This window comes from Bidens hawaiensis, unplaced genomic scaffold (assembly GCF_021521415.1).
Source record: "Bidens hawaiensis isolate Kalapana, Puna unplaced genomic scaffold, B.hawaiensis_p1.1 tig00033927_1, whole genome shotgun sequence".
Lineage (NCBI taxonomy): Eukaryota > Viridiplantae > Streptophyta > Magnoliopsida > Asterales > Asteraceae > Bidens > Bidens hawaiensis.
The window spans coordinates 1-72,089 of NW_027495855.1; the positions used below are offsets into that span (position 1 = coordinate 1).

Here is a 72,089-nt window from a genome sequence, read left to right on the forward strand (position 1 = left end):
GTTACATGATTACTAAAGTATGTGTTTCCCGCTGCATCGCGCGAGCACTCTTTTAGTATATACAACATGGGGCGGTTCATGTATATAGTAATATTAACATGAGAACATATGAAACAATATCAATCTACTAAAATGAGAAGGCATGAAACAATACTAACCTATCAAAAATGAGAACGTATGAAACAATACTAACCTATCAAAAATGAGAACGTAGGAAATAATACCAACTACAATACTCTATATAAGCGATGTTATAAAATGACAAAGAAAAATATATATGTACTATATCCAAAGCATGAGTGAAGATTTTCTTAATTTTTAAAAGCTACAAAACTTATTGCTTTATTTACAATCTACTATGCATAAAATTATGAGATTCTAGGGCAGTGTAGTCTTTTTCAGTCACCAATGCCTTATGTAAACTTTCATTCTCAAAAAATAAGTACAACGTTGGTCCCTCAACTTTACTCATTTTGTGTTAATTTAAAGAATAGTTACACATATAACCCCTAATTCAACCCCCCCCCCCCCCCCCAACCACAACTTCTCCATGACCTTTTAATGGTCATAACTTTTTCATATGTTAATATTTTTTAAAGCAAAATATTTACACCAAAAAACGAGCATTTTATTATCTTTAATTTGAGTATGATATTTTCTATTTTTTTTAAAAAAATCACATAATGTGATTACCTATTAGAATAGGCAACAAGTCTATTCGGGCGAGCTCGGGTCATGTGTAAAACTGGATTAGGGTCGGAACGAGTCAATAGAAAAAAGAGGGTTAATTTGGTACGGTTCGAGTCGAACGGGGTGAGGTCAGAACAAGTTTCAGGTTTACATTGTGTCGGGTCAGAACGAGTTTCGGGCCAAAACGAGCTGGTTTAAAAAACGATTTATTTGAAATTACTGCATATTTCAGCTTTGCTTCTTGATTATCGCCACCAGCTACACATATGTCATTCTTTACATGTATTAGGGCCGATAAACGCGTGTCCAGCACCAACTATAGCGCGTAAACCAATCTTGGTAAGCGCTTAACCCAGCGCCCCGCGCCGGTGTCGGCTAAGCTTGTTTAATGTCAGTAACACGCATTCCAGTTACGGTTACCCCGTGTTCAATCTTTTACATGTGTACTGACTTTGCACGAGTTGCGCGCACCCAATTTTGGGTTACATGTGCACTGTCTACAGGTGACACATATACTGATATTGATTATGCATTCAACATCGGCTTGTGCGTACCCTGCCGCATTGCGCGGGCACGCAACTAGTCACAACAAAAGAATCAGAATTAGCAGCAAACTAATAACAACAAAAGAATATAAAACCTAATAATAACAAAAAAATGTAAATCAACAAATACTTACAACGTTTCATAATCGAAAATCAGCATATACTAACAAAAAATAACAACAAACACTTATAAATTAAAACAAACCTAATTATAATAGCAAATTGGTTTCTCATTGTTTTTATATTAAGAAGTATTTGTATTTGATGCTGAAACTATACACCATAACAACTATTTATTTCATCAGGCGCTTGAATATCTCATCGTAAACGAATAGTTACTGGTATACTATATTATAAAACCAATGAGAATCACTTATAAGAGGCAAGTAGCCTGCAATGAAAGGAAAATAAAAAGGAAACACTAAAGAACAAAATAGTTATCGATATACAAGCAACTAAATGAATAGTTGGTGGTTGATGTGTCACTAAGCACATGTTTGGGATTGCGTTTAGATCTGCTTATTGACTTATTGGTTTTTCAAAAAACAATTTTAAAAAGTCAGGAATTATAGCTTTTTTGAAAATAGTTTTTTAAACCTTTCAAAAGCTAAAATAAGAGAGACATTTATGTTTGCCAAACAATTCTTTAACTAATTGCATTTTGGAAAAAAACTAACAAGTCAAAAAAGTTGTTTTCAAACTTAATCCTAAACATGCTCTACATGTTTGCATTGGGATGCACTTTAAAGTTTAAACTAAAAGTAAGATCGATAAGATCAATACACGTTAGGAGAAAAATGCCTTTTGAGCTGGTTGTGGACTGCTTAAAAATCATCGCTTCAAAAGATATGGTTGTTTTTTTGGATAGTTTTGGACCGCTTTAAACATAACAATTGTTAATTTCATTCTAACCCAATTTTTGAGTGTTCCATCTCTTATGTGTATATTTTGATGAGTTAACTTGATAAGGAAAAATTCGGCATCATTTCCCTATAACTCTCCAAATATTCCGACAAACAGTGAACTCAATGATGTAGAAGAAATAGCGATCATATTTTTTCTTAAATGTCCTCACGTTAAAATGTATACACGTATATATCTTATATAAGATGGAATATTAAAGAAAACTGGACAAACTGAAATTAACCTATATTAGATAAATTTCAAACTGGTACATATATTATATTATTTGTTATTTATCTTTGAAACTGTATTTGTTGTATGTGAGTTATTAAAAAACTAAAATATAATTTCAAAGGCAAACAACAAATATAAATAGGTGTTGGCTAGAATTTACAAACAGTATGTCGATTATAGCTTTAGCCAAACTTAATAAATAGCTTACTAAATGAGAATGTAAATGGTGGCTTGCTTCTAACGTTTAGTACATTATTTTATTTTTATAATAAACTCATCCTCTTATGTCAGTTTTCTATAAATGTTTATTAGAACGTCCGTACATGTGCTGTTTATCGGTTCCTTGATCAACATCTGATTCAATCAACCACGAACGTATCTGCAGTAGGTACGTATGAGTACTAGGAAGAGAGTTCATTCTGAGAGCGGCTATAAAGTAAGTCTGAGATCTCGATTTATCAAACTCAAATACACATGTGTTCTCAAACCTTAGGAGACATTAATAGAAAGCATAAAGTATATGATCACTCAACTTTTACAAAAGGTTAAATATGTCACTCAAAAGCTCAAAGGAATACAAAATATATGCACACTTATTTATGATGGTAAAATGGCAATATTCTGTGATCATAAGGCAATCTTAGCCTTCACCAGTGCATCTAGTATGGTTACTTTAAACTCCAAACTTGATATCCTTTATAAAGTGCTTATTTTTTCGGTTCCCTCAAAATAGGGCTTTGTCTCCATGGCAAAGGAAGGATCTGCTTTTGATACTAGTGGCGATTTAAGGTCACGAAGATGCTTCTCAACAGAAAGTTTTTGTGCAAATCTGTACAAAGGAGAAATAGTCTTTAAGTAAAGGAGTGCACCAACTAATTAAATATATGTGCTATTTAAGAATAATCTAATACTGTTTTTTTAATAGATACATACTCTGTGAGAGCCTGCGCATTAGTTTTCACTCCTGTAGGGGATGAATCTGCCATCTTCCAAGTTGACAGTCGAAACTTGCTTTTGAAGTAAGTTTTCGCCAACTTTGATCAAACAATCCAAATTTTCCTTGGTAGCTCTTTCTAGTGGAGACAGTGTCCTTACTAAGCGATCCTCCTATGTATATTTTTTTTTCATAGAATTCTTTATTGAAATATCAGAATGACCAAACTTTTACTAGTGATTCCAGACAAAAATGCTTATTTGGTTCATCCAAATAAATTTGCACATGTATTATATATGCCAGCAAATTTTTAAAGTTACGCGAGTTGTATAGCAATCATTTAATGTTTTGTGTATTATATAACTTTTTTTTATATATTGTTTGCCCTTATTAGCAATTAAAATGCTATAATAATGAATAAATATAAAAAAAAACAATGCTGATAAATGTAGAATGTAACATCCCGAAAGTTCTAAGATGATATTATTTATATTATTTAATAATTGTGGGAAGTTTACTCGGGTAAGCGGAGAAGTAATTAAATAGAGTAGGAGCTAGTATGGGTCGGGCTCGTGTTGGTTAACGGGTATGGTTATGGGACTTGGGTCATGAAGGAAAGAAGGATGAGACCATGGGCTTAAGCCCATGATCCATAATTATAAAAGCCTTAATTACCCAATTATCATTCATTTCTCATACTCCATACACCACCCAAAACACACACTTAGCTCTCTCTCATCCTACCTTCTCTCTCTAGCCAAAATAGAAGAAGAATTGATTTTCCGACCGAGGTAATGATAGTATGATGTTGTTTATACTTAAACCCGTTAGATTTAGCCACGAAACGACGAGCCGACACCGTTAAACCGTTAAAGTCACGAGATGTGGGTGGAATCGGGTATAAAACCGAACCTAAGATGAGCTTAAGGGTCACCCTAGCTCAGATCTGGATCGAACGGGACGAAAAACGGTGAAAACGGTGCTGAAATACGTTTTTCCGGCCACACGCACGGGTTCCGGCACGGCGGCGTCGGGAAAGGCGGCGCGAGTGTTTAAGGATGTCAAAGAATGTTTATGACATTCTCCGACAAAACCTAACCCTAATTCACTATGAGAAGCTAACGAATTAAAGGTAATTCGTTAAACGGAGGATCAACGAACTAGGGTATGACGAACCAGCTCTGATTCGTTATGGAATGATAACGAATTAAAGACAATTCGTTAAGTAGTTCGTTAAGGGTTCAGTTCGTTAAGGGTCCGGATCGTTAAGGGTCCAGTTCGTTAGACAGGTTCAATTCGTTATAGGATTCAGTTCGTTATAAAGGTCGATTCGTTATGAAGTAACGAACTAGCAATTCTTCATGAGACTGGAATAACGAATATCTCCCATTTCGTTAAGGACCAAGTAACGAACTAGAAGGTTAGCGAAATGACAGACTAGTCCCTGGACTTAGAAAGATTGAGATAATTGCAAATTAGCCTTTGGACTTTGATAATTGATGAAAGATACCTATAAAGGTTAACGAGTAACGATTTAACTAACCGGGTAATGATTCAATGAAGTAAAACCGGCTTAGACGCATAAGACTAGTTAAGTAGCAATAAGAGTGGCAAGAGTGGTATTTGATATTCAATTATTAAACAGGTAGACGCGCACAACTCAAGAATGAATAACCATTAGCGGAAGAAGTAACCGAGTTCAGGTGAGTTTCTAGCCCCATTCTTTGTTACGTTTTCGGGGCTGTGTGCATACTCGATGTGAAGTGTGAATACACTTACCTTAAGTGGTAAGTGTATGCTATAATGTTTGATGTGAAATATTTATGTATGTTATGAATGGATGTCTGTCGGTACGTGAACGATCTTCAGATATTGCACGCGTAGACAGGGAAGGCTAGTCGGTGTGCGAACGATCTTCGGATATTGCGCGTACCGTCATTTGGGAATGATCCCCAAGTGGTTATTAGTGTGTTTATAAATGTTGTGATGTAACTTGATTATTGACGTGATGATATAAAGTGTGTTGTGGACAAGTAGAAGTAGGGGTGTGATAGAAGTGGCAAGGGTCAAGTAAGAGTGTTAGCGGCATGACGATAGTACGTGGTAGGGTAAGCCTAAGCGTGACTTCGTTATTAAAGTGGCAAAGTGGCATAACGATATTCGTTATTAAAGTGGCATAAAGTGGCATAAGTGGCTAAGCTGTAGGGGTAATTAAGAGGCTAAGCTTTAGGGGTAATTAAGTGGTTAAGCGGTAGCAGGTTAGACAGTGGATTATGTGTCCTCGGATACGCATATGTTGTGTGTAGTGGTTGTATGAAAAGTTTCCTGATTAACTAGAACTCACTCAGCGTAGCTGACTTTTAGTATGCACGCAGGTGATCAGACTAAAGAGCTAGCATGAGGATGGCACATGGCATGGATCGAACGAATGGCATCTGAAGATGGAAGAAATGATGTTTTGAATATAATGTTTTGTGTCATGGTAATCAAAGAAAAGATATAATGTTTCGTAACGAATGTTTTAAGTTAACGTTTTCGCGAAAGTTTTAATTAACTCTGATTGTAAGAACTGTGTTTATGAGTAAATCCGACGATAAAGTAGGGCCAACCGGGTACCGGGCCTTACATAGAAAATATTAAGGTGTCTTCAATTGCCTAGACGTGTGTGTATAGGTCAATTTAGAGTGATTGGATTTTAATAACTTTTACTTTTACATATTGGCAGGAATTATTTCAAACTCAAAAAAATATTTAGAGACAGTCCTAACTTTGAACGTTTTTGACTCCATCAATAGCAATATATATATGCATTTTCGCACGTCATCAAAAAGCTAACGTGGTAACTTTTCAGTTAATACATAGTTGCTGAAGAAAAATACGTTTAAACTTGGGACTATTTGTAAGCATTTTCGGAGTTGTGACTAATTCCGACCAATATGTGAAAGTTGAGACTATTAAAAATCCTATAGCCCATCAATTTATGGCACCCCATTTTCTTTTACGGTATTGATCATCTATCAATTTTTTGTCTGTAAAATTATGAAGGAAATGTGTAGTTCTTGCAAAGAAACCTGGATGCGTAGATAATTTTTTTTCGACGTCAAGGGTCTTGAAGACAACGGATAGATGAAAATCGACCATATCAGTGCTAGCTTGAGTGAAAATATCAACTAAGGGAGTAGAGCCATTGGAATTGAACCACCATCCTAGCAAGCCCCATTTTGAAGCTTCTTCTGCTGTATATTTCCTCCTTTCCTTTTGCATTCCCCTGTCCCAATAGATATGACCAAATATCTACGGTACTCCATCGATTGAGGTAAGGGAAAATCACTGTTTTTGCGAATAACTTGTTTGGCAATTTCTCCCATTGCAATTAGAGTCTGTTATAGATTATGAAAAAAAACAAATAATGACCAAAATAGTAACAAGTTTCAGTATTTTCTTACAATATTATTCGGACGTATTTTAGTTATAGAAGTCATTCCAATTTTAATATTGTTCAGCTACTAGTAATTGTTTAAGTTAAATGACCAAAATACGATAATGTGTTGGGATCAAATACAAAAAGATTTTAACATGAGAAACGTATAAATAACTAGCTAAATTAATTATGCTGACACTAGATCAATTATTATTCTACATTTTTTGAACTATAGTTTAGTAAGTTAATTTCATTTGTACCGGGACTCACCCATAGGATACCCTACGAAACTTGATTAATATTTATATCTTTTCACAATAAGCTTCTACTTAGTTTCATATTTGTTCCTTTTTTGTAATATTTCATATTTGTTCCATTTTTGTAATATAATTTAATACCATAAATAATTTACATGTTAAAACTTTTTTAACTGATTTTTTATAGTGAGATTTTTTTAACTGTTTTTGAATGAAACACTAAAAGAACTTAACTGACATTCCCATTGGTTTCATTGTTCTTATCATATTGTGAATTCATGTTGTGATAGTTGACAAGAAAGTGTAGTTTTTGTATATGGGATGGTCGTTTTTTATGTCAACATTGAGAAGTACTATTACCGGATTATTTGCTGCCACACACCACCGTCAACAAGGTTAAATTCATGCTTCTCTCCCTTGTGATTCGTCTCAAAATGATGTGGAGGAAGATAAGTTGGTGCCACTGATGTTGCAATGCAAATATCGGAAAGCTTAGCATTCATGTATGGTTTTTCATCAATCTAGTAATATAACGTGCAGCAGACATTAAAGTATGTGTATAAATCATATGTTTGTATCCGTCAAAATTATGTTTTAAATTAAACAAAAGATGAAACCTCGTAGCTTGAAAAGATCGTTGGCTAAAGTCTTTTGATGTCAAAAGTAGGAATAGCGACATTAGTTAGTGTATCTCCTAATTTTGTGTCTTTAAGCCTCTTCCTTATCGATTCATGGAGGTACTTTCCGTCATATAGTGGACCCAAACATGTTCTTTACTATCTTTGTAATCATATTGCTGTTGTTCAAGAAATCAAAATCATGTCAAAATTGTTTAGAAATAAGCAACAGATATGCAACAATGTAAGGAATCAAAATAAATAAAAAATGTCTTTAATAACACACCAAAAGATAGTCACCAATTGCTTTGCAAATGAGAACTTTAAAAACTATTTTAAACCACTAAAAACATCTTTAAAAAAATATTTAAAAAAAATCATAAAACAAAAAAATAATAAAAATTTAAAAAAGTAAAAAAAACCAAAATTCTTATATTTTTATTCCGGTTTCATTAAAAAAAATAAAAATAAATAAAATAAATTAAAAAAAATACGTCGTATTATACACATATGTATAATTTTATTTAATCTTTAGTTACGTAATATACACATATATACAGTATCATTTATCTTAAATTATACACATTTGTACAAAAAAAAAACATGTAAATGTACATATATGTATATATATTATACATATGTGTATAATTTAGCTAAACCGAGTTTTTTAATGAAACCGGGGATGATAAAATAAGAATTTTGGTTTTTTTACTTTTTTGATTTTTGTGCTTTTTTGATTTTATGATTTATTTTTTGTTTTTTGGGTTTTTTGTGGTCCAAAATGGTTATCATATTTCTTAATTTCAAAAAGGTTCTCTCATGATCCTGATCATATATATATATAAATATATATATATATATATATATTATATATATATATATATATATATATATATATAAAAATGGTTCAAATAAGAATAAGAAGTTTCATAGGAATGGTAAGAAACTAACAAATTTTTGACATTTGTCAATACAAATGATGGTGAAAGAAAATTCTATGAAACTATGTCGGTTATAATGATTAAATAGTAATTCTATGAAACTATGCCGGTTATTGGTGATTTTAAATCTCAACCGTTGATTAACATGATCCAATGACTATGATTTATTTCTAGTCTTCCTAGGAAATTACTTATTTTTAAGATAACCCTCCCCTATATGTATATATGTATATAATTCACATATAGACGGTGACAAAATTTAGACGAAAACGTGCAAGTGAGAGGAAGGGCTCATAGATGTTTGACGGTTCAAAATGCAGTTAATAATATCCGCTAATAATTTTAAGGGCAGTGTAAATCAAAATTATTTAAAATAATCACCATTATATCAAATGAATAATGAATACCATTTTAACATAAAATCTAAAATGTTTTAAGCCCACGCACGTTTTGTTAGATTTAATCCTTACCAAGTTAATGTTTAGGGGTGACTAATTTGTATATGTTTGGTTTGCATCTAAAAAAATAGAAGGGCTAGAACAGTAACATCACAGATTTAAAGTATATTGTTTAGGTTTAAGACTTGGGTCGTTATATTACAAACCGATGCGTCAAAGGATGTCGATCAATATGTATAAATACACATCAAATCTCATTAAATTCATACCTTTTGCAAATTTAATTGTTGATTCTTATTTATAAAACCCGGCACATCATGTTGGTGTCCCAAATATTTTTTTTCTTCTAAAAATTCACTTTATATATAATTTGATTTTTGAATAGTAATTAAATGTAACATCCTAAAATTTATAATGTTGAATAAAGAAAGTTACGTTTAGTGAGTTCGCGTTATTAATTAATTAATATCGAGTAAAGAACGGATCATGGACTTAGATTAATTGAGATGGGTTAAATGAGAATGGGCCTTAGGTCCATGGGCTTTAAGGGATATAAATATCCCCTAAACCAAGCTAAAACCCTAAACCCTCATTTCATTTCCATCTTATTCTCTAACACACTCCAAACACACACACACCATATTTCGGCCGAGAGAGAGAGAGAGACGTCCAAGACCAAAATCGAGCCAACCATTATTAGATCTTCTATATACGAGATAACCAAGCAAACCGCGACCACACCGAACGTATAAAAGGTATGTTCTTGACCTTTAAAGTTTACGTTTTATTGAACGTTTAGCCTTTTGAATGTCCTTAAGCTTAAAGATCCAAGCTTTATAGTATATACGGGATATATATACGACCGAAAATGGTTAGGGAACGTTAGTGGGTGATGTCGAACCATAACAAGGGTATTAAAATCGCCAAAATGCTTGATAAAAACCAAACCCGTAGCTGAACTGGGCAACTTCGCCTTCAAAGCTTAACTTCGCCTTCAAAGCTTAACTTCGCCTACGGCCAAGTTCGCCTAACTGGTAACTTCGCCTACGGCCAAGTTCGCCTAGCTGGTAACTTCGCCTAAGGCCAAGTTCGCCTAACTGATAACTTCGCCTACGGCCAAGTTCGCCTAACTGATAACTTCGCCTAAGGCCAAGTTCGCCTAACTGATAACTTCGCCTAACGCTAAGTTCGCCTAACTGATAACTTCGCCTAAGGCGAAGTTCGCCTAACTGATAACTTCGCCTAAAGCTAAGTTCGCTTAAGGTTTAACTTCGCCTAAAATTAAGTTCGCTTAGAAAATAAATTAAAAACCTAATGGAAAATGTGTTAAGACAGTTAATGGAAATAAAATTTTTCCAAGCTGACCTGGCAGCTCGACCCCAGCCAGGGGCTCTGCCCCTTGGACCCTGCTAGGGGCTGCCGCCCCTAGACCCAGCTGCCAGGGGCGCTGCCCCCGGACCCCCGTTCGTTGTGGGTCATATAAAGATAGAAATACAACATGAGTAGTAGTAATTAATTGATACGTGTAAATATTATACAGTTAGCCGTGCACAGCTCAAGAAGGGAATAACTATTAACGGAGAGCGTAACCGTGTTCAGGTGAGTTTCAGCCCCATTTATGTGTTATGTTTTCGGGGCTGTGTGCATACTCAATATATTTGTTAATACGCTTATCCTAAGAGATAAGTGTATGCCTTATGTGAATGATGTGATATGTATGAACGATGGCTTAACGGTACGTGAACGATCTTCGGATATTGCACGTACTGTCAGGTTGTGACGCTAAGTATAAGGTAAGTATGATATGTATGCTTATGTGTATGAATGTGATAAAGTTAATAAAAGAAGGAAAGTATGGTTGTATGGTTACGAAGAGGGTACCGGGCCCTAATAATACTCGAGGTATGATGTATGGTTGTATGGTAACGAAGAGGGAATCGAACCCTACTAATATTCGAGAACTAGGGAACCGAACCCTACTAATATTCGAGGAAAGAGGGTACCGAGCCCTAATAATACTCGAGGAAAGAGGGTACCGAGCCCTAATAATACTCGAGGAAGGAGGGTACCGAGCCCTAATAATACTCGAGGAATGAGGGTACCGAGCCCTAATAATTTTTCGAGGAATGTAAGGCGTAATGCTCTTTATAACGTAAGATATGAAAGTAAGTTAATACAAAAGAAAGTATGAAAGTATGAAAGTATGAATAAAAGAATATAAGTTTATGTGTATTGTATAGTGTATGATTAACTAGAACTCACTCAGCGTAACTGACTTTTAGTATGCACGCAGGTGAGTAGGATGAGGCAGCTCGCTTGAGGAGACACGTGGCACTGAATAAGAGGCTGGCATCCGAAGACTCGACGTTTAAGTCTAATGTTTGTTTATTTTGAAAGACAAAATGATGTTTTAAGACAAGATGTGTTTTGTTATGAAATGTTTTATGAAAGCTTTTATATTCCGCGAATGTTTTAATTAACTTTGATATTTAGAACTACGTTTATGAGTAAATCCAACACGAAAGTAGGGCTACCGGTAACGGGGCCTTACATTTAAAGTGGTAAAAAAGTTAAAAATGTTAAAAACACAATATTTTATATTTTTTTTAATATTCAGATATAAGTTGATTTGAAACAGAGTTTTCTCAAAACTTATATAAATAATATATTAGGTTTGAAATGAAGTAACTATTTTTAATACGTCTAGTATTTAAACAAAAATGATCATAAATCATATTTATATAATAAAAAAAATTAGGTTTAATTGGGTGGGTTGTATATAAACGTGAAAATTTGAATTGGATTAGATTGTGTATATGGAAGAAATTAATTAAAAACATGTACTATGAAATCTATTTAGGAAAAAAAAATAGCAGAAAACTAAGGATATGAAAAAAAAATCGAATTTGAAACCGAACACGAATTATACAGAATTTTGAATCTAAAATTTCGGATACCTGAATTTTTGAATTCAGATAGTTATTTTAGAAAGTTTTTAGATATCCGAAATAATTTTTTTAAAAAATTATAAAATTATCTGAAATAATTTTTTAAAAAATTATAAAATAGTAGTTAGAAATTTCGATACATTTCAAGTATTTGAAATATTTCTAGTATGTTCTTTAACATATTTTCTAAATAATAAATAACTTTTTTTATAATATAGATATCCGTTTGAATATTCTTTTCCGAATTTCGAATTTTCGAAAATTTCAACTATCTAGAATTTCGAAGATCCGAATTTTTGGATATGTAGTTTTGAATGTATAACCAAGTCAAAATTCAACACTTTGGCACCACCATCTATTTACTGAATAACACTATTCAATTTTAGTAAGTCGGTGCCAAATAACATTCTTATATAGATACTTAATGTCCTTTTTTTTTTTTTTTTTTTTTTTGTGAAATTCCAAACGAAAACTACTTGATGTTATAGTACCAATCTTGAGGGAAGATCTTGGGACACTTCTGGAGGTAAAATTCTTTGATATCTCTAGCCGCGAACAAAGGGCGCCTCTTTTCATCTGGAGCCGTTAACATCGCGGTGATGAGACCACCCGTACTTGTCCCAGCAATTATATCAAAATAGTCCGCTATTCTTGCATCCTCGCCATCTAGCTTCTGAAACATAAATCACATTAGTTGACATTTTTATGATCGAGAAGATTATATAGAAAAAAATGGGTTTAACTGCTTAAGTAGAACCAGCACAAATAGACTCATAAAGGGAAGTGTATAGGACACGGAAAGCAACGTGATCAGCTAGTCACAGCTGGCCACTGTTATTACCTGTTAGCCTTGCTATCCTTGTACTAAATAGTTCCTTGAGTGATGATGTTTGCGTTTTCCCTTTTAGAATACGATGGCTGGAGCTGGAGACATTGTTGGAGCTGGAGGTCGCACTGGACGACGCGGCAGGCCTCGTCGTGTCCAGCAACCTTCGGTTGAGACAGCTTCCAACACCGAAGCTGAAGGAAGCGCAGCTGGAAGAAACCCGGAAAACAATGAAGGAGTTCAACTGGATCCCGCAATTCAAGAAGCTATTGTTAAAGCTGTAGCCACTGCTGTGAAGAATATTACTCCGGGAGGGTCTGCCGGAAGCCGTGAAAGAACTGTTGAAGGGGCAGGTGGTAGTGGTAGGAAAGATGATGAGAAGGAAAAAGGTGATTCAAGTGAGGTGAGGTCTGTGAAAGTTGATGATAGGAAGAGGGGCCGAGGCGGTTGCAACTATAAATCCTTCAAAGGTTGTGACCCGCCTAAGCTGACTGGTTTAGGAGACGCAATCGCTACTCTTCAGTGGATAACCGCCATGGATAAAATTATCCGAATCAGCGAGTGTCGTCCTGACCAAGCTGTCGGTTATGCCACCCAATCATTTGAAGATGAGGCTATGTATTGGTGGGAGAGTGTGGAGTAGAGGAAGACCCGTGAAGAGATCAAAGAAATGAAGTGGGACGATCTGAAGGAGTTGGTGATGAAGAAGTTCTGTGCTGACGCCGAGGTTGAAAGGGCGGAGATGAAGTTCCTGAACTTGAAAGCTGGGACAATAACACATCGTGAGTACACCACCGAGTTCAATCGAATGTCTAGGTTGGTACCCGATATGGTCAACACTGAGACTAAGAGAATCAAGTGTTATGTGAGGGGATTACCACAGAGAGTCCGCATGTTAGTCAGGACAAGTAAACCTGCTACTTTCGATTCTGCTGTCGAACTCGCAGAGATGGTCTATGCAGACCTGGCTGCGGATGATGTGGTGGTGGGAGACGAGAAGAAAGAGAAGAAATGGGTCGCTCCTGCTAAACGACCCGGTACCCAGCTGTGGAACCCTAAGAACAAGCAGCCGAGAGCTTGGGAGAACAGGTCGTGCAAGACTTGTGGCAAGGCACACAGTGGTGAGTGTAGGTGGGGAAAGGGTTCGGATACATGTCATAAGTGTGGAAAGATGCATGCTGGAGAGTGTAGAGTTGGGTCGAATGTTTGCTACAAGTGTGGGAAGGCAGGTCATTATGCTCATGAGTGCAGTTCTAAGCCTGCATGCTACAAGTGTGGTAAGACAGGTCACTTTGCTAGAGAATGCACCGAGGATGATGCTGGAGGTAGTGGGAGGAAGGATGCCGATCAAGCTAGGGCAAGAACCAGAGCCTATATGCTGACCCAGGAACAAGCGAGACAGATTCCTGATGTTGTGACCGGTACGTTCTTAGTAAACGGCATTTCTGCTTCCGTATTATTTGATTCTGGTGCGAATAGAAAAAAATTGGTCTACACCACCAATCTGATTTCACACAATCAAATGGTGGTCCACAAAACACTCATATGGCATTTTTTAACCAAAAAGAAAAAAAATCAAACTTCAAAATTATTAATCAGAACAGCCGTTCAGCCAATATCCAGACGCCGTTTTGACCATAAACGGTTCACGAACAGTTACCGAACGAGATTTTATGTTCGTGTTCGTTCATTAAGGAAATGAATGTGTTCACGAACGGTTCACGAACACAAGCGAACACAAATAAAATCAACATAGCCTAGAGATTGAGACCGACGTATTCATCAATGTGAATAATAAAAGCCTGTAAACGAATCGAACAAACACAAACAAGGGCATATTCGTGTTCGTTCATTTAACTTTAAACGAATACGAACACTTAATCGAACAAATATTTATGTTCCTTTTCGTTTATTTAAAAAAAGAACATTTGTGTCCGTTTATATTCATTTGTTTATAATCTAATCTAAGGGAACGTAACTGAACAAAGATAAACGAACATAAATGAATATAGATGAACAAATGTAAGTGAACACGACAAACATAACCGAACATAAATGAAAACACTTCAATGAACACAAATTCAAAAAATATAAAACCTTTAATTAGATGACTCATCCAGATAACAATTAATTATTTTATATTAATACATATACGAACATAAATGAACGTTCATGAACATAAATGAACGAACGGAACATGTGTTCATGTTCGTTCGTTTAATTAAACGAACACAAATTTTTTGTTCGTGTTCGTTCGTTTAATAAATAAATGAACATAAACGAACTTCCCGCCGAACGGTTCATGAACAGTTCACCGAACGTTCGGTTCGTTTACAGGCCTAGACGTGTGCATAGCTAACCCAAATCTGAAACCTCAAAATTTGAAACTAAATGCTAAGATATCTTAAATTACATGTTATACCTGAAGTTCGGTTTCAAGAAATTCGAGGACGATAGCTGGGATTAAGCCTCTAATTCCACCACCATCTATGCTAAGGACTGTGTTCAAATTCCCAAAAGCTGGGGGCTGTACTATTGAAGTTGTTCTCTGCATGTCAGTAGTAAAGTCTCTTTTGCTTATATGTGTGTAATTGTCTCTGACAACTCTTCTTTTCTTCCCACTAGTGACTTGCATAGTTTTCTTGGCAATAATATTTGAAGGCTCATGCTCTAAGCTTTTGAGGTTTTTTAAACTAAGCTTTATCTTATTATATTGGTTAGTGAGGAAATTATTCTTTCCCATACCAGGACTATATGATCAAATAAGAAAATGAAAATGAAAACAAAGTGTAGATATTGTGTTGATTATTCTGTATTTTTCAATACATGTAACACTCTTTATTGTGGGAGATAAAAGGAATATTAGTACATCTGTATTTATAAAGGAGATTCCCAAGTTCAGCTGTTCTCATCTTCTGCGAATCGGTTCTTGTTCTAGTTTTTCATTTGATTCCGAAAATGGGGACAAGGAAAATCCATGGTTAATAGTTCTTTTAGATAGAACATGAAAGATGAAGTAGTTTTTGGTTTTCATGAAAAATGAAAAGAAAATCATTTTCTAACGAAATGTTAGTAGACTTTATTATCAATCCTTCCTCACATTGTTCTTGTGAGGGTTGTGAGGGTGAGAGGGTCCTATATGAACTTCGTTAACTAAGAAAAAAATAAAAATAAATTTTTATCAGATGTCAGATCTAAGAACTTTTTTTATGGGTTTAATATTTTTTCAGTGCTTGGAGTTATTACTATCCATCATTAATGTTTTCGGGTCGTGTCGGGTCGCATAACAAAATGCAAAATTTGGTCGTCTTTGTTTTGAAACAATTGTCAATAACCCTCTAAATGCAAATCCAACACCATCAACACATAATTTTAAGCATAAGCATTTACACCTAATAATCTAATCAAGCTTAAACATATTACACATACACATAAATGATAAACTAATTACATAAATTAACAATCAACAAAAAACTAACCTTGATTTTTTAGCTCATTGTGAATTTGAAAATCAAAATCAATGGTGGATGATTATTGCACCTGATTGTAGGCGTGATTCTTTGAGGGCCTGAATTGACACACAGACAAGTCAAACTCAAACAAAGATGCTCAGACATAAGGCTATGTGTAATGGAGGGGCTACAAAATGGTGAGACTTGTACTATGTGACACCCAATCAACAAATGGTGATTTTTTGTTTTAGGGTGTAATGTGTTGTAGCCCCATATATATATATATATATATATAGAGAGAGAGAGAGAGAGAGAGAGATAGATAGATAGATAGATAAAGGATAGAATACGCAAATCCTTTATCGTGCAATAGGTACGCGACCATCTGGAACGTCCATGTTCAATAACCATCCTAATCCTAAAATCACAATTACGCGAGCCGGCTTCCGTCAACCTCTTCTCCCGTAGATTCCGTCCACCATCCACCTTCGCGACCACCATCTTCTTCCGACACAACCATCAATCGTTGCTCGCATGTCAGTTGATAAAATTGGCCAATTGAACTTGAAATTGTTGAACTAATTGATCAATTAAATTTTGAAATTGGTCCAATTAATCATCAATTTGAAGTTTCAATTAATCAATTTTAAGTTTTGGAGAAACCCAGTTGCAGACGCTCTATATTTTGTTCATGTGATCGAATCAATGATCAAATTAACGGTCGATTGACGATTGTTTGATGATTATGAGATTATATGAAGTGATTTCAGTGTTCAATTTCATGTTTACAAGTGTTTAATTTTTTTTTGTTAGTTTTATAAGTTCTGAACACCAAGAACTTCTTAGAACTTCTAAACTTTATCAGAACTTCTAAACTTTTTTTAACAACCTGAACTTCTTAGAACGTATTAGAATGTTTAAAGATGTTCATATTTTTTAACACCCGGATCTTCTTTGAATGTATTAGAACGTTTAAAGATGTTCTTTTTTGGTTAGAACGTTTAAAGGTATTCCGTTTTGTTTCAGAACGTTTAAACATAATATTTGTATTGAACTTATAAACAACATTATTTAAAAACGTATAAACAGAACATATAAACTTTTTGTACTGAACTTTTTAAAGTTTAATTGATTTTGTTCTGAACGTTTAAACAGAACTTATAATACGTTTAAATAGAACGTATAATTAGAAAGTATAAACTTAATGTTAATACGTTCAATGTCAAAACCCATAACTCAAAACTCAAAATTGATCGACGGAAGCTTCAAATTGATGATTAATTGGATCAATTTCAAGGTTAATTGATCAATTAGACTCATCAACAATTTCAATTTCAATTTCAATTTCAATTGGAAATTACTTAACTGACATATGACCAACGATCGATGGTGGTGACGGACGATGGTGGTGCTCATGACAGTAAACGATGGTCGCGACGGTGGACTTTGACGGGTATGCGTTAAGTATTTTTTGGTTAATTACAATTATGCCAGCGCATAGTTCTAATTGCAATTAGGATCGGGTGGTGCAGGTTCTCGCGTACGTAATGTACGATAAGCTATTATTGTACGTTAACCCACCCCTATATATATATATATATGTATATATATATATATGTATATATATATATATATACATATATATATATATACATATATATATATATATAGGGAGAGGATCATGAGATAACTCCATTTATGGAGAGAACTATAGAAATAATAATGAAGTAATTTTAATTTAATTAAAAAATATATTTTTAAATTTTGTTTTCTTTCATCTTTCTTATATGTTGTTATTCTTCACCACAAAAAAAAATAAAAAAAAATAATGAGTAATGCATATATGCAATACACCGACTTTTTTTATAATGCATATGTGCAATAGTGTGCATTTTGATATTTGAAATAGTGTTGAATAGCGTATATATAGTTGTTTGTATTGTTTATTTGCAATAGTGTTATATTATATACAAAAATTAAAAAAAAAAATCGATATAGTTCATATGTGCATTAGTGTTGTATTACATATATGCGATAATGTGTTTTGCATACAATTATTAGTGTCGTATTTGCATATATTCAATAGTGTGTATTGGATAATGCAATTGTGTTGTATTATATGCAATAAAACACTATTGTATATATGCAATAGGCATTAGTGCATATATGCACTACAGTACTACACCGACAAGTGTTTTTTTTTTTTTTAGTATCAATATCATCTTATTAGAATAAGGAAAGAAAAAAAACACAAAATAATTTTTTTTAAACAGTTAAAAATAATTTTTTACTAGTTCTCATTTTAAGAGGAGTTCTCTCTAGATCTCACCCATATATATATATATATATATATATATATATATATATATATATATAGGGTAAGGATCCTAAGAGAACCCTTTGCAAATTGAGAACTTTGAGGACCATTTTGGACCACTAAAACCACATTTAAAAAAATATTTAAAAAAATAATAAAACAAAAAATAATAAAAATTTTTAAAAAGTAAAAAAAAACCAAAATTCTTATATTTCATTCCGGTTTCATTAAAAAAAATACAAAAAAATAAAAAAACCGTCGTATTATATACATATGTATAATTTTATATAATCTTTAGTTACGTAATATACACATATGTACAGTATTATTTATCTTAAATTATACACATGTGTACAAAAAAACATGTAAATATACATATATGTATATATTATACATATGTGTATCTAATTTAGCTAAACCGAGTTTTTTTTATGAAACTGGGATGATAAAATTAGAATTTTGGTTTTTTTACTTTTTTGATTTTTGTGTGTTTTTTTTATTTTATGATTTTTTTGTTATTTTTAAGTTTTTTGTGGTCTAAAATGGTTTTCATAGTTCTCAATTTCAAAAAGGTTCTCTCATGATCCTGATAATATATATATGGGTGAGTTATAATAAAAAGAAATAGTTTTCTAGGAAGAGTAGGAATAAATCTAAGCCGTTGGATCATGTTAATCAATGGTTGATATTTAAAATTACCAATAACCGACATAGTTTTCTAGAATTGTTCTTTCACCATCATTTGTAATGCCAAATGTCAAAATTTTGTTGGTTCTTACCATTCTTAGGAAACTTCTTATTTTTATTTGAACCATTTTCTATATATATATGGGTGGATTATAACCAAAATAAATAGTTTTCTAGAAAGAGTAAAAATAAATCTAAACCCTTTGATCTATGATCTAATGGTTGAGATTGGTAGTTTTTAAACTACCAAATAGTTCCTAAGATCTAGGATTTAGGCTACATAGTTTCCTAACTCTAAATTTTATGTCATTCCTACTCTTCCTACAAAACTATGTCATTTTTATTTTAACCCTTACACACACACACACACACACACAAAGTAAAAAGTTGATCGATTAACGATCCAAAACTGTTTATTTCGGTGAACCAATGGTTAATTGGATATATATTGACGATTTCGAGATCTTGTGATATGATTTCATGGATCGATTTCATGAAATACTGTATTTTGTATTCTTGTACGTTAAATAATTATTGTATTACATCTGCTCTCTCTCTCTATCTCTCTCTCTCTCTCTATATATATATAACACATATATAATAATACACACACACAAAAACATGCGACAAATAGTTCTCGCCCCCCCTCCTTTATTGCCCCATTTGTAGCCTGGGGGCGGTGTTCTTGCCCCAAAATCTCATTTGTCACCTAATTTTGTCGCCCACTACGCATACTCTAAGAGGGTACTCGTCGACAGTCGAGGGGCCGTTAAGCAACTTATCGATTTTTAAAATGTTTCAAAAATTTAAGATTTTATTTAGTTATTATATAAAGTTTTAAATGTTAATTGGGTTATTGGACCACTTTAATTAGGTTTAGTAATTTATAGCAATATGAGTTTCACTTTATTACAGTTTTTGAGTTAATTACTTAATTCAATTGAGTTTAATAATTTATATGATTTATTTAAAGGACTTATAAAAAAGTTATTTATTAAGAAAATTTAACTAAATTTTTCATAATAATTGGCTTTAAATATATATTTTTTAAAATTGATAATGGGTTTGCTCATCAAAGAAAAATGGTTTCGTTTATTAATACGGTACCATACACTCTTATATAAAATAGATTGGGCTCTAGCAAACCAAACCCCAAAAAAACTCATAAACTCGACTAACATAGTTACTGGCCAAATCGGAATCAGTTATAAGGCTTAGAATACTTAAACTTGAGTAGCTGCAATCGTTGTTTTTTCTATAGATGGTATTTAAGGAGTATATTTTTTTTTGAAAATTGACTTTCATTAAAAACAAACACAACCAACGACTATCACCAAGACGGAGAAAGACGCTGAAATCCAAAAACCAAAACCAACAATCACGTTACATCAAATAAACACCAACTTTTCCAATCCACTACCCCTATCTTAGATCTATTTTTGTACCAAAGAAAACCCAAAGATTTTATATCCGCAACCATTTCTGCCACCTTAGTGTTCTTGCCCGAAAAAATCTTTTCATTCCTAGCCCGCCAAATCCTCCAACAAGTAATGATGACAATTCCATGAATAATCAATCTCTTATTCCCCGTCGCACCACAAACCTTATGCACTTCCACCAAATCATTGACATGAAAAACAAAAGATCTAGGGATGTTGCACCATGAACCAATCGCATTCCAAACGGCCATAGAAATGAAACACCCGGTTAACAAGTGCTCGAGCGATTCCTCATTACTCTCACATAAAGCGCAACTATGATCATCACAATGCAAATGACGTCTAGCTAAAGTCTGCTTGGTTGGAAGACTATCCAGAACGGCCCTCCACATAAAAATATTACATTTTTTCGGGACCCAATCGCTCCATTGGAAACTGGAACTCCCAGCATCCACAACGAACCGCACCATCCATCTTTTAATCGCCGAAACCTCGAACTCTTTGCAGCTACCAACCGCCCAAGACCATGAATCTTCACGGTCAACCATCACCACCCCTTGAAGGAGATCTTCCAACTCCTGCTTCTCGATCATCTCCTGTTGGGAGCAAGGAGCTCTAAGCCAATCCCACACAATGCGACGAGAAGATCCAGTGACCACCAACCGATCTGCTAACAAGACATTTTTATGTTTTTCTACCGCATATAAGGACGGATACTTGTCCATAATCGGCGCCGAACCCAACCACAAATCCGTCCAAAACCGAACTTGGCGACCATTCCCAACTGTGGCCCGGATCACTCTATTAAAACCCACACCATCAACCTTAAATTTGTTCCAAAACATAACACAATTCTTCCAAACCCCGGGAACTCCATTATTAACCGGAGCAAGCCCCCAACAGCGCGAGGACCCGTGAATAGACAACACTACTCTTCTCCACATCGCGTGATGATCATTTAGAAATCTCCCAAGCCATTTAGTAATCAGCGCTTGATTATTAACCTCTAAACGAGCGATACCTAAACCCCCTTCTTTTATAGGTTTGGTGACTACCTCCCAAGCCACCCATGACATCTTCCTCACTTCATCCGAACCACCCCATAAGAACCTTCTCATCAAAGCTTCTAAATCATTGGTAACCTTCTTGGGTGCCTTAAAAAGCGAAAAATAATAAGTGGGAAGACTATCCAGCACCGATTTAATAAGGGTTAACCGACCGGCAATAGATAACGAATTAACTTTCCATTTAGATAGCCTCTTCTTGAACTTGGACACAACCGGTTCCCAATTAACCACCCTATTCATGTTAGCGCCAACCATAATCCCTAGATAAGAAAACGGGATTCTACCCGGCTTACAACCCATGAAACCAGCTTGGATATCGATCTCACCATCTTCTACACCTACTCCAAATAACACTGATTTATGGAGATTAATCTTTAGCCCCGAACACAAGTAAAATATGCGAAGAATACGTTTCAAGTTATCAAAATTAAAAGAAGACCACTCTCCCATAATCATAGCATCATCCGCATAAAAAAGATGGGATAAAGTAGGACCTTCATTAGGAAGAGTAATACCATGAAACGCACCTATATCACAGGCATGTTTCAACATACCTGAAAAAGCCTCCATCAGAATAATAAAAAGAAAAGGCGATAGCGGGTCACCTTGACGAATGCCTTTATGACATCCAAATTCGAATGTAGGAGATCCATTAACAAGAACAGACGATCTGCTCGCCAACAAGATACCACTAATCCAATCGCACCAGACCGAAGGAAAACCCATCTGAGAAAGAACCGACAACAAGAACTCCCAATTCACATTATCAAAGGCTTTATCGAAGTCAATCTTGAACATAAAAATTCTTCTCTCCCTCTTCTTAGCCCAAGCAATAACCTCATTAGCCACCAAAGGGCCATCAAGAATATATCTCCCGGATAAGAAAGCCGACTGATGCTCTGAGACAATCTTATTCATAACCGTTTTGAGTCGATTCACTAACACCTTCAACACAGTCTTTAAAATACAACCAATGAGACTTATCGGTCTAAAATTCCCCAAAGAAGACGGATTGTTTACCTTAGGAATTAAGGTGATAAAAGACGAACCAACCCCCGAGCAAAAACTTTTAACCTTATGAAAATGATCAAGAATATCCACAAAATCCTTCTCGAACAACTCCCAATAAAACCGAATGAACCTAAAATTAAAACCATCCGGCCCAGGAGCTTTGTCACCACCGCAATCAAAAACCGCCTTCTTGATCTCATGCACGGAAAAATCACTGATCAAAAAATCCGCCTCCACCGAAGACAAGACCGAAAACCCATATCCAATCAACCGAGGCCGATGTGTAATAGATTCTTTAAACTTACCAGCAAAGAATCGCAAAACTTCCTTTTTAATGAGAACCGGGTTTGTTTCCCACGCCCCATTCACTTCCAAACCCGGAAAATAATTTGTAGCTTTACGTTTATTAATAAAACCGTGAAAAAATCGAGAATTTTCGTCTCCATGAATCGCCCAATTACACCGAGCCTTTTGCTTCAAATCCCGGTAATAATGATTATCCAACTCGCCTAGCCGTCTTTTAATTTCGCTTAAAGACCATGTCTCTTCTTCCAACAAATCCCGGACCTCCAAGGTTTGGTCCAAGTCACGCAACTCTTGCTCCAATAAAACCCTTTCCTCCTTTTCTTTGGCTTTACAATCGATCGCCCATCTAGTGATAGCAACACGCAAAGCTTTAAATTTATACAACAATCTCGCGTCCGGAGAACCATGAAACGAGCCATCAACAAGCGTCTTCTTAATCAACGTCCCAAAATCCTCTCTACCAAGCCATGAATTGAAAAACCTAAAACAAAGAATTCCGCCTATCCTCAGCACACCGAACCGAGTTAAAATCTCCTGCCACAATCCACCTCCCATTACCCTCCTCGATCAAATCACGAATTTCCCCCCAAAGAGCTCGTTTAGTAACTAGATTTTGAGGAGAATAAACATTGAGAATATGATACGAGCTACTCTTTCCTTTCACAGTGCCCGAAACTAGAAGCCAATATTATTATTTACCACCCTTTCCATACGAAAGACTTGAGAATCCCAGATCGATAATAACCCACCCGACCTTCCAGACGAAGGAACCCAATCAAAGGAATACTCACCATAACCCCAAAACCGTCCCACATCCACAGAATCCAAGGAAACAAATTGCGACTCTTGTAAAACAATAAAACTAACCTCATGATGGACTCGAAGACCTCGAATCCAATCGGCTTTGCTAGAACTCCCTAACCCACGAATGTTCAGAGAAAAAACATTCATTGAACACCTTCTTGATAGCCTTCGGAAACAAGAACCTCTTTGACATTAGCAACAAAATCTTGCAAATTCTCAACACCTAACGCCTTACTCAACTCAATGGTCTTCTCCAACTCCACCTCAATCGGACCTTGGTGTTGCACCGGATCTATACCTCTACCAATCATCGAGGGCTCCGCAGTCTCTCCCTCGATGTCTCGAACCACCTCCGTATTAGTAGACATCCCTTTGTTAAGATCCGGTGTTAAGAACACTCCTTCAACACCTGTCTCGATACCCCTAGTAACATCCGAAGGCACGTGCATAATACCGATAAACCTATCAAGATCAAACATATCTTTATCCTCCCTTGGTCTCTTCTTAGGACGCTCCCTAGAACCACTACCCCCACTCCGATTAGAAAATAAAGACTTCCGTCTGAACTTCTTATGTCCATTGCCTTTCAACAGAGAAACATTAGTACTATCAACGTTACCATTCTCGACCGCCTCCTCATTAGAATGTTCATAAGAGTTCGAAAATTCACCGACCATCACGTTAGAATTATCGTTCACACAACCATCCAACCCATTAACAGCATGTTCCCTGACAGAAAACTCATTAGCTTGAGAACATTCGCCCTCTTCACGATGCACATTATGGAACTCATCCTACACGATATTATCATCACACTTATCCTCCTCCGGTAAAACGGAACCATCATCCTCTTCATACTCTACTACACATTCCGGTATCCATTCCCCAACATCTTCATCCACCCACACTTTAAATATTTTTCCCCTCCAATATTTTTCCACACTTTAAATATTTAAGGAGTATATAGTTAGGATTACTTGTTTATCATACTTTCTTTCCACAAAATTTCATTGCCAAACTTAGTTACTTCCTAAAACTTAAGGTGTCATATTAACCTTTAGCCATGAAATACTTACGTAATCATTCCTGCTCCTCGATTCAAGGTATAAGTCATGTTCGGCGGTACACAACTTTGGCAGTTTGGCTGTGTGCACTGGAATAAAAATACGGAATATCATAGAAGACTCGTAATATGTTTTATATGACCCATATTGAACCAGAAATAACTATAGCTTTTATTTTATATTTGTTTGTGTTTTTTTAATTTTTGTAATTAATTTACTGCTTTATTAGTTTCGTAATTTATAATAATAAAAATGTTCGATATGTTATTTTACGAATGGTCGTTGTACATCTATAATATATATAAACGAAGACATAAAAATCCTACGTGTCGCGATGTGGTCGCTCCCCCTTTTTTTGGAGTCACCAGATTTGCTTGATTTTTAAATGGAGGCTTCTCATGCATTTGACCCGAATTCATGGGTATGGGTCTTACCAAAACCAGATATTCCTTAAACGGGTTATAACATCTCATTATTATTGATGTAAAAATCCTATAAAATAGGATATACTAAAAGTCAATATCTTATTTATTTTAAAAAATATATATATATATTATTTAAATTAAAAAACCAATTTTATAGTAAAAAAATAAACAGGTCTTGGGTCTCATCAAACCATAAGTATATTATTAACTTTCATAAATAACATTTATAATTAAAAAAACCAATTTTATAGTAAAAAAAATAAACGGGTCTTGGGTCTCATCAAACCATAAGTATATTATTAACTTTCATAAATAGTATTTATAATTAAAAAAATCAATTTTATAGTAAAAAAATAAACGAGTCTTGGGTCTCATCAAAACCATATAGCTTTTAAACCGGGTTATAACATCTCATTTATTTGTAAAACAATTTATCATCAAACCATAAGTATATTATTAACTTTCATACAATAAAAAAAATATAAATTCAAAAAATAAATAAATATTAGAACAAACAATATAAAACAACCCCCATAATTAGGGGTGTTAATCGGGTCAACCCGATCGGGTTTCGGGTTAATCGGGTCGGGTTAGTCGGGTTTTTCTTAAAAAATATCTAACCCGAAACCCGACCCTATTAAGGTTCGGGTTATTCAGGTTTCGGGTAGTAGGGTCGGGTTAGTCGGGTTAATCGGGTTGACCATGTTAGTTTATAATTTTAAGTTTATTTTTATGTTTGTAACTCATGGGTTGCAAAATTTCTCACTCCACTCAATTTTCAATTTATTTCACAAGTAATTATCTTATGATTACATATATAGGCTTGTAAATGAACCGAACAGACATGAACAAAGGCATGCCCGTGTTTGTTCGTTTAACTTTAAATGGATACGATTTGGAACACTTAATCAAACAAATATTTGTGCCCATGCTCGTTCGTTAAAAAATGAACATGTTCGTGTTTTTTTTATGATCCTTCATTTAAAATCTAAACGAACAGTTCACGAACATTAATGAACACAATTAAACAAAGATAAACGAACTTGAAGGAACATGCACATACATTAACGAACGCAAACATATATAAATGAACGCAATTAAATAAACAAAAATATAAACATATTATGGTAATATAATTTCTAAATGCAAATAATATTTAATAATTTTTTTATTGATATGTGGATGAACATGAAAGAATGTAAACAAACTTAAATCATAAACGAGTGTTCACGAACATATATGAATGAGTGAAACATTTGTTCATGTTCGTTCGTTTATTTTAAAAGAACTTCCGGTTTAACTTCATGAACAAGTAGAAGAATAATTAACTCATCTATAAAACTTTCAGTATTGACTTTTTAGTGCTTATTTCACACTTTTATTATTGTATTTTAATTAAAGTATCATCACTAATCGGGTTAACCCGAACAACGATTATTTTTCAAAAATAAATCCAAAACCTAACCCTATTAGCAATTCGGGTTATTCGGGTCAACCCGACTAATACTTTTTGACCCTATTTAACCCGACCCTAATTAGCTTATTCGGGTTCAGGTCGGGTCGGGTTAATCGGGTTCGGGTATTTTGGACACTCCTACCCGTAACACGGGGGATAAAAACTAGTAAATCTTTAAATACTATTAAAGCAATACACTTTGTCCACATGACATTATTCTATGTGGACAGCCAACAACTTTCCATTGTCAGATTGTCTATTATGCATCCACGTGTCTTCTTCACAAAATCACCCTATATTTAAACCTTAACTATTCATAATTTTTCACCCTAAATATATTTTTCTCTATTTCTCTATTAGCCGGATCTCCTTTCACCCTCTCATAATTCCGGCTACCCTAGATCCAGATTTGTATTAATCGTTTTCAGGTAAGTTTATATTTTATAATAAGCATCCGATTGTTGATAAATGTATTTCCGGCAACATTATATTTTCTTCCGGTTATAATTTCCTCTAATCTTCTTATCTTTATTTTCATTGTTAACTGATTTTATTAAAATCATTTTAGGTTGTAATTAAAAACGGCGATGAAGCTAATATGTTGACGTGTTTACGTTTTTCCTGTAAGTTTTCCGTTTAGTTTTTCCGGTTATGTGTTATACTTAAAACAATGGTTGTTTTATATTTATTTGAAGTTTTATATTTTTCTTTCCTCTCATATATTCTGGCTAATCTAGATCTAGATTTGTATTAATCATTTTCCGGTAAGTTTATATTTTATAATAAACTTCCGATTGTTGATACATGTATTTCCGGCAACTTTGTATTTTATTCCGATTATTGTTTTCTCTAACCTTTTTATCTTTATTTTCATTGGTAACTGATTTTATTAAAAATCAGTTTAGGTTGTAAATCAAAAACGGCGATGAAGCTAATATGTGGACATATTTACGTTTTTCCGGTTATGTGTTATACCTACAACAATGGTTGGTTTATATTTATTTGTAGTTTTTTATTTTTCTTTCCTATTTTTTTGTTTTACATGTTGTTCTTCTAGGTTATAAATAAAAATCACTTTTATTATTTCGTTTTTCTGGTAAGACACATTTAAATTATCCATTTAAGTATCTCATTAATACAATTTATTGAGTTTGACTATCCTTATTTGTTTAAATAAATAATAAGGATAGTCAAACTCAATAAATTATATTAATGGTTTTAATACAATTTAATTAACATATTTAAACTTCTTTTAAATTCAAAATTCTCACAAAATAAAGATGGTGCAAGACACGAAATTTTAACAACCATTGTTTAAACATAAATCAATACCAAAATTGCAATAATATTGACTTTACTATTGCCAACCGATTTCTAAAATAAAAAATCGTTGCCAAAATTGCAATTCAATGTTGACTTTTAAATTGCTTTGATTTACACATATGTTACGGTTACTATTTAATTACATCTATAACAATTTCCATGTTTATAAACTTCTAAGAATAACCTGTTGTCCAATCACTATATGACATACATAATATGTTGACATGTTGTTGAATCCACTTGGCATTTTATTTTGTTAACCTCTATTGGGTTTGATTTTCTGTAGGTTTTTTTCGTGTATGCACGAGATTGACCCGAGACTAAATGTGCTAGGAATTGAGGACTAAGAGGCGTATTTAATTTTTTTGGCATTTTATATTTTTCTTGTTTTTTTGTTTTACATGTTCTTCTAGGTTCTAATAAAAAACCAACTTCATCCGTGGACAATATCATTATTTCGTTTTTCCGGTAAGACACATTTAAATTATCCGTTATAAATTATAATTCTAATCTTTCATGATATCAATATTAAAACAAAACTTTATTATTTCAGGTTGTTTACCCGATTGATTTACTGAATATTTTAGTTTACCTTCTAAATCTAAATGTAAGATACCATGGTTATTATCATTATATTGTTTTTTTCCGGTAAGGCATTTAAATTTTTCGGTTATAAATTAAATATCTAATTTTCCATAATATCAACATTAATATTCTACTTTATAATTTCAGGTTAATGTCCCCACTGATACAAGCTAATATTCATGAATTGAGCATTACTTTATAAGAAGTATTTTTTTATATTAATGTATATTTCTTTTTTGAATATTCAATTATATTCATTATTTGTAGATAAAATAATATATTGATGTACATCGGAGATACCTTGATATATATTTTTTTCCGGCGTGCCTTAGTATACATAAATTACACATTTAAGTAGCCCATTAATACAATTTATTGAGTTTGACTATCCTTATTTGTTTAAATAACGAATAAACAACTTAATTAACTTTCCAACTTAAATAGTTTTCCGACCATTTCTAAAAAAAAGTTTTTAAATTCAAATTACATTTACATATTGTAAGGCCCCGTTACCGGTGCCTCACATTTGGACGTTGGATTTACTCATAAACACAGTTCATACTATCAGAGTTAATAAAAACATTCGCGGAATATTAAAACATTCAAACCATTACATTACATGACCATTAATCCTTGTCTTAACGAGCATTTCAATTATTTAAACATAAAAATTGTCTTTTAAATATCATAACATAACACTTCATTGAGATGCCATTGTCTTCAAATCCATGCCATGTGCTTTCCCTCAAGCAAGTTGCCTTATTCTACTCACATGCTTGCATACTAAAAGTCAGCTACGCTGAGTGAGTTCTAGTTAATCAGATGACATACAATACATTCACATACTGACATATGCACCCGAAGGTACATACTTCATATTTACTTACATGCTTACATACATTCGTACTTTCATCCTTTCTTTCATACTTACGTAATACTTCCATTCGTACATATACGTTTTAAAGAGCATTTCGCCCCGTTAACTTTGTCGATATTATTAGGGTCAGTTCCCTACATTCGCCGATACTATTAGGGTCGGTTCCCTACATCCGCCGATACTATTAGGGTCGGTTCCCTTCATTCGCCGATACTATTAGGGTCGGTTCCCTACATTCGTACTACTATAACATACATGTCCTTTACATACTTTCCTTGACAATATGTCAATCTCCGAAGAGAGTTCACGTACCATCAACATATCATACATACATTATTCATACATCATATATATTCATACATACATCATTCATACATGTAAGGCCCCTTTCCCGGTAGCCCTACTTTAGCGTTGGATTTTCTCATAAACGCAGTTCTTACAAATCAGAGTTAATTAAAACTTTCGCGGAATATAGAACTTCTATCATTCTTTACAAGCATTACAACTTGTCTTTAAATCATAACATAAAACATTACATTTAAAACATCACAACATTTATATGCACACTAATAACCACTTGGGGATCATTCCCGAATGACGGTACGCGCAATATCTGAAGATCGTTCGCACACTGACTAACCTTCCCTGTCTACGCGTGCAATATCCGAAGATCGTTCACGCACCAACAAATATCCATTCATAACATACATTAATATATCACATCAAACATTATAGCATACACTTACCACTTAAGGTAAGTGTATTCACACTTCACATCGAGTATGCACACAGCCCCGAAAACATAATAAGGAAGTGGGGCTAGAAACTCACCTGAACTTGGTTAACAGTTACTCCTTCTTTAGCTGTGCGCGACTAACTGTATAACAAATACGCATATCAATTAATTATTACTATCCATATCGCTTTTCTAGTCTATTTACAACCCTCCAAGAACGGGGGTCCGGGGGCAGCGCCTCTGGAAGCGGGGTCTAGGCCCGCAGCCCTTAGCAAGGTCCAAGGGGTAGAGCCCCTGGCTGGGGTCGAGCTGCCAGGTCAGCTTGGAAAAATTTTATTTCTATTAATCGCCTTATCACATTTTCCATTAGGATTTTAAGTTATTATCTAATTCACCGTCTCATTCCTTATAACGAATTAAGCCTAATTCGTTAACCAAATCATTGTCTTGAGTGATCTGGTTTGTTAACTAATTCGTCCTCTAATCAGCGTCTGATTCGTTATTCTAATTCGTTAGCTAATTCGTTAGCTGGTTCGTTATTCTGGTTCGTCATCTTCCATAATGAATTGGACCTTTATAACGAACTATCCCTTAACAAACTGAACCCTTAACAAACTGGGGGTTCATTCGTTAGTTCTTCCTTAACGAACTACTTAACGAATTGTGTCTGCTTCGTTATCTCCCCTTGGCGAATCACATAACGAATTACCTTCTAGGTCGTTAAGTATCCGTTAACGAACTAGGTTTAGGTCAGGGAATGTCAGAATGTTCTCTGACATTCTCTTAACCTCGTACAACATTTCCGACGCCGTCATCGCCGGAAAACCGGGATCTCGCCGGAAAAACGAGATCTCAGCCGTTTCACCACCATTTTCACCGTTTTTCGTCCCGTTCGATCCAGATCTGAGCTAGGGAGATCCCTAAGCTCATCTTAGGTTCGGTTTATACCCGATTCCACCCGGATCTCGTGACTTCAACGGTTTAACGGTGTCAGCTCGTCGTTTCGTGACTAAATCTAACGGGGTTGAGTTCATACAACATAATACTATCATTACCTTGGGTCGTAAACTGATTCTCCTTCTTCTTCTTCTTCTTCTAGGTTTCGGCTTTAGAGAGAGAGAGTAGGATAAGAAAGAGTTAAGTGTGTGTTTTGGTGGTGTATGGAATATGAGAAATGAAGGATTAATGGTGATTTAAGGTTTATATAATTATGGAACATGGGCTTAGGCCCATGGTCCTTCCCTCTTTCCTTCATAAGCCAAATCCATAACCCATATCCATTACCCAACACTAGCCCGAACCAAACCAACTCCTACTCTATTTATTATTTCTCCGCTTACCCGAGCAAACTTCTCACAGTTATTAAATAATATAAATAATATCATGTTAGAAATTTCGGGATGTTACAATACATCACACATATCAATTATACCCTTAACTACCACTTGACGGCACATGCAATATCCGAAGATCGTTCACACACCGTCAAGCAATCATCATACATAAATCATACAAGGCATACACTTACCACCTAAGGTAAGTGTATTAACTATCACATCGAGTATGCACACAACCCCGAAAACATAACAAGGAAGTGGGGCTAGAAACTCACCTCATTGCGGTTGCGTTCATCGTTACGGTTATTTCCCTCTTTAGCTGTGCACGACTAATTGTATAACAATTACGCATATTAATTACTATCACTATCCATATCGAATTTCTTGTCCAATTATAACCCTCAATGAACGGGGGTTTGGGGGCAGCGCCCCTGGCAGCGGGGTCTAGGGGCGGCAGCCCCTAGCAGGGTCCAAGGGGCAGAGCCCCCGGCTGGGGTCGAGCTGCCAGGTCAGTTTGAAAAATTTTATTTCTATTAACTATCATATCACATTTTCCATTAACATTTTGAATCATTAATTAATTTGCTACTTAAAAGTTCAAGGGTTTCTTTGTAATTAAATCATTCTTTTTCTAAGTTCAGGGACCATTCTGTCCTTTTGTTAAACTTCTAGTTCGTTACATTGCTCTTAACGAATTGGCTTATCTTAGCGAACTGGTCCTTGTAGCGAATTGAACCCTTTAACAAACTGGTTATTAAACGAACTGGACCTTATAACGAACTGGTCATTTGACGAATCAGTTCATATAACAAATTGGACCCTCCAATTCGTTATCTCCTTTAACGAATGGCTATAACGAATCAAGGGTGATTCGTTATCTTTTCCCTTAACGAATTGAACACGAACTGAAGCTAGTTCTTTATGCTCCCATAGACAAATCAGCTAACGAATCACCTTTTAATTCGTTAAGTTCCAGTTAGTGAACTAGGGTTAGGTCAGAGAATGTCAGAAATATTCTCTGACATTCCCTTCCTCGTATTACCTTTTCCGGCGCCGTCGCCGGAAAACCGCGGATTCGCCGGAAATATAGGTTTTAACTCGTGTTTCACCGTTTTTCGTCCCGTTCGATCCAGATCTGAGCTAGGGTGATCCCTAAGCTCATCTTAAGTTCGTTTTATACCCGATTCCATCCGGTTCTCGTGACTTAAACGGTTTAACGATGTCGGCTCGTCGTTTCGTGACCATAACTAACGGGTTTAACATCATATTATCATTACCTTAGGTCGGGATCGATTCTTATTCTATGTTCGGCTAGAGAGAGAGAGACTAGAGATAGAGCTTAAGTGTGTGTTTTGATGGTGTATGAAATATGTGTGAAATGAAATTAAATGGGTGATTAAAGGTATATATATTTATTGATCATGGGTTTAAGCCCATGGTATTTCCTTCTTTCTTTCATAACCCAAGTCCATAACCCATATACATTTACCCAACATTAGCCCGACTCATAATAACTCGTATTTTCATTTATTATCCGAAACTAGAAAAACGGGATGTTACACATATATATTGTAATTTATATAGTTTAATTATTCCGTTATTACATTTTGTATACTTTGACTTTCCTTATTTTATAAAGAAACCAACTGAAAAAGTTAACTACATTTTGCCACCTCATTTACTATTTGACTATTTATATTAAATCGTTTTTGATCATTCATTAAGGTAAATCGTTTTAAATATTAAATAACATTTACATATTTATAGTACTTTCTTACTACCATTTTTAATTATGTTAATACCTTTTATATTAATATTTAACTTTACAAAAATAAATTTTAAACATTTAAACTTTGATTGTATTATTAACAACCGTATTTTCATAATTTACAAAACGATCTGCTTTGTATTTATTAATATATTTAACTCCAAAATTTAATTAACATATTAAACTCCTTTTAAATTTGCAATTTGACCAATCTTTCAACAAAGTTTTAAAGGTTTTAATACACTCCATAATTTTAAACTCATTTCAAAATTTTTCTATAAGTTTTAGAAGTTTTTAAATTAACCGATTTGATTTTCATTTTTGTAATTACTTCTAAATTAATTAGTCATATTAGTAAAATTAGAACCGATTTGATTTTAATATTTGTGTTTTGGCATTAACTTTTGTAATTATCTAAATATATATATATACAATTTTTTTGAGAGCAATAAACTATTCGTTACTATAAAAATGATGTTGTTTTAGTCATCACCAAAATATATTAGGTATAAACTTTTGGTCATTATTCATGATTTAAATATTATGTCTAAATTAACTGGCATTACAAATTTTTAACCAAGTTTAGATGTTACAAATTTATTTTGGTGTTAATATTGATTTTAATCTTTTTAATATTATTATATTTGTACCTTAATGATAATTTAATTTGTTTTAATTGTTTATAGTTTTCATAAAATTTTTTTACCTTTTTAGTTTATATATTTTTAATTATGCGTGTTTAACTTACCGCATATTTAACTTATTTAATAAACTAGAATAAGTTATCATTTTAATATTTAAAAAAATGATTGTCAAACTAAAAATACCTGTCATAATTATAATGTAATCTTACTTTAATTTACGTGAATATTAATTATTAATTAATACTAAAATAATAACCGCGTTATTTTAGAACATAATATTTAAATTGACATAATTTCTAATAAATATATCATAAATTATATAACCGTTTTATCATCATTTATAAATATTATTCGGCATATATGATTTAGTTAATATTATAAAACATGACAACTTTTCATAAGCTATTAATATTATTATTCCCATGAATCAAGATATTTCAAATTATTTCTATCTTTACATGGAAGCCCAAATTTAAACATAAATTTCGGTCACTTATAAGTTTACCATTCGATATCGTATTCCTCATTGATATTCCATCATAACTACATCCAAATTTTAATATTTTCGCTGCAACCATGTAATTTTTTTCAATGAATTATTAATATACATTTCACTTTGTTTTTCAAAACTTAAATTAATCACATATTAATTTCTTATTGTTATTATATATAATAGATTTAATTGATTATGAGATTCCACACCCGAAACATAATTTAGTGATTATATTTTTATCCATTTTAACTAATGTATAATAAACACTTATTATATTTTTATCCATTTTAACTAAAAAGTTTTTTAAACATAATATAAATCTTCTAATTATAACACCAAACAATTTGATAGCCTAAGTCTTCAAAATGTTTTCAAAGAATATTAAAAAATATTTGATAATTTATTTCATATACGTTTATATTTTGTTTTCATTGATTTTGTGTCATATTTTTTCACCTTTAATTATTTTTAAAGTCAACATAAAATTTTTTAATCTTTCCAAAGTTATTTGAAAATTCATTTATTGTAAAACGTATTTAAGTTTTCCAAGTTTAACAAAATATTAATGTTAGTGATTTAAAAGTTTGTTGCAAGTTTGGTTAAAAATAAAAAAAATATTTCATAATTTTTTGAAGTTGACTAATTCCAATTTTTTTATATTTTGTAACTGTTTTAAAAATATTTCAAAACGAGTTGTTTTAAAAGAGTATCAAATTTGTTAGGTATAAGATGACGGCCAAAAATGTTTTTATTGATATATCTTTTTGTATAATGGTTTAAGTTAGAAATATGTTTTATGTTGTCATTTTACTTTGTTTGTTGTTGTATGTTATTTTGTGTTAATAAAAAAACTTTATTAATGTTTAAATGTTACTCATTATTAAATATATTATTATGGTATATTTAATTTGGATTCTATATTTTATTATATTTTCAGGTGGTGGTGTAAAATGAGTTTCTTTTGGTAGAATGTTTGAAGAAGTTGATGGTGGTTTAATATGAAAGAACATGATTATGTCTTTTGTTGCTGTTTTTTGGTTGTTTAATGTACGTTAACTTATTGTACCTTTTAACTTTTAAGATCTAGACAATGTAAATGGTTAACGTTTTGGTCCGAAAGTTTGAACAAGTATTGTGTTGCTTGAATTTGTTGTTTAAATTTATTGTGTTTGTTGACATATTTTCCACCCATGTGTAACACGGGCTATACCTTATGAACATGTAAGGGAGTGGTTTTTTTTACCCTTATCAAAACAAGGTTGTTATCAGGTTTGAGAATGGACCGTATAAGAATTTTAAACCTAAACAACTATTGTTATGTGATGATTTGATCATGTTGAGAGAGCTTGACCTGTTGAAGTTATCTAATGCAAGAAAAGAAGTTGCACATCTCGATTTGGAAGCGGAAGTGAGTTTGAAGGTCAAATGGTTAGAACAATGTTGTAACTATGAAAGTGATTATGAAGATTTTCCAGACAATTTGGAGTCTGATGATGAACTTTAAGGTAAAATATAAATTATTTAGATATTGTTGTTAGATTTAATACAAGTAGTATATGGTCAACACCTCTTTACACTTTCTAATAACTATAATTTGGAAGTTAAGTTTTATTAGTTTCATATAACAACTTTAGTAATGTTTATATGTTACTAATTATTATACATGTTGTTTTGTTTGGTTTATATTTTATATAATCTGCTATTGTGTTGTAACAATTTTCAGGTGTGTTAGGAAAATGGATTTTTTTGTTGAAGTTTTCAAGATGTTGATGATTGTTTAATAGCAAAGAACATTATTAGTTATTTTGTTAATGTGTTTTGGTTGTTATGTTCAAATTAATTTCCTGTAATTTGGAAGTTTTAATATTAAGACAATGTAAATTTATTACTTTTTGGTTGGTATAGTGATGTGTTTAGTGACAATGTAAATCTATCAAGTTTTAATTGTTAAAGAAATATTATGTTTGTTTAAATTGATGTTTAAGTTGATTATGTTTAGTGACATGTTATTCCACCCGCGTGTCACGCGGGTATATACCCTAGTTTAATAAATAAAGAAAACCACACCACCTATGTTTTAATAAATTTTTTTAGTGGCCACTATCAATATCTAATGAAACACGTTGCACTACTTTGCTCTTACTAAATATTTTCAATAAATAAAAAAACAATGTCCAACGTATATACACAAAAAAAAAATGATTTTCAGTTTTATTATGAAAATTGAAAAATGTATACGCGCTACCAATATCATATTTCAGAGCACCTATGTTTTAACAATTTCTTTTGGGGCCTGTGTCAATATCTCATGAAACACGTTGCATGCATACACATCAATATAAAAGGACAAATTTCATGAAAATAAAGAAATGGCAGAAGCCACTTTTAGATGCCTTTTTCCGATGGGCACAAGTTAGTGCGGGTACAATTGATGGGTTTAATCAATGATAGCTTGTTATTTAAAGCCTATATCCTTCAAAGTTATGAACCAAAGAATTAAGTTGAGTCGGATTCATTTTTATTTTTTAATATATACTTGTGCCCTTTGTATTAAAATATATAATGTTGCAAGTGATCAGTCGAATTTGACCAATAAAAATTGGAATAAAAAAGAATGGCTAAGAGCATAAACAAAAATAAAATAGTTATATATGTAAAGGGCACAACACAATTAGTTTACTTCACGCGTAATTAAGGTTTTTTTATGCGTAATTTAGGTCCCATATTTACAATTCGCTTGATAAAGGTTTGTGGTACAGTCCGGTGGTCTAGGCATTAATCTCCACCCCAAATTTTGCATTTATTAAAATTACATTCCCTACGTCCAATATTTTTTAGTATGATTTTTACTTTTTTAGTTTGAAATACGGAGTCTTTGGATCTGGTTGCTAAAAGATAGAGATGGGCGAAAGGGTTGGAAATAACGTTTCTCATGCAAGTGGTAATTTGGTCATTTGGAAAAGTAAGGAGTTTGGAAAAATATCTGGCCCACATTTACCTTTTCAGTCAACTTTAAAATTTTCAGGACAAAATTAATTTATGAGAAATTTTGATTTTTTTTGTCAATGTTGACTTTTTAGTCACATTTGACTTTTTTTAGGGTCAATGGTGACTTTTAATGGAGTCTATTTCTTATATCCATTTTGGACCAGAACAATGGAGTCTATTTCCTATATCCCTTGAAGTATGATGTCTAGTACAAGTTCAACGAAAGTTGACGAAAAACGTTGCTATAGTTGTAACCATTCATATCAGTACCAAACTAAGTACAAAAGTTCTAAAATTGTAGTAAACACAATAGCCACTATAAAGTTACTACCAAACACAAAATTTGTTTCGAAATGGACAAAACACAATAGCCACATCAAGTTAATACCAAACACTAAATTCAGTGTCGGCCTAAAGGTCAGCGAAACCAAGTAAGGGCTTTAGGCCCACGTTAAGGCCTCCAAATTCAGGGAAAAAAAATCATATATAGATATATATATAATGCGCAAAGAAAACTCAAAACTATTTATTGGTCTAGTGGTAAGTTAGGTGCTGTTTGTTTTTGAAGAGGTTTAATGTCTGTAGTCTGCGGACCACATCGGCAGACATCTGTAGCAGAAGAGGTGGACCAAAGTTCTACAGTATGTAACAAGAAGACTGTTTGTTTTATCACTCGTACCTCTTTTACACATATCAATCTACCATTAACAAAACCAAAAATAATTGGAAAAAAAATCATCTTCTCCATATAATCAAACTACCATTAATCAACAACAATCAATACAACTGACAACAAGGAAATTCTGTTATCTTCTCCAACATACAATTCGTTATCTTCTTCCCATAATCAACAACAAAAAAACTTAACACAATGAACAAACAAACCTGAAAAAAAACCCAGATCTATTCGCCTTAAAAGGAACCAATCAGATCCTACAAACCCATAAAGATAGTGAACGGTTTTGTTATGGTGAACCTATCAGATCCATTCCTCACTGAAGAGGCTACGGGAGTGAAAGAGGCGACGGGAATGGCTGAAGAGGGGAGGGGAGGCGACGGGAGGGGCGGCGGCGGAGTGGCTGAAGAGGCGACGGGATTGGAGGGGCGGCGACTGAGTTGGTGGAGAGCCGGCCGGAGGAGGTGGAGGGGCGGCGGCGGCGGAGTAGGTGGAGAGTCGACAGACAGAAGTGGAGGGTGGTGGTGGTGGTGGTGGGTTGAGATGTTTTGTTGTCTGATAAAAAAATAAGAATGAAGATGAGAAGAGGTGGGAAGTGGGTTGAACAACACTTCTAGGAGAAGAGGGCGCGAAGAGGTTTTTTAATGAAATGTCTTCGGGAAAACAAACACACTGCAGACCACAACCTCTGCGTGGCGAAGAGAAAAGTAATATGAAAGAGCTTTTGAGGAAAAACAAACAGCCCCTAGTCGCTGCTAAACTATAGGTCACGAGTTTGAGAGCTGTAATAACCTGTTTTTCTTCTTTATTTTTATTCACAATTTTCATGAAAGGGTCACACAATTTCATTTTGATTTTGATATCCAAAAACGTTGAGCCAGCCCTAACTAAATTAGTTTCAAAATGGAGCAAACACAACAGCAACGTACAACGATGTGAGTAAAAAAAACTCCTAGGTTCCGTCATTACTCAGTGTGCCATAAGCGAGTCACGCCTCGCAGTGCCTTGCGGTTTGATTGCAGCTAAAATACATATCCTGACCAGTTTTTGTTTGGATAGTTAACAAACAAAGCTATTTCGAGCAAAGGTACACACATTAAGATGATTTATTCAAAGATAACCAAAAGATCCCCGGCCATATATAACTTAAGAATGAGTCCTTGTTATGATTTAGAACAAAAAAAAAAGACTATTAATGTAGCAAAAGAAGTTGGTCGCATATAAGTTTTAAATATAGAGCTTTTTGAACTCCATGTTACATTAGCTATAATGTGGCCGGTTAGTCCATAAGTAATAAAAATGACAAATCATGCATAATAAATCATTTACTTTAAGTATCAAATTATTTTTAATCCTTTTTATGGACATGTGAAGTTCATCCCGGAACAATCAAATCACCTAGTAGGGAAATGCTACCCTAGATTAATTTTCTGTCGTTACACATACATGATACCATAATTGGCAATAGTGGGTTTCATAACCTAGACGTTGGTGTAAACCTTACGTCTAAGCTCGTAGTTCTCAAATTGGAACTCGTGCTATAACGGGATCAAGGTCCATTATTTACTACTCATGTATGTATTGTCTTACATCATGATTTTTTTTATCATATTTGCAAATTTCTCAAATTAGTCATTCTTTTTCACTTTTAAGCAATATAAGGTTTTGTCTTTTCCCAACAAAAGTGATAATTAGTGACTGCAAGAATTCTACCCAAAATAGTTTATCAATCGTCTTTATGGAAACGGTAATGATCATGTTAAAGCCCAAAACAATAAAGGAATTAAGAGCATGTATCAGTATCACCCCAAAACAAGTACAATAAAAAAGGAGACTAGTTACGGGACATACTAGCTAGTCTATTTAATATATATACCCTATTTGATAACAAGTAATTATAAATCAAAATCATGTAGGATTCACAAAGGGTTTTGGTTTGAGCATGCCAGACTTAGGTCATCCTTGACTAAGTCTCAACTACATATTGTAAGTTCATGACTACCATTCCTTGATACCACCTCTAGTTCCAGCTTCAATAAACAACTAAGTTTCCAAATAAGTAGACATAATTGAATCAAGTTTTGTTAATCAAATATTATCAAAAAGAACAACACAAGGACAATTTCACCATGTTAGATAGGGGTGACAAATGTGATCCATTGGGTTAAATGAGTTGTATCACAGTGTATATAATAAGTTACAATGAGTCAACTAAAAAAAGAAAATTATTGAAATGAGTCAAAACGGGTTGAAATTTCTCAAGTGTTTTTTTATGGAACGAGAAAAACGGAGGAAACTTTTTAGTATCTTTATTTTTTTAATTTTTGATTTACTCTTCTAGTTATGATTTTTTTACTTATTTTTTTTTGAATTTTTTAATAAGAGGATTTTAAATGGGTCAAAGTGGGTTTTTGAAAGCTCAACCTATTTTGACCCATTTCAAAAACCTCTCACTAAAAAATTAAAAAAAAAAAAGTAAAAAAATCATAACTCGAAAAATAAATCAAAAGATAAAAAAGTAAAAGTATTAAAAAGTTTCATCCGTTTTCCTCGTTCCATAAAAAAACTTGAGAAATTTCAACCCGTTTTGACCCGTTTCAATCATTTTCTTTTTTTAGTTTGACCCATTGTGACCCATTATATACATTGTGATACAACTCATTCAACCAAATGGGTCACATTTACCCCCCTAATGTTAGGTATTATTAAGTTGGATAAAGTTAAAATACAAATGACAACAAAAATGAGAAGGGTGAGAATAAATCCCGTCCATTGATCTCAGATTTGAATGAGTGAGATTAATTTAATAAACCAAAATTAAAGGAAAGGGCATGAAGGTAATAACTCACATTTGTTGACTTTCTCTCTCCACATGCAAGGCATATGTTAATTCCCCCGTGATTTTAAAATGTCCATAACCTTTTCATACGACATTATTTGTTCAAAAAAAATCACCATAATAATAAACGTTTTTTTATCTTTACTATGAATATCATATTGTTATATAAAGATAAAAAAAATAATGGGTTTTTTTAATTGTGTTTTTTGTTGTTCATTGTGTCTTTTAGTTAAGTTTTCATATGAATTGTATTATAGATGTTTATCATTATATTTTTCAATTGGTACTCATATTAAAGACAAAAGTTAAAATAAAGATTACGTCATTGTGTCGTTTTGTTCGTCATTAACTTTTAGTCATTGTGTAATACGTTCAGTGTCTTTCATTCGGATTGATATATGACAAATTCATTAAGTTTGAGAGAAATAGTATTGCGTTCATTGTATATTACGTTCATGTCATTGTGTAATATGTTGTTTCCATTGTGTTTTGTTTCAAGTCATTGTGTTATATATATACACCTTTGTGTCTTACGTTTTAGGTCATTGTATTATATGTATTCACCATTGTTTCTTACGTTTTAGGTCATTCTGTTATACCATTGTGTTTTACGTTTTAAGTTATTGTGTAACATGTATTAATCATTGTGTTTTATGTATTTATCATTATTTTTACATATTATTACAACGGTGTTATTAGTATTTAAAAAACAAATAATGATGAGTTGAAAGACACAATGACAAAAAAACATAATGACGAAAAAAGACACAATGATAAGCGAAAAGACACAATGGTGTGCGAAAAGACACAATGTGTAAGGCTCCATTCCCGGTGCCTCACTTTAACGTCGGATTTACTCATAAACACAGTTCTAAATATCAGAGTTAGTTAAAAACTTTCACGGAAACGTTAACTTTAATAATTTGATACAAAACATTAATCTTTTCTTTAAAACCATAACATAAAACATTACATTTAAAACATCATTTCTTCCATCTTCAGATGCCAGCCGTTCAATCCATGCCATGTGCCCTCCTCATGCTAGCTCATTAAACATATTTACCTGCGTGCATACTAAAAGTCAGCTACGCTGAGTGAATTCTAGTTAATCGTACCTCATACCATACATACAATTACATACATATACTTGCATATCCAAAGATACATATTAATATCTTAACCTTGTATAAATATCCATAAGAGGAACGTCACATAATATCTATTAAAAGAACCATGGCTATTGCCCATGCTATATATTCTCCATAGAAGGACGTTCTGTGTAAATTCTCCATGAAAGGACACTATATATACTTCCATAGAAGGAACATCCTATGTATTTCTATAGAAGGAACTCTATGCTTTCCATTTAAGGAACTATATGCTTTCCATTAAAGGAACACTATACTTTCCATTAAAGAAACACTATGCTTTCCATTAAAGGAACACTCTATATATTATTCGTAGAGGGAACTCTATGTATAAGTTATTGTCTAATATCCATATAAGGAAATCATTACCATTCTTGGCAATACATGCAATATCCGAAGATCGTTCACGTATCGACAAGCAATCATCTTTACATTACCTACAATATTCATACCTTTATTATTAACCTGACAGTACGTGCAACATCCGAAGACCGTTCACATATTGATAAGCTATTAACATAACATACATACCTCATTCATACATCATATATATCAATCATATCTTTAACTACCACCTGAAGGTACATGCAATATCCGAAGATCGTTCACGCACCGTCAAGCAATCAATCGTATCTATCACATATATCATACATGGCATACACTTACCATTTAAGGTAAGTGTATTAACTGTCACATCGAGTATGCACACAGCCTCGAAAACATAACAAGGAAATGGGGCTAGAAACTCACCTGAACTAGGTTACTTCTTCCGTTAATGGTTGCTCCTTTCTTTGGCTGAGCTCGGCTGACTGTATAAGTTACACGTATCAATACTCATCTGATCTAATCTAGTGGCCTAGTATTAGCTTACCTTTACTTATCATCTTTATGGTTTCCCCTTTATTTTAACTTTACTGTCTTTTATCTCATTTGATCTTTACGATGCATACCATCACATGTGTACATATATGTCTACATATACAGGTTGCGAGGTATCCGGGTCGCAATATAAGCGAACTTAGATACACAAGCGAACTTAGATATATAAGCGAACTTAGATATAAAAGCGAACTTAGATTAAGGCGAACTTAGATAAGGGCGAACCTGTACGTCAGCGAACTTACCTTAGCGAACTTACATAAGCGAAGTTAACCAGCAGGCGAACTTATTCAGATAACCAGCAGGCGAACTTATTCAGTAGGCGAAGTTAACCAGCAGGCGAACTTATTCTGTTAACCAGCAGGCGAACTTATTCAGTCGGCGAAGTTAACCAACAGCAGCTACGGGTGTAGTTTTAACAACATTTAAACCTTGATATGATGCTAACCATTCCCGTAATCGTTCCCCTATCCATTTCCGGATAAGTCTTAACCCGGGAAACCATAAAGTTTGGACCTTTAGGCTTAAAACGTTCAAAACTAGATCTAAGGTTTATTTTAGACGAGCCAAACATAGTCATGGATTCGTTAGGTTCGTTTTTAACATCAAGTTTGCTACTTTAACACCCGTTTATACCCGATCTACTCTACGTTTAAGTTTCAAGGCTAACCGTTCATAAAAACGTAAACTTTAAAGGTAAAAGACATACCTTTACGTGTTTTGAGGTTACGGTTGAACTTTAGGTCTTTTATCTATCTTGTATTACGAGGATCTATCAAGAATCGACGTTTTCTTGGCTTGGATCTCGCCTCTCTCTCTCGCGTCCGTATGTAGGGTGGTGTAGGTGTGTGTTTTGAGTGTGTAGAGATTATGGAAGATGGAAATGAGAGTTAGGGTTTTAGGATGGTTTAATGGGGTATTTATATCCTTAAAGCCCATGGACCTAAGGCCCATTACCCTTTAATCCATATTAATTAATCCAAGTCCAACATCCTTTCTTTATTAATACTAATTACTTATTTATGCCCAATAACTAAACGCGACTTTCTTTGATTAAATATGAAAATTTTAGGATGTTACAAGTATTCCCCCCTTAAAGAGGTTTCGGGGACGAAACCTAACTTATTCCTTGTAAAAGGAATACTTCCTACATTCACGCACTTTATGGAATCATATTTGCTTTCTGGGTTATCTTTCTTACTCCTGACTTGCAGTCATCGAGCTGTGTTCATGTGCTTTAGAAAATTTAAGGTAGCTTGTCCATGAGACCCTCGATGTTACAAATCTCGTTTCGTCCTTCCAAGGGACCATGTTTCGTTCTACTTAAGACTATTGTCTAAGATAACATTTATCACAACACACCAATCATTCATAACCAAAATCAACTCATAACAGTTTCTTAGCATAATTAATTCAGACAACTCCAGTCTAACCTTAAAATAATACATAAAACACGCGTTAAGTCATTAATAAATCAAATACAGATTAAACTTATGGCTAGTAACTAGCCTTCTTGAACGGTCTTTTAAAACATAAGGGGGAATCTGTTAAACCTCAAGCATTCTTCTTTGCTTCATGTCCTTCCTTCGGCTTCCTGCAATCCCTTGCTAGGTGTCCACGCCCTCCACAGTTGTGGCACCTACGATAATCTTTGCACTCCCAAAAGGAATGTCCAGCTCTTTCACACATGTAGCAAACACCTAATCCCATTCTGCACTCTCCCGGGTGTCTCTTCCCACATTTTTCATAAGCGGTCCTTCTTCTTACGTGGATCCACCTCATTGGTTTCATTTAGTTCTGGGTTGGGTTCTTTTTCTTCGGTTCCATCTTCACCTCTTCACAGATGGCAAGGTCCTCATAAACCATCTCGGCCAATTCCACAGCCGAGTCAAATGTTGCGGGTTTACTAGCCTTAACCAAAGTGCGAACATTCCGCGGAAGTCCCCTTACGTAACACTTGATCCTCTTAGCTTCGGTGTTCACCATGTCAGGTACCAACCTAGACATGCGGTTGAATTCAGTAGTATACTCCCGTTGTGTCATCTTTCCCGCTTTCAAGTTCAGAAACTTCATCTCCACTCTTTCAACTTTGGTATCAGCGCAGAACCTCTTCATCACCAACTCCTTTAGATCATTCCATCTCATCGTCTTAACTTCTTCCTGACCCATCCTCTACTCAACCGTCTCCCACCAGTACATTGCTTCTTCACCGAATGATTGAGTAGCATAACCCACAGCTTGGTCGGGACGGCATTCGCTAATGCGGATAATTTTATCCATGGCGGTTATCCATTGAAGAGTGGTGATTGCGTCTTCCAAACCAGTTAGCTTCGGCGGGTCACATCCTTTGAAGGACATGTAGTTACACCCACCTCGGCCCCTCTTTCCATCATCAACTTTCACAGATTCAACTTCACCCGAGTCACCATTCTCTCCCTCACCATCTTTCTTACCATTTCCCCCTGACCCTTCAGCAGTTCTCCCATGGCTTCCAGCAGATCTTTCGGGATTCTGGTTCTTCACAGCAGCGGCTACAGCTTGAACAATGGCTGCTTGAATCGCAGGGTCAAGTTGAACCCCTACGTTGTTGCTCGGGTTTCCTCCAACTGCGCTTCCTTCGTCTCCGGTGTTGGAAGCTTCTTCTACCAAGGGTTGCCGGACAAGACGAGGCCTGCCACGACGTCCAGTGCGACCTCCAGTTCTAGCAATTTCTCCAGCTCCAGCCATAGTATTCTAAAAGGAAACACAAACATTACCACTCTAGGAATTATTTAGCACATGGTTCATAAAGTAAGTAGTTAATGACATTGATTAAGTGTAATTAACTATTTTCATTACTCCTCAGGTTCTACATACTTCCCTTTATGATTTCACTTGTTCTAGATGCTACTTTTAAACAGTTAATCAATCAAACAATCAATTTAATCCTATCCCTATCCTGCATATATCCTTCCTTTAACAATTAAGAGACCATCTTTATACATTATTTAACATACTTTTCCTTTACTGAGCTTGCTTGAGGGACACATGGCTATCTTGAACTGACATCTTCTTTATTTTCTTTCTTAAATCCCATTTTCTGTTCGAGTCTAAGCATGTAGGATGCTTAAATATCTCAAACTTTGCTCTGATACCAACTTGTAAGGCCCCGTTCCCAGTGCCTCACTTTAACGTCGGATTTACTCATAAACACAGTTCTAAATATCAGAGTTAATTAAAAACTTTCACAGAAACGTTAACTTTAATAATTTGATACAAAACATTAATCTTTTCTTTAAAACCATAGCATAAAACATTACATTTAAAACATCATTTCTTCCATCTTCAGATGCCAGCCGTTCAATCCATGCCATGTGCCCTCCTCATGCTAGCTCATTAAACATATTTACCTGCATGCATACCAAAAGTCAGCTACGCTGAGTGAGTTCTAGTTAATCGTACCTCATACCATACATACAATTACATACATATACTTGCATATCTGAAGATACATATTAATAGCTTAACCATGTATAAATATCAATAAGAGGAACGCCACATAATATCTATTAAAAGAACCATGGCTATTGCCCATGCTATATATTCTCCATAGAAGGACGTTCTGTGTAAATTCTCCATAAAAGGACACTATATATACTTCCATAGAAGGAACATCCTATGTATTTCTATAGAAGGAACTCTATGCTTTCCATTTAAGGAACTATATGCTTTCCATTAAAGGAACACTATACTTTCCATTAAAGAAACACTATGCTTTCCATTAAAGGAACACTCTATATATTATCCGTAGAGGGAACTCTATGTATAAGTTATTGTCTAATATCCATATAAGGAAATCATTACCATTCTTGGCAATACATGCAATATCCGAAGATCGTTCACGTATCGACAAGCAATCATCTTTACATTACCTACAATATTCATACCTTTATTATTAACCTGGTATTACGTGCAACATCCGAAGACCGTTCACGTATCGATAAGCTATTAACATAACATACACACCTCATTCATACATCATATATATCAATCATATCTTTAACTACCACCTGACGGTACATGAAATATCCGAAGATCGTTCACGCACCGTCAAGCAATCAATCGTGTCTATCACATATATCATATATGGCATACACTTACCATTTAAGGTAAGTGTATTAATTGTCACATCGAGTATGCACACAGCCCCGGAAACATAACAAGGAAATGGGGCTAGAAACTCACCTGAACTCGGTTACTTCTTCCGTTAATGGTTACTCCTTTCTTTGGCTGAGCTCGGCTGACTGTATAAGTTACACGTATCAATACTCATCTTATCTAATCTAGTGGCCTAGTATTAGCTTACCTTTACTTATCATCTTTATGGTTTCCCCTTTATTTTAACTTTACTGTCTTTTATCTCATTTGATCTTTACGATGCATACCATCACGTGTGTACATATATGTCTACATATACAGGTTGCTAGGTATCCGGGTCTCAATATAAGCGAACTTAGATATATAAGCGAACTTAGATACACAAGTGAACTTAGATATAGAAGCGAACTTAGATATATAAGCGAACTTAGATTATGGCGAACTTAGATAAGGGCGAACCTGTATGTCAGCGAACTTACCTTAGCGAACTTACATAAGCGAAGTTAACCAGCAGGCGAACTTATTCAGTTAACCAGCAGGCGAACTTATTCAGTAGGCGAAGTTAACCAGCAGGCGAACTTATTCATTAAGCGAAGTTAACCAACAGCAGCTACGGGTGTAGTTTTAACAACATTTAAACCTTGATATGATGCTAACTATTCCCGTAATCGTTCCCCTATCTATTTCCGGATAAGTCTTAACCCGGGAAACCATAAAGTTTGGACTTTTAGGCTTAAAACGTTCAAAACTAGATCTAAGGTTTATTTTAGAGGAGCCGAACATAGTCATGGATTCGTTAGGTTCGTGTCACACCCTCAAAATCCACTAACGGAGTTTTACCGTCAGAGGGTGTGAACTAGAAGGATCGGAATCATTAGTTAAAATCAAACACCATGTTTAAAGTTTTCAAACAACCAAGACATCAAGTCTTTAGTATAAATGCGGAAGCGTAAATTGTAAATTAAACAGTTGCGCCACACAGGACGACTTAAAAACACAAGTTGTCAAGACAAAAATTAAAAGAAGTTTTTAAAACAATGGTGTTCAGCAAATGCATATTCCTATAACGCGCGCCCACCTCGGCTACCTGAGAATAACATACTAAAAGTGTCAACACAGGGTTGGTGAGTTCACAAGTATATATTAATAAAGCGTTTGCGTTTACGTTTACGTTTTGAGTTACCAGATAGTGTTAAGTCAATTATATATCAATAGGTAGCTAACCTATCAGCCATGTATTACTAAGTGTTCGACACCGAAGCTGACTGTTTATCAATTGCCTTGCCACCATGTCTACCACGACCATGGTAAAGTGTTAGCCAAGATGACACCCACTCGACCTACAGTCGAGTTTCGAGTGGGGTGGGGTTTGTCAAACCCAGTAGTACTACTCAACAGTGACTCGCTAATATACAAATACTAACCGGTTCGATGTTATGAAGGACTTTAGTTGGTTTGTTTGCCACTTAGCCTTACAAGTGATATATAAAAACTAACAAAATCTATAGCGTTGGAGTATGTTATCTCCCCCAAAAAAAGCGTTTAAAAAGAGTAAAAAGGGGCCGTGAAACTCACTGTTTGCGAAGATAACCAAAAAGATCCGAGAAAGGTGTGCGTCACAGAAAATCCTCACTAATGTTCTAAAAACAAAAATGAGATTTTTCTAAGTATTGAACTACGAGTGAGTCCTTAGACTCGACACATACAACTTATGCATGAGATGCGTTTCGTGTTTCGTTTGTGAAATAAGTGCGACTCGACAAACACATTGGTGATAAGTTACACATGTGAACAAGTACTTAGTGTCAAGTATTAACATCGTTCATTACTAGCAAATATTCCCCACAAGGGCAATTAAGTCAAAACATAGAAAACATCGATCATCAATACACTTTTCATGTTAATTCAAATAGTTCAGTAGCTAATTTACCAAGACAGATTTTTACTCGACAAGATTAGTCTATTTAATAAATCATAAAATATCAAATAAATCACTAAAAATCATCACAGAAGCACACGTGAGTTAGGTTTCTAAAAATATTTTTATTATATTTTTATCACATTTGATTTTCTCACAATGATCAAAACATCACAGCAATCATTATCATGCGCAACAGAATGTTATTTGTTATTCTCGTTAAATGACAAATCCAATTAATGCAAGACCAATTGGGTTAGATTCCTAACTCAAAGTATTAACTTCTAGAAATGGAAACAACCCATTTGGTCTTGTAGTTTATGAGATATACTAATTTCAACATAGCCTAACATCAGGTCTCCCGAATCAGCCTTGTATATGTATGTGTGTGTGGTGATCGGCCGTGAATGGTGAAGAGGGGATGGGCTGCTGCCGTCGCCAAGGAGAGAGGGAGAGAGTGGGATTAGGGTTGGGTGATTATGTTGTTTATATATTTATTAAATATAATACATGTTACAAATCGCACCCTAAACTTCAAGTGAACTTAATTCTAGCATAACTAGTTTATGATATTCATAATAAGAGGTTATACTATGCAAGCACACAATCATATATCAGCATAACACATATTTAAACCGAACACTTGTTTATATTATATATTGTTTGTTCACCAACGGCTTGAGTCGACTCGTGTCTGTCTCGGAGATATTCCGAAAGACTACTTGTGTAGTGATTGTCATGCGTCATCTAAACCCTAGTTTAAATATAATGAGATATGCGTTACAGTTCGTGTGATCTTAAGTTTGAATTAACGGAGTTCGGATTAACGGAGTTAACCTGAAATTGACGAGTGTCACATTTTTAACATCAAGTTTGCTACTTTAACACCCGTTTATACCCGATCTACTCTACGTTTAAGTTTCAAGGCTAACCGTTCATAAAAACGTAAACTTTAAAGGTAAAAGACATACCTTTACGTGTTTTGAGGTTACGGTTTAACTTTAGGTCTTGTATCTATCTTGTATTATGAGGATATATCAAGAATCGACGTTTGCTTAGCTTGGATCTCGCCTCTCTCTCTCGCGGCCGTATGTAGGGTGGTGTAAGTGTGTATTTTGAGTGTGTAGAGATTATGGAAGATGGAAATGAGAGTTAGAGTTTTAGGATGGTTTAATGGGGTATTTATATCCCTTAAAGCCCATGGACCTAAGGCCCATTACCCTTTAATCCATATTAGTTAATCCAAGTCCAACATCCTTTCTTTATTAATACTAATTACTTATTTATGCCTAATAACTAAACACGACTTTCTTTTATTAAATATGAAAATTTTAGGCTGTTACACAATGACAAAAAAAGACACAATGGTGTGCGAAAAGACACAATGACGAAAAAAGACACAATGATAAGCGAAAAGACACAATGGTGTGCAAAAAGACACAATGACGAAAAAAGACACAATGAGAAGCGAAAAGACACAATGGTGTGCGGAATAACACAATGACGAGAAAAGACACAATGATGTGCGAAAAGACACAATGACGAAAAAAGACACAATGATAAGCGAAAATACCCAATGGTGTTCAAAAAGACACAATGGTGTGCGAAAAGACACAATGACGAAAAAAAACACAATGATAAGTGAAAAAACACAATGGTGTGCGAAAAGACACAATGACGAAAAAAGACACAATGATAAGCGAAAATACACCATGGTGTGCAAAAAGACACCATGACGAAAAAAGACACAATGATAAGCGAAAATACACAATGGTGTGCGAAAAGACACAATGACGAAAAAAGACACAATGATAAGCGAAATGACACAATGATGTGCGAAATGACATAATGGCGTAATTTTTGTTTTAAATTATATATAACAAAAATCATACTCATATTAAAGATAAAAAGACGCTTGTTATTATGATGATTTTTTTTAAATAATATCATACGAAAAAGTTATAGACGTTCTAAAATGATGGGAGTATTAACATGTGTCTTGCATGTGGAGAGAGAAAATGTGTACAATTACCTCTATACCCTTTTTATTTTGGTCCCCACTTAATACATGTCAATTATTTATGACTTCTCACACTTCTTATTTTTGTTGTCATTTATTAAGTTATTAAACACATAAGTCATATAAGATGTACATAAATGGGCTTTGGCCCTAAAAAGTAATAAGGTGGCAACTACACGCGGAATAGACCCACTAAGCCCATGAAGGCATAATTATGTAATAGAACATTTTAAATTAGGTTAGCTATGTTGGCTTCAATTGTTATTTCGTCCAAATGTAATGACCGATTTAAGAATTATGGCTTTATTATATTTGATAATGTTTTGAATGACAAGTTAGGTTAGTCTATATAAACTGAGTTATGATTAGACATTAGAGAGTGTGAAGTTGGTATACCCGAGTTAGGGTTCATTAAAAGTCAAATCGAGTTAAGGTTTGAGAGTTTGTAATCAGTTTTTTGAGTTAGTTTTTTGATTAATATAAACGAGGGTTTGAAGCTATTATTCTTGTAAATTCTTAACTAGCAAAATAAGTGATAACATTTCATTTTGATTTGATTTATATATTAAATACAATATTAATATGATGAGTGAAGCTATACCCACATCATCTATTATACTAATCACAGTCATTATTGATTAAATTGTGTTAAGGCTATAAGCTAGTATACAAGGAATCTTTATTATACTAATCACAGTCATTATTGATTAAATTGTGTTAAGGCTATAAGCTAGTATACAAGGAATCACCACATGTTAAAATAGTCTGCATAAAACGGTTCATGCACGGGTAAGCAATCATAAAGGAGTCGCGGAAAACTAAATGTCAGAAAACACGTATTGAATAAAATTACACACAAGAATCTTGAACAACTTATAGATTCATTGGTGAATCTATGATTGATACCAAACTAAATCTTTGAATTACAACTCGTTAAGAACAGAAATTAAAAAACATTACAACTTAAAACTGGAATATGAAGAACAAGTCTAGATTGAGACGTACGTTTAACGGAATTACACGCATCGGAGAAGATGAAAACAAACTGTATGATTGCTCTACATTAGCACCTTGATCCGTCTCATCAATGCAGCCCTTAGATGTGATCGAGAGTCATTGAGAGATTATAACCGAATGAACCCTCTAAAAAACGTTCAGATACGAAAATATTAACATCTCAAAAACTTTAGCGCATTTAGAACTTTTAAGCCCACACCCTCCTTGTATTCAAGGCCATTAGCTCTCATAGCTGCCCATATGCAAAACACATAAAAATATAAGCACAATATTTTAGATGCAAATTGAAAGAATAATAAATGGAATAATAATTCATATTTTCATCACTAAATGACTATAACAAATTGAATGGATTATAAGGAAATAGAAGAGATTATACTTTACCACAACCTTGGAACGTAACCCATTTATACCACCACATAAGGTTATTTCATGTATATTATTCTGAAAGAAATTTCTTAAACTCACATTCATTGTTTATTTTGATATGCTTTGTGAGTTTGTACTTTGTGCTATATTCATTGTACATATGGGTTTTTTTTATCTTTTAAAATACGCTAGCTAATGATGTAGATGGGATCACCACAAAAAGATAAGCATCTAAACACTTAAAAATGTTTCTAGGCTAAAAGGCTAAACACTTAAAAATGTTTTATCTTGATGGGTTGTCTACAGTAACATTTAGAGGATTGCACAAAAGGTGTGCCCTGTAGCATGTGGTCAAGTGAGGGATATATATTATCCAGTAGGGCCGTCTCTAAAAATATAAAAAAAAAATTAGGGCCCGGGACATAAAAAACAAAATGCCTTAAAATACAAAAAAAAAAATAAATAGCAAAAGATCTAATAAAAGTACTGAATCGTGATGCTCTTTTGGCATTTTTGGAAGCAAATCCCTCGATTAACTCTTTGTAATTCATGGTCTCTAAAACATCATTTTCAATAATCAAATATTAACATAACTTATTAACTATCAATAATCAATTGTCCAACCTATAAACTCATAAAAGATATCAAATATTAAATTATTTAACATAAAACTTAAATAAAAATTTACAATAAAAAACAAGAAATTTAAATAACTAATAAATTATAACATCGGATCCTCACCACTAACTCACCTCACAATTATTTTTTCTTTTTCCTTGAAGGCTTGAAGAGTGGACTTTGGAAGACGAACAATCGAACAATTGCAAATCAATAATACAAACAGAAGGTCAGAAGGAAAAAACAGAAGTTATCAATTCGCCGGTCAGAAGTCTGATGGTCGGCAGTCGGAGTCGAGTCAGCTGACCAAACATAAGCTATCAATTCGAGTGTTCGTCTTGGTCGTCGGAGCCGGCGCCGGCCAAACAGAAGCAATCAATTCGCCGGTCAGAAGTCTGATGGTCGGTTACCCTCCATGTATGTACCGTATTTTAATACAAACAGCCGTTCACAATAAAAAAAATCCCTTACATCTATTTTAATTTTGTTATTGTTAATTCAAAGAAATGAGCCTTTAATAATACAAATGGGCTTAAATACACACACACACACATATATATATATATATATATATATATATATATATTTCATGGGCCCTTAAAGAGAAGTGCGCCTGGGCCTGTGCCCACCCTGCCCTGCCCATGGGCCGGGCCTGTTATCCAACAATTTGAAGTCTCACTCGCTCAAAAGGGTAAAGTTAGACCTGCAAACGAGAAAGCCCTGATGCACCATACCCCTTTGAGCCTTCTAGCTGTTGACAACAGTGGCGGATTCATGAGATTTTTTAGGTGGTGCACTACGTTTAGATGCTTCAATTTCATAGAGTCGGGTATAAATTCATTGCATAATAAAAATATGATGAAATAATAAAAGAGACGTCATTAGAAATTAAAAAACAAATAATATAAATACAATACTATTTTTCGAATTAAAAACTAAAATTTAACAAATAACTTAACTTTTAACAAAATCAAGAACAATTTTGAGCTTCGAGGAAGAGTAGAAGGCATGAGGATTGGAGTAAGACAGAAGGTGGGTGGTCGGCCGGAAAAGCAACAGGCAACAACGGTGGTATGGTAACCATGTGTGTGAGTTTGAAGTGGGGAGAGAGGCATCGTAGTTGTGCACTGTGTGTTCTATAAAACCTAAAGTAATATAAAAATATGTGTAATGGTTTTAACTAAATGTTTAGTTAAAATGCCACCAAGGCGTCATGTAGACAAAAATGAATTCACTAAAGCCACATCTTAAATTAAGTGTAGTGGTTTTAACTTTTAAGTTTTAACCAACTGCAATTATTACTCAATCACTTTTTTTAGTTACTTAGTATTTATAAACATACTATTTTTAATAACCACACAATAAATTTTTAGAACATTTTAATAAAATAAAAGTTACAAGCACATAAGAAAAAATAAGAGTAATTTTATTCACATTTCAAATTTTTTTTATATGCTATGTGACTTTTTCGGTTGATGATTTATAGTTTGGTTATATATTTTTTACTTTGTCATTTGTGATTTGATAACTCCATATCCTAGAACACAAACATCCTTGAATCTTGATTATGAACAATACATAGTAACAAACTTGCTTGCAAAATTTGCAGACAGGGCCGGCCCATAGTTGGTGCGGGCTAGGCCACCGCAAAGGTCCCAATTATTTTTAGGGTTCAAAATAAAAATCAACTCTGATATATAATAGATAAGTAATAAACAAACGAAGCAAAATACAAATATTCATGTAGCTCAATTGGTTTCCTGATGTGTTTGCATACTCGTGAACTCAGGATCAATTCCTTCTTTTAGCTACCTTTATGTTTTCACCAAACCGTTTTGGCTTTTTTGTTTTTTTTTTTTAAATACCAAACCAAAATTTGCTCTATTTTAATTAGTTGGTGCCTTGGTGGTCTAATATATTACTATGTATGTATCCTCATGTTTTAATCTCTTTGTTTACATTAATATGAGTTCATATATGTATTATATATAGTTTGTTAAAACTATATTTAAAACCCAACTAAAAGTTGTAAAATAAAACTTGGGTATTGGTTTTTAATATTCTCAAGTTTCATCAATTGATTAATAACACTCTTAATTTTCACTGTCACATACCATTCTCAACTTTGATCCTATTTGTTTTTATCGCTCCGTTGCTAAAAAAAACGACTAACGTCATTAGTGGAAACGCTGATGTGGATGTTTATTTAACTGAGTTGGCATGCATATGCGTTACATGTGGGTCCCACAAGGCCACCTCATCTCCTTCTTCATCATATTAACCCTAGCCACCTCCATCACCACCCACCAACATCTACCTCTACCACCACTCATCCTCCAACTCCTCCACAACTCACCAAATTACATTCAACTCCTCCACCATTGACGCTCCTAGTGGTTAAGAAAGCAGTATATGGGGGTTCTAGGAATGCTCATGCAGTCGCCGATGGGTTAGAGGCTACGATCTTACAACGGTGGCTGGCAACAACCCGTTTTTCCGATCTCATAGGCGAAGGTATATAAATCGGGTCAGATTAATGACGATAGTGGTGGTTCTTATATGGATCTAAGATGAGGTATGTAAATCTGCTCAGGTCTAACTAATTACAACTCTCCGGCAAATCTAACGGTGATAGTGGTTGGACACCTGGGGTGTTGTTGAGATTCGAGGCAGCAACAGTAGGATAATTGTTGTAACAACTAGTAAAAGTGATGAACTTAGGGTTTCGGCGACGAACCGACTCTTTCCGGATATGTACTTTTTTCCGGCGAGCCAGACCAGCCTTTTTATTAATAGGGTAATTTCCATGTAAGCAGGCCAGATCAAGCACATAACGTCCACATCAGCGTCTCTACTAACGATGTTAGTCGTACGTTAGCGAGGGAGTGATAAAAACAAATAGGGTTGATGTTGGGAGTGATGTGTGACAAAGTAAAGGTTAGGAATGTTATTAACCAACAGGTGAAATTTGAGAGTATTAAAAACCAATACCCCATAAAAGTTCATTTAATTTTGAATACTTTTAAGAATAAAACATATTTGTATTTTAGCTCAAATATATTGATTAGGAGCCATCTGTTTGTTTATTATTAAACACATTTTCATATTTAGGGCCAATTTTTTTCTCGCATAGGGTCATTAAGAGTCGAGATTACCCGCCTTTTAAAAGATGGCGCTGGATGTAGACATCCATCCATGTAATTAGAGGTGTTTACGGTTTAGTTCGAAACCACGAAACCGCCTAAACCGATTATCAGTTTGGTTTCACGGTTGGTTTTCTTTCTTAACTTTCGGTCGGTTGGTTTGAATATTTTCAAACCGTAGCCAACGGTTTGTACCAAAAACCAATCGTAAAAAACTGGACTGGACCTTATTTATATATGTTTTAAATATTTTACATATCTATAATAAATATAAACGAAAACATAAAAATCCTACGTGTCGAGATGTGGTTGCTCCTCCTTTTTTTGGAGTCACCAAGATTTGCTTAATTTTTAAATGGAGGCTTCTCATGCATTTGACCCGAATTCACGGGTATGGGTCTTATCAAACACATATATTTCTTAAACGGGTTATAACATCTCATTAAATTAAAAACTTATCTCACCAAATATTTGATATAAAATCCTATAAAGTAGGGATATACTAAAAATTAATATATGATTTATTTAAAAAAAGATATATATAATTTATAATTAAAAAACCAACTTTATAGTAAAAAAAATAAACGGGTCTTGGGTTTCATTAAACCTATATAGCTTTTAAACCGGGTTATAACATCTCATTTATTTGTGAAATAATTTATAATCAAACCATAAGTATATTATTAATTTTCATACAATAAAAAAAATAAAAATTCAAAAAACAAATAAATATTAGAAACAAATAATATAAAACAACCCCCGTAATACGAGAGATAAAAACTAGTTATATATATATATATATATATATATATACTAGTTTGAGGTCTGTGTAATACACGGGTAGCTAATTAAAATATAACATATAATTAAGTGAAGAAGAATACATAACAAAGTTAACATATATAATTAATTGACTCACATTTTACATTAAAATTATAGAAAATGAAGTTACTCGCGTACTTACAAGTTGTCTCTAATACCAATAATAAGAACAATTTTCTATAAAAGCAGATTTTTAGAATATCATCACAAGATAAACACCATAAGAAAAACGACTCAATTTTAATTTGACTTTTCTAAACCATATTTGAATTCCATACAAACCATTTTTACCGTTGCCCCCCTTCCTTTGGGTTGTACCCTCATCATTCATTGCTCCCTTTCCTTTAAGTTATGCCTACATAATTGATTACATATTATAATAAAATAAAATGCATGAAGTTCATTTAAAAAAAATACAATATATTAACTTATACTCTTCCTATTACTGAAAGTACATTTTACATTATATTATCATAAAGACGATGACGATAAATATTACTCTAAACTCATGTATTATGTTCATTAATCAAATTTTCTAGACTATAACAACCATTAGCTTTAAATTGACACAGTTGACTCACAAGAGGAATGAGACAATAGCATCACTAATCTTGTAATTGTATATGAACCATACCTAGTGATTAATAAAATTGAATCAAATTTTGAAAATTACTGCGAAGTGAATTAGCATGTTAAAAAAGAATACTGCAAAGATAATCAAAGTCAAATAAATTAATTTGAAGCTTTTATTACTTAGTTGCAGCTTGCAGACCATACATCATAAGTTCATAACTATCATATAAAGTGTCAACCACAGCAAATAAGACCCTTGTATGATTATGAACTTATAATGCAAGATCTTAAAATGTTGGTTTTGAAAGCATGTTCACTAAGTAGAACTTAACCGGAAGTATATTTCTTTTACATGCAATTTAGCCATTATAAAATACAAATCAGTCTTTAAAATTATCTTACCTCCGTGGATACCGTTGGATCACGGCATCATCAAGATCAAAAGGTCGGTTTGTTACACCAAGAATGAGAATCATTTGACTATTTTTTGGCCTCAATCCATCCCATGATACTATAAACTCATTTATCATTCGTCTCGTAGCTTCATGTTCGGATCCACCAGCATGTGCACCTAGTAAACTGTCAGCATGTTTAAATACTCAACAAAGATTTAACTGAATTGTGAATAATATTAGTTGAAAAAAATATAGAAGTATACAAATCATATCATCTAAATTCCTTTTAAAAATATTAAGGTTCATAATGTTTTCAACATTAAACCACTGCATAAGTAAACATACACGATTACCTGTGCCAATTTGCTTGCAAATGAGAAGAGTGCCTTTATAAGCTTTCAGCATCACCAAACCATTGCATAAGCCAACAACAAAATCAATTAGTGAATCAAATATCACGGTTCAAAACTTTACATGCAATGCAAATTTGTATTGTATCATTATAGTTACTTCTGATATATAGTTTAGTGATTATTATAACTAACAGGAAAAATTGGGATGAAAAGTTGTAATCTTGTAAAAAATCTGAAGTTGATAAACAATAAGGTTGACTTCAAAATGTCAAAGTGCATATCTTTATATTCAATGAAGAATTATATTCTAAATTGAATTTTAGAGGATTGAAAACCAAGTGAACAGATATATTTGTCAAGTAGTGTCTCAGTCAAATAAGTTAAGAAAAGGAAAACCTATTATGGCTTGGAAAAATCTAGAGCTCAACATAATCAAGTGGTGCAACAGGATCAATTCTTCTTTCCATCTTCAACGACCTGAATCAATAAAATTCATAATTCAGCGTCCAATCAATTTCAATTCCTGAAAAACTTTTACATAAACTCATGTTCAACAACAATGCAAAACATCATACAACCAAATTCTTCAAATCAATAGTAACATCATACAACCAAATTCTTCAATTCAATAGTAAATCAGCAGTTCAATACTAACATCTTACTCCATATTTGCATAGAGATCATCACCCACATCCATTCTAAACTAACATATAACAAATTATAAACGATCATTAATAATAATACTAATAATTATAATAATCTTGTGAACAACCATCATTATAAAGTTACCTTTAAAGTGAGACGTAAGCTTACACAGTATATTTAGATGGATTAAGGTGCTGATAATAATCAAATCAAGATATAATAATAATAAGTTTAAACATTAACATGTAAACAATTAAATAATAATAATAACAATAATAATAATAATAATGTCTTTTAATTTTATCGGTAAACGTTTAATAATAATAATAATAAATACACATGATTTGTAAACAGCTAATTAATACACAAATCTCAAATTGAACATATTAAACTTAAACCTTCAATTAATCTAATATCAAAATTCAATCAAAAGAGTTAATAATAATAATAATAATACCTAGTGAAGATGAGAGAGAGATTTAAGGGTTTTGAGGTCCAGCGCTGCGTCGTATATGTATAAATATAGTAGATATAGTGGAGAGGGGCCATAGTAGTGGTGGTGGTGGCGCCCGTGGAGAGGGTCTATTTCGTTTCCGACACTTGGGGTGGTGGTGGAGGCCATGGAGAGGGCCGATGGAAAGGCATACGTGATGGTGTTGGGAGATATTTGGGATTTAGTGTTTAATTGGATAAAAGATAAGACGTTTGAATAACAAATAAAGTGGGTGGGTAATGACCCATGTAGTATCCATATTTAAGTAAATGGGTTAAAAAGTATGAGAATTGATGAGAGTATGACAAGTGGCATGTAGTAGTAGTTATTTATTAGAGTAGTAAGATATATATATATATATATATATATATATATATATATATATATATATTGAAGAAACACCAGTCGAACCCCAACAGATTACGAGTAACCTGAGGGTTAGATAGATGTTTCCCACGAGGGGTTAATTCCGGCAAGATGGTTCTTCCGATAACCTGCAAAACAGACACCGTGAGCTCGTCACTAAGGGGGGGGGGGGGGTTCCTCCTTGTGACCACCCTCCGGCGTGAGAATCAGTCTATATTACTCTTTGAATATAAAAGTATATTAAGAATACTAGAGCAGTTATCATGTAAATTATACAAGATATTAGATGATGAAATGATAATACCATTTGATGTCTTTTATAGCCGAAGGTGGGTTTCCAAGGAGGTTTAGCCGGCCTAGTACTCTACCAACTGTGGCCTACACACGTGCTCTGCTGGTAATTGGTGGATAGGCAGCGGCTGATAGTGACCAGGCGTGCTGTTTACTTTTCCTTTTCCACCAACTACAGGCTAGGCACGTGGTATGGCAGGAGTTGGTGAGCAGGCGGCGGCTATTGGTCACAGTGCTGTGGCGTGTTGTCTGCCATGCTGCTGTCAGTGAGCTGTCGTATCCTTGGTCAGATCTTTTGTCCATACCTCGTCAGGTATCACACAAAAGATCCTCCATTATTATACGGACTGGCTCATTTAGGCGGGAGTTTTCCCCCTCCCGCCTTTATGCGGGAATGTTCCCGACTTTGCTCATTCCTTCTTCAGGTGACTACTGAATTATTACGAGTTTGAGCCTTATGCGTGTAGCCATGCTGCGCGGGTGGCCGGTCCCTAATGGCGGGTATCCGCACCTGCGGGAACAGGCGGATACTTGGAAACCATAGGGAGGCATTTCCTGCGGGACCAGCTTGCGTACCGCATGTGAGGTCGTCACAACTCTGAGCGTGGTGGGTCCTGCGGGTTTGGTAGGTCGCGGCGCAGACGTCCCTATGGTGAAGTCTGCGGGTTCAACTGCGCAGACGTCCGTTTAAGGAGTCTTGCGTGTTCAACTGCGCAGACGTCTCCTTTTAAGGGAGTCTTGCGGGTCCTAACCACCTCTGCTGGGACCTACCTCTTCATATATATATATATATATTATATGTGTGTATACTAGACATAATTAAATAATAGTTATTAGTGTGTTTAATATAAATTATAGTGCGTTTAATATAAATTTTTACTTAACTAACTACTGAGTAAACAGAAAAAGTGGGAGATGCCCAATTTTAAAACGTTAGCCTTTAGTTTTCAAATGAGAACCCAACAATAAGTGATGTTTGTAAAAATTGTAAATTCTTGAGAGCTATACAATAAAATAAATTATTTTGGAGTTTTCTCTATAAAATCCCAACAAGCGTCTAAAGCGTGAAACCAAACCGGAACCAAACCGTAACTAACGGTTCGGTTTGGTTCTGTTTAGGAGTTCAACGGTTTGGTTTCGGTTTACGAAAATAAAAAAAACCGTCACTAATGGTTCGGTCCACGGTTTGACCTAAGAACTGCGAAAACTAGACCGTAAACACCTCTACATGTAATGATCGGATCATATTTCTTTGTTTCCCCTTAACGACATTTTTCAACTAAATTTCACATTGCATGCCCTTTAAGTTCCCATAATTTCGATCTTACTGTTGTACATATATCGAATCTAAGAAAAAAGAAGAAAAGAAAAGAGATGAGCATGAAAGAGAAAAGGCAGAGGGAATTCCAATTGGTGGAATCTGTTCAGAAAGAGGCCAATTTGATGCTTCTGTTTATCCACTCTTGGAAGATCTTTTTCTATTTGTTGATTGTTGATATTATTTACTTTTATCGGATTCCTGTCGTGTATATGCGCGACCACATGTGAATATGATGATGTCGATGATGATAATAATGTACTCGCTTCTCTTTTACTTCTTTCCTTCCTGTTATGTGCATGAATTCTACAAGATAATATATTATAATACTATATGGATATACGTATTTATGTTTTAATTCAATTTGTTTTTTCCCTTGATTATATTCCTGAAAATAATAACATAATTAGATGTGTATGAGAAATTGATCATGGTGTAATCCAAGATTTTAGTACCCATGTCAGTTTGTGTCACACCCTCAAAATCCACTAACGAAATTTTACCATTAGAGGGTGTGAAGTGTGAAATGACAGGATCGTAGTCATTAATTATATCAAACATCATTACTAAAGTTTTTAAAACAACCAAAACATCCAAGTCTGAAATAAATGCGGAAGGGTAAACCGTAATGTAAATTGTTGCGTCAACATAGGACGACTTAAAGCAACACGTCAACATAGGACGACTTAAAGCAACAGTTGATATTATAAAGTTAAAAGCAATCTAAAACAAAAATGAGATTTCTAAGTGTTTTGAACCATGAGTGAGTCTCTAGACTCGACACATAAAAGTTATGCATGAGTTGTGTTCGTGTTACATTTGTGAAACAAGTGCGACTCAACAACACGTTGGTGATAAGTTACGGGTGTGATCAAGTATAGCATTTAATGTTACTACGATATATTTTCAGTATATCATCAACCAGAAGGGAATATATGTCAAACACAACTCAAACATCGACCAAACAATCTACTTTTCACATTCCAACAAAAATTTAGCATCTAAGTTTCTGAGACAGAATTTAGTACGTCAAGAAGACTCTATTTCACTATTCATAACATGCAGAAAAATCACCAAAATTGTACCACAGAAGCATACGTGAGTTAGGTTTCGGGAAATATTTTTATTTTATTTTTAGCCTTTACGGTTTTATCACAAGAATTAAAACAACACAGTAGGTACACAACAGTCATTATCAGGCGCAACAAAAAGTTCTTGACTAGTACCATTACATGGTTAATCCAATTAATGAAAGGACAAATGGGTTAGATTCCACACTCAATTTATTAACTTCCAGAGATGGAATCAACTCAATTGATCTTGCCGCTTGTGAGATATGCTATTAACAAATCAGCCTATAAAAAGGCTTTCCGAATCAGAACTGCACAACTAATTTATAAATTCATAAAAAGTGACTTCCACGTGTCCAAAAATTACAAACTTGGATTCTATGGAAACTAAAATACATTAGGGAATAAATAACCACTTCAAATATGTCATTAACACCAACTTACAGTCAAATATATACGAATTTTCAGTCCAATCAGCATGCTGTTTTCGTCTAAATTCAATACTAAACAAGTTTTTCTACCACAATCCATGAATAAACCCTACTAGACACATAAAAAATCAACCATGCTCTTTAATTTCACTTTTCATGCATATCTAGGGTTTACACAAAAAAATAATTTCAAACAAACATGCAATTGATAATCAATAACAACATAACTAGTAATCAATTTACTAGTGTTTATTAACAAGTGTACAAATAAACCCTAACTCATCATTATTCATCAATTTTAATATTTTGATTAACATGATTAAATGATGCAACTAAATCAATAGAAAGGCTAGAGAGGATGTTAATTACCTAATTAGCACCTTGGATCCTTAAATCTCACTCGAAAACAACTTGTGGGTGGGTGTGTGTGTGCGGCCGTAAATAGAGAAGGGAGTGGGTGGGCAGCCGTGGAAAGGGGTGGGGTGGGATTAGGTTGGGAAAATAAGTTGTTTAAATTTTAACATGTCACTTTACACCCTAATCTTCTAGTTAACTTAATTTTAGAACAATTTCGTTTATTTCATCCATGATATAATGCTAACTAGTCACTCTAATACTGATTCATAAAGTACTTCTCTTTTTGTTAAATGGTATTAATCATTAGTCGGAGTTGTACGTAATCACCAAAATAACATGTAGCACACTTGTTACACATGCAAGCACGTAGTCACATACATATATTATTGCATCATAATACGTATTTATGGAAAATACTTGTTCAGATTAATTATTGTTTGTTCACCAACGGTTTGAGTCGACTCGTGTGCGGTTCGGTAAAACTCCAAATGACTATTTGTGTAATAATCGAGACATTTAATTTAAACCCTAATTAAATGCAATGAGGAACTCGTTAACTGAAATGACAGTTCGTGTGAACTTGAGTTTGAATTAACAGAGTTCGGGTTAACGGAGTTAACCTGAAATTGACGAGTGTCACAGTTTGTGTTTTTGGCTCACTCAAGTCCCGATTGATAATCAAACATAAATTAAACGACTGACTCTTGTTTATATTAATCAGAAAATCTTAATGAAAAAAAAACTGATTACAACTCTCATACCCTAACTTGGTTTGACTCTCGATAAACGCTAACTTGGTTGCATCAACTTACAAACCCTAACTCGGTTGCCCATATTTATAATATTAACTATAACTTATCTAACATGCAACCTAATAACCATAACTTGGTCATTAAGCAACATATTAATAGCACCTTTTAATTCTTGGGTTGGGCCTTATCATCGGGTCAAACAACAATTAAGCTAACAATCACCCCCCAATTGTTATACCATACCCACCCTCTAATATCCAACTCAAAATAGACAGGTCTTCAACTTTACGCTTATCATCATTTTCTTGATTCTACCAAGGCTTAACTTGATCTCTTACTATGTTCTTTGGGCTCAACTTGGCTTGAAGAAATTAACACTTGCTTCGTTTGATCATTACATGTATTCCGTTGGGCTTGAATCTCTTTCTTGACGACACTTTTAGTTTCTTGAACGCTCTTCTTTGGACTTTGAATTTTGGAACGTGGATCTTTGATTGAAATCTAACTTGTACTCGGCTTGTCTTCTTTCAGTCCAAATCTTTAAAGATTTCTAACTGCAAAAATATTCATTCCAATGGAAGCTCGTTTACTAGGTCTTGCTATCTTGAGGCTAATCTTGTACAGTCAGTTCTTGGTCCTTTTCACCTTCATTAAAAGCTTACCTATATCATCATTAATAGTTAGCAAATCATGTTACATGTGAATCTCACATCCATCTTCCGTTTATTGACCAACACTTATGATATTACATTGTAGGCTGGGGATGTAGTAGACACTAGTCATCAGGCGTCGCTCCCCTGTTTTTCCTTCAATTATGGCCGACCCTTTTCCCCGAATTCGATACCAAACATCTATCTCCATTGGCTTGGTCTCGATACACTTTGGAATCGCCCATCTTTGTTTAGAAAAACCACTTCTTTATCACCTCTTATCATTAATAAAGTTGGTTCTAAATTGTCGGTTCTGTTCATATCTGCCTTTTCCTTTTTCTCTTCTTTCTTCATACATTTCAGACATATATACGCGAAGTGACCGAATTCATCACATTGGTAACACTGAACTTGTGATCTATCCTTTGTACTCCTTTGACGATCATTCTTTTTTTCGTTGACCTGTATGCCTTGACCGACAATGTTAAGCATCTCAGTTGTCACAACCTTCTTGATCCTCATCCTCTCGATCTTGACATATGGTTTTTTGGCCTCTTCCATGACCATATGAACTAGGCCAGCCTCTACATCGGCTACCAGACTGATCATACGACTTACCTTTGTAACTACTTTCCGATCGTTTTAAAAAGTATCTAACCTTGTGAATATTAAGCGTGTTCTATCCCTTGTAAACATTATTCAAACGCCTGAAGTCTTTTAACAATATCTTCAAACATCATAATATCAAGATCAACACTTTGGTCGATTGAGGGTACGAGTTGGAAGTATTTATCTTTAACCACATCCAGTAACTTCTTCACCAAAGTATCTTGCTTGAATACATGACCTATACTTGTTACCTTTGAAAATCTTATCCGTTATTTTTCCTACAAACTGATCAATAGTCTCGTCTTCTGCCATCTTGAGTTTCTCAATTCACTTTTCAACGTTAGCAGTCGAGCCTTTTGAACTCGTTCGGCTCCAACATACTGTTCTTTGAAAGTCGTTTATATATCCCGGTTGTTTTTATATTGAGCAATCTAAAGGATAATATCACCTTCCATCACTTGAAAAAAACGATCTTGCCGTTTTATTCTTCTTCGCATCAATAACCGCAACCGTAGCTGGTTGAACAACTTCCCATAGACCTTGGTCATCCAAAATCGATTACCCACAATCGCTGATTTGACTTATTTAGTTCCATCCTCAAGTCCAATGCAAGTCCCGATAGATAATCAATCACGAATTATACGACTAACTTCGTTTATGTTAATCAGAACATCTTACTCAAAAAAACTGATTACAACTCTCAAACCTTAACCCGGTTTGACTCTTGATAAACCCTAACTTGGTTGCATCAACTTAACAATCCAAAACTCAGTTTCCCTTTTTATAAAGTTAAGTCTAACTTAGCTAACAAGAAACTTAATAACCCTAACTTAGTCATTAAGAAACCCATTAATAACACATTTTAATTCTTCGGTTGGGCCTTATTGTCGAGCCGAACAATAATTGAGCCAACACTCACTGGATCAACTTCGTGCTTTGTGGTGACTCTTGGTTTTAGAGTTCTTTCCGATGTGACTTCAAAGAATATTAGATAGAATATAATTGCTATGTTTAGATAAAATATTGGGAAAAATTTTAAATTAACTTGACAAAAATAATTAACAAAATAGCAATTGGCAATTTAAAATAACCAATAAGTAAAAGGTGATACGTGTCATTTGGTGTAACAAATTTCAATCTGGTATAACATATATTAATATCACCTGTCCCATTCACGCAAGATATGACCATGTTGCACCAGATTTGACGCATAAAATCCCTGCGACACGCTTTGGGATACATGTCATGCGCTTGATTGGCCGAGTTAATTGTTAGTTATAAAAAGAAAGTCAAATGCCTAAAAATTCAGATTCAAATTTGAAGTGAAGCCGTGATTTTATGTATGTCTGCAAGCATGAACTTCGCCCACTAGAATTAGGCCTAGAGTTTTTTGGCCTTACAAAAATGAACTTCAGCCATTAAAAACTCGTTTCTGGTAACCCTCCAGACGAATAAGATGAGTATTTATGTATGCCTGCAAGGACTTCATGTGAATCCCTTCAATTTTTCTGTGTTGCCGTGATTCGTTTAGACAACCAAGAGTTCTTACGTTGACCGACTAGCAATGACATTGTCGTTTTATATCAATCACATAAAGAAAAGCATCGACTTATTGCGGGGTAGCATGGATTGTACGCGTCTTATTTGCAGAATCTGTTCTATGTGGAGAATGTGTCCTACTGAGTTGAGAGACCAATATATGAGAGGTTATCCCCATTACCCAATGGTCATGTTCATAGTGGTTACTTCAAATGATTTGTAAATTTGGCATCTGTCATACCGCGAGAAACAACGGACCGCGAGAAACAACGGATTAAACGTCAGGGCGTAACCTTGATTGTTCATCATACAATAACAATATTAAATGTGACAATATGATTTTATTAGATTCATTCATCAGCTTGTACACATAAATGTTCAACAAAAAGAAAACAAATACACGAATATATTATTTTGTCTATCTAATATCCAAAGGTCCACTAACCTTGCTACATGTTCTAATATTCATTTGTTTACACATGTAGCATGTTTAAAATAGATAGTTAGTCAACACGAATGTTGGTGATTTTTCACAAGTTTTGTGTTTGTGTGTGTGTGTGCGTGTATGTAAAATACTTGAAGATGATAATTCATATGTAATCCGATGTATTTTACCACACTTAAAAACAATGCAAAATAAAATAAAATAAAAGTGTCATTCTATTTGGCACAAAGCCAAACTATTAAGGTTAATGAGGACCTCCACTCTATTCGACATAAGGCCGAAATACTAAGAGGCGTGGGTATGCCCCTCCGACTATGAGTACGTGTCTCCTTATAAAAAAAAATAAACAACTAGCGCTTAGTCATGTAAAGCATATATAATCATGAATAATACATAACACACGAACACATGTATATGAATTGTATTGAATAACGAAACAAACTTTATGAGTTGAAAACATGCTACGCATCAAAAGAATAAAATGGAAAAGTGGGACGAGGGGTTATGAAAATCACCTAAAATATAAAGAACGGTCCTGAGTTGATGGTTTTAGCAAGTTGATTGGCAACGTGGAGAATCCTGACGAATTATCCGAGAATAATAGAATTCTTGAAATAAAAGATTATCGAGAATAAACAACTAAAATACGACACTTGGGGATTCTAGGGATTCATAACGGATTTGAGATATAGTTTAATTTACATTTCTTATAATTAAATAATTAATTTAGTCGAATTTTCTAGAAATAAAGATGTGATTAAGTTAAAAGTAATATAAATACTAAGTGTCAAATAATTGTATTTGGGTTATTAAAAGTTTAGAAATAAAATTATATTTCTTTTGATTATGATTTAAGCGTTATGGCGGTGTTCAGGTTGATATATAAATTAAAATATTATTATATATTGAGAAAACAAAAAATAATAAAAAAAAGATACAAAAGCCGGCCAGAGGTTGACCTAACGCCCCTGGCCGGTTTCGTGTCCTAATGTTTATTGCACCAGCCAATAGGGCAAAGTGACTAATCCGTGTAAAGAACTAAACGAGTAATATATATACATATTGTGAAATAAACCCCAAATCAAATATAACCCTAAATCCACAAATCCCAAAATTGATAGATGTTTGCCCTTTGCAAATTAAAATTGACTTAGGCTTTGTGTAACATCCTAAATTTAATAATAATAAATAAAGGAAAGTTATGTTGTGAAACGTGTGTTAATATTTAATTAAGATCAAATATAATAAGGAGTATGGACTTGGGTGGGGAAAGATGGAATAAGAGATGGGATGTGCCTTAGGTCCATGGGCTTAAGAGAGTATAAATACTCCCTTAAACCTCCCTAAATCTCTCATTTCTCTCCATCTAATTCTCTACACACACACACACATACCCACTCACGACCGTGACTCAAGGGGATGATCCAAGGCCAAGCGAACAAAGATTCTAGATAGATCTTGGAGATGTGCGAAAATATATATATATAAATAAAACACGAATCGCAACTAAGCTTTAAAAACCAACCAAACAATCTATCCTAGTTCACACAAACAGCAAGTGTACCGGTCACTTATAGCAAAGACAAGGAAAGTCCGGATATCGAAATCGAAGATACGTGAGAACGGCTCTATTGATAACCCCTAATCCAAGTCCTACCTAATAATATTTAATTGATTTTATTATTTTTTAATTTTATTTTAATTAATTTAACTAACTTGCCTAACTTAACGAAAGTAACAAGACAACTTAACGACACTAACGGAGCTCTCAAATATGATGAAGGGGAACCACCTAGGTAAGGTTTCTTAACGACTATCAACAATGCTCGGGTGACAACGAACACATAAAATGGGTTCTAAAGATGATCTAACTAGACAATGATAAGGGAAAATAGGTCTCCAGGGTCAGTTTTACTAAAGACCCCTAAAAACGCCTAGAAAGAATGATAAAGCATGGTTGATTTTCTAAGTACCTTAATGATTTATTACTTGGTCCGTATCAAAATCACAAACTCCTCTAAGGCTCGTAATCCTAACAAACCTAGGGAATAAGGGGTAATTCAATATTAAAGATTAAATAACTCGATTTACAAATTAACCTAATCAACGGCTAGAAAACCGGACGAGGTCTCGCAACGGTTAACTAAATCGACTAGACCAAAAAGATAAACCAACTCCTAATGTCTTGGTCCGACTAAAAGGAGATGAACTATTGAGATAAACAACTTCAACCAATCAAACCCTACGGTGACGCCTACCGCAAACAACCAAAAACACCAAGTAATTAGTCTTCATGCAATCCTAAACCAAACACGAAACTAATTCATGTAAAGATAAAATCACACGGGGTTTAATTAATATTATAATGAATAACTCAATAGAAATCATAGAATAAAATCATAGTAATATGAACTTGATAATAGAAAATCAATAATATGTTCGTTAATCAACCCGAAACAATCGTCAAAACATCGTCAATTAACCAAACCTAGGTAGTTCTAATAATTTAGCTACTCATATTTGATAGTAAAAGAAAGAAAATCAAAATATATAGCAGAAATCATCATTACAACGTTCGAATAAATTGAAAGTATGACTAATAACCAAAACTGAACAAATAACAAAACGTTTAAAAACGCTCCAATCTTGCCTTTCAAAAGGAATTGCCGACTCTGTTTTCCGCTTTTCTCAAGAAGTAATAAATAATATTTCCTTCAACCTCTCCTTGGAATTAATCGTTGACCTCTTCTCCACACCAGAAAATAATAGTAAAAGTCCCCACTCTAATGCTCCTGACATAAGATTTTATATATCCCCTTAACCGACCTTTTGCTAGGTTTTCTTGCGGCTGCTCCCAATCTTCATGCGGGCCCATCAAAAATCAACAACTAGTTGTTGTGGGCTACTCCTTGGACTTGTAGTAGGCTCGAGACAGATTGCACATGATTACACTATTTTATAACCTTTATAAATCATATTGAAAAGTCCAAATCTTCAATTCGTTTGTCTGCATAGTCACGTGATATAAATTAAATGGAGGTTCATTTAATGTAATAATAATATAACAATTATATATAACTTTCTTAAACACACCATTTTTTTACTCGTTAACTTTTAAGAATTCTAAATACCAAATATAATATGAACCAATTATAAATATTATTTAGTAAATATCAACTTAAAACAACTTAAAAGTGTAGAATATATATAAATATATACAAACATATATATATATATATATATATATATATTGAATTAATATATAATTTTAACCATATCAAATATTCCCACACTTAAACCTTTTTTGTCCCTGAAAAAGAAATCTACACAGGATCATAACCAAGTGAAAACAACAAACTCCCAGATTATTTAACATTATTAAAACAATAGACACAGCTCGACATATTGACAGCGATTGGCGGTATATTTGTCCACTTTAAACCCAACCACTAACCAATCAAGCCCCCCATCAGATTAAGCGTTTTATTTCTAAGAGTCATGGCTACACCTACCCCATCTCAGATTGATATGGGCTAAATTATATATAAAATATATAGATATTTTCTACACTTTAAATTACTTTTGAGCTGGTTTTTATCAAGAGTTAGTCTCAAGTGCCTCATGTTTGAATTCTATAAGTTTCAAGAGACGACAAGCTAAAACAGAGTATTTTTATTACTTGGTATAAACTTTTACTAACTTGAAACCAACGAGTTGTAGCAAAATGAGCTTTATAAATTGTTGTTATTAGGTATTAAACTTAGACATAATTATCTTTTAATTAATATTCATGAGTATATTATATTGAAACAAATATTATGTTCAAATGGCCATAGGTTGTGCAAGTTGGAATTCAACAAAGAGAGAATTGAAGATTTTAAGGTGAAGTTTAAAATCAAAACTTGATCTTGGCATTTAACAGAACACTCCGTTGATGGGCCAGTCATTACAATCCAATTGGGCTAAACAAAATTAGTGGGTTGGTCTTGGAATTATGAAGCACCGAAGAAAGATGCCAGGTTTTTTTTAGAGGGACATTATTTATTTAAAGGCCATAAAGACCCTACAAGGGGGTGTGGACAGGAACGGCTGCGGGTGGAGCTGGCCCTCACCAGAGGGTTTGACAGTAGCTTCTTCTAGTTTTTGTGGTATTATCAAATAAAAGAGACAATAGAGAAAGCGTGACTAATAATAAGTTTGGAAAATTAATTCAATCAACCAAACAAGCACGCTGCTCAAAATGTCACAGCCAATCGAACAAGAAACGAAGCAAGCTAGAAGGCAGGCTGGTGACTTAATTTAAGCTGCCAGACACACACGTCAATTAATTTAAGCTCACAGGCTAGTAGCTTAATTAATTTTATTTCTTTTTCGATGAACCGATATATATATTTAATCTTTGTTTCATCGACTATTATGATTGGCTAAACTTTTATACTGCCTGGGTTTAGATGAATACTTTTTAGACTCGTATTATTTTCGGTTTTGTATTATTTATTGATTGGTTTATGTTTTGGTAAAGTTTTTATTTTATTTGGTTGTGATGCATATGTGTATTTGGTATTAATTTATAATCAGTTTTTGTTCCTTATGGGTCTTTGTGAATGTCTTTCATGTATGGATGCATATTAGGTTGTTTACTGTGTGTTTACAACTAGTTTATGGTTTATAGTTAACGTATTCCATAGGAACGGTTATTGAGAGTTTAGAGATACCTTATATT

The 72,089-nt window shown here is 34.0% G+C and overlaps 1 pseudogene across 1 annotated transcript; it reads right to left on the minus strand.

Annotated features, from left to right (window-relative positions):
* Nucleotides 1–1,244: 1,244 nt before the first annotated feature.
* LOC143585635 (patatin-like protein 2) lies at nucleotides 1,245–15,807 on the minus strand (annotated as a pseudogene). Its single transcript, XR_013144571.1, has 8 exons — nucleotides 15,137–15,807; nucleotides 12,380–12,561; nucleotides 7,602–7,780; nucleotides 7,345–7,505; nucleotides 6,378–6,686; nucleotides 3,306–3,479; nucleotides 3,147–3,201; nucleotides 1,245–1,304 (listed from the first exon to the last, which is right to left on the minus strand). The product of XR_013144571.1 is annotated as a patatin-like protein 2 (transcript).
* Between the last annotated feature and the right edge of the window lie 56,282 nt (nucleotides 15,808–72,089).